The 72089-nt window shown below is 36.4% G+C and overlaps 1 protein-coding gene and 1 pseudogene across 1 annotated transcript; one reads left to right on the top strand and one right to left on the bottom strand.

Moving 5' to 3' along the window:
* Window positions 1-15735: 15735 nt before the first annotated feature.
* LOC108999447 lies at window positions 15736-24712 on the top strand (annotated as a pseudogene).
* Window positions 24713-25062: 350 nt separating this feature from the next.
* Window positions 25063-28303, bottom strand: LOC108999448. The gene is made up of 2 exons (XM_035691513.1): window positions 27766-28303; window positions 25063-25411 (listed from the first exon to the last, which is right to left on the bottom strand). The coding sequence occupies exons 1-2, from the start codon at window positions 28301-28303 to the stop codon at window positions 25353-25355; spliced, it is 597 nt and encodes a 198-aa protein (XP_035547406.1). The 3' UTR covers window positions 25063-25352.
* Between the last annotated feature and the right edge of the window lie 43786 nt (window positions 28304-72089).

The following is a 72089-nucleotide window of genomic DNA, read 5'->3' as shown; positions in this document are numbered from 1 at the left end:
CCACCTTAGTATGTTTTAATTTCTTACTTAAACACAAAAGCGGAGAACATTCCATCCGAATATTCCAAGCATTTCTAACACAATCCAGAAAACCAGGATGATCCACCCACATCTGTTGAAACCGGAATGGAGATGGCCCATATGCAAAAGAATCTTTCTTAAATTCAATGAACATGGGAGCATGGTCTGAAGTAGATCTAGGCAAGTAAGAACAAATAATATTAGGGAACAAATTACTAAAAGAATTATCCATAAGAGCACGATCAAGTAGAGCCCACGAACGGGCCAAACCTGACTGGCCATTACACCAAGAGAAACAACTCCCTTTTGAAGCCATTTCCATAAGACCCCTTTGATGAATCCAATCATTAAAATCATCCATAGCCACAATTGGCCGAGGTCTTCCTATCCTCCTTTCTGAATCATTCCTAATAATATTAAAATCCCCCACAAAAAGACAAGGATCTACACCCACATGATTACTATTTAACTCTTGCCATAGATAACGCCTCTCCACCCAAGAACATTTAGCATAAATCACATGAATCAAAATTTTATCCGCACCACTCTCAACAACAACAGAAATATATTGCATACCCAACTTCTCAACTTGCACCTTATACATACTATCCCACAAAAGCCAAATTTTCCCCCCTTCCACCTCATTAGAAATAACCATATCAAAATTTAGACTTCTAGCCACTTTGCGAGCACCCTCTAAATTTTGAAACGGTTCTAAAAGAGCAACAATTTTCGGTTTATATCTTCCCACCAAAGCCTTTAGCCTAGTTCTAGATGTTCCCACCCCTCTAATATTCCATACCAAAATGGAATCAATCATTTAGCAATTTTATTTCGGGCAAGAACCCGAGAAGAACTACGCATTTTAATAAACTTTTTTTTATTATACCTTTTCTTACCATCATTCAACTCAGATTCAGTAAAATAGTCTTTAGTTTGTGAAAAAACCTCTGGATGCTGTTCCGGTTCAGGTTCTGAAGAACAATTCTCTTCCAACATTATTTCTTCATCAACGTCCTCAGCAATGTCCGCATCCACCACTGGTTGCGTCTGCTCCATTATCGGTCCATTATTGTCCGCACGTAAACTCTGATTTACATCCATATTAGACACCACATAATCCGCATCCGTGACCATCCCTGCACCATCTGCGACCCCAACGTGTAGCATTAGATCTGTTGCATCCTCTGTTCCAACATAAGACTTCAACTGCACCACTTTATTTATCACCGTAGGAATTTCTTCTCCTATCTGCTCCATTTTTTCCTCATCCTCAGAACCCAACTGCACCAATTGGTCTGCCACCTGCACTGGCAACTCTTCCTTCTCGGCATCCAACTGCACATAAACTGCACCTATTGCTTCTGTCTCCTTTTCCACCACCACATCCTCTGTTTCTTTATCCTCAAGAACCAGCAAAGGAGTTTCAACCTTATCCTCATTCGGTGCTACCTCTTGATCATCCAACAAACCTTTCGTACTCTCTTTTCTCCCCCCTTTCTTACCAGCTTTACCCGGATTACAAGTTCGAACATCATGACCCTGCATCTTGCATGACGAACAGTAAGCCGGGAGCGTTTCATACAATATTTCTTGCTTTCGGCTAGAAGAAAGTCTAGGCACTCCAATCCAGAAATGCGACAAAGGAGGTTTTGCAGCATCCACTTCCACACAAAGCCGTGCTCCATCCGTTCTAGTAGCGCACCTCGTCGGATTATCACGTCTAATGAAGGTTCCAATCGGTGCCATCAAAATCTTCAAGAAGGATTCTTGATAAAAGTTTGGAGGAAGCCCCGGCAAAGAAATCCATACCGGAACCCTTGATGGCTCGGCATCCTCATTGAACTCTGGAGACCATCTGAAGGCACGATAGAATATCCCATTTATTTCACAAACCTCCCGTGATAATGCTTTGGTGAAATCCACATCATTAGTCATGCGAACAAAAACATTACGCGGTCTCCTCATGGCAGAAACTACTGGAGTGGCTGTAAGTCCCCATCGATTGTGAATGAAAGCCCTCACCGCATCCAACGACGGACGATTCTTCAAGAACTTGAGAACGACAGAATAGCGGAAAGGTTCCGCTGATCTTGCTATTTCTTCTTTGGTAAACTGAAAATAAACCTCACCATCCAACACCTTTGGAATCCTGGGTGCAAGAACCATCTCCGGAATAGGTTGAGGGACTGCACTCACCAGATCGGCAAAGGAAGGCCGACCGGTGCCACCCTCTCCAGCTGCCATGCAGCCTCACGTACCCGTGCACCAGCAAAACTTTTCAGACGTTGAAAACTCAAGAAGAGTTCTCAAGAAGGCCGCAACAGTTCTTGGAGCATTTCGCCTTGATCAGTAATTCAACATTTGCTTCCATCTCCTTGTCCTTAAAATATCAATAACATGATCAAATCATTACAACTCATATGATCTCAACTCATCTCAACTCATATGATCTAATTATTACAACTTTCTCAAACTTCCACAGAAAATATAATAAGCAATTCTAACTTTTTCAAATCCAAAAACAATAATAATATTAAAAAATAATATTCTAATAATATTTTATTCAACTTTCAACTTTCATCTCAACTAACTATCCAAACCTCCCCTTAATCTCACCCCAAAATCAAATAGCAACTTCAAATCTGTTCTATGCAGCCACCCAAATTGAAAGTTGCATATGCCAACAAGAATAAGCATCACCCTCAAATCGATCACAAAAACATAATCAATATTTAACTTCTAATCATACTGGAATTAGAAATGAATAAGGTGAAAAAGGAACTAGTCGGACCAAACTAAACGAATTTCCCCCTAGCACTAAACCCCATTTTTTAACAAACGATAACATAAATGTGCTATTCACATGAGTTTAAGCATTTGATACACTTATATTTTTTCACAGACAAGAAAATGATGATTTTGTTGAGACATCCACTCTAATCTGATTACTATATCAAAAATGATAAGTGCACGAGAGCTTTCATGGAGTGATTAATGGAATAAGCAAAAATAATTGCATTCATCTACAAATCTACGATGGTGATAAATTTTTGAAAACCTAACCAAATGGCCCTGACTTAACGGGATGGGAGTTGACTTTTCCTCTATTTTTCTCAGAAACCTAAGATGGAGATAATAATTGGAGAGGACATCCCAACCGGTTAGCCCCCAAGATGGGCCTGGGCCCTTAGTTATGACCAAAGCTTGAGTCATTGCTGAGAAGCCCAGCTCAATACCAAGGGAATCCAACCCATAGCTAATTCCGACTGGATAACTATCCAACGGTGGCAAAGAATAGAAACGACTATCATTCAAATTTGCTAAGAGATGAACCCTCATCTCCAAGTTTGAATTCCAATAAAGGATAATTGTTATCAGATAAGAGAACAAATATAACTCATGGAGCTCTATATAAGGGACGAATCCAGGTATGTAAAAGGATGGAACTATTGGTATTATGATTATTATTTTCAAGTCATTGACTTAGGCATCAGAGGCGTTCTCTCGAACCCCCAAGCTCTCTACTCTTTGGTTGCAGGTGATCGTGAGGTGGTGGCAGTCAAACATGTCCACAATAGTTGGCGTCGTCTGTGGGCGCCACTCGGTCTCAGGCAATTAGAGATCAGGGAGAAATGTTGCAAAACATGGAGGAGAAACTTACGAAAATGGAGGAGATAATAAAGAAACTTTCCACAGAGATGGACACACTACGTAAGGAAAATGAGACTCTTAAGCCACAAAACAGGTCGTCAGGAGAGGATGCGACACCCAGTCAGGCTGACAGGATAGAGATAGAGGCAAACAATGCGGGCGAAAAAGATGCACCACGACATACGTAGCTTAATGGATAAATTTGAAGAGATGGCCAAAAAGATAGGAACGTCCTCTTCGATCGATCAATTGTTGTCCAGCATAAATCTACCATTCTCTACGAAAATTATATTATGCCTCTACCCGCAAAGTTTAAAGTCCCGTCGATAAATCTATATAATGGCTCAAAAGATCCAGTGGAGCACCTTGAGTCTTTCAAAGCCCATATGATGCTTTCCCTTTTACGGAGTCCCAGGGGAGATTGCATGAATAGCTTTCCCTTTGACTCTAAAGGGATCAGCGAGAGGATGGTTTTGTGCACTACTACCAAATTCCATATAAAGTTTTGAAGTGTTGGGCTGGTAGTTCTTAACCTAGTTCATGGCAAGTAGAAGCGCAGGAGGCCCACTGCATACTTATTAACTGTCAAACAATGAGAGGATGAAAGTTTGAAAGCATATTTGACACACTTCAATAAAGAGAATATGACAACCAATGATCAAGATGAGAAAATCATGCTAGCAATGTTGCTGGGAGGTATTTGGCCAATGAGCCATTTTATGGCCAAGCTGGCCAGGAAAACCCCTTCCACTTTACAAGAGTTCATGGACAGGCCTAATGATTTTGTAATGCTGAAGATACCCTAATCGCCTTGACAACCCAACCAGAAAGAAGGAGTGAACGGGAACTGAAAGGAGGACAGAAGAAAGACTGAGATGGAGGTCAAAAGGCGAAAAGAGACCAATAGGAGTTAAGGCGGGATAGTAATTTAAGAAGGCATAATGGCGGCTATGTGCACTACTCTGACAAAACAAAGGAAGAAAAACCAATCAACGATAACGAGCGACAAATCGAGAAGTATTGCACTTATCACAAAACAAGGGGACATAGAACCTTGGACTGCTACAACTTGAAACAAAAAGTAGAAGAGATGAGGGGTAGTGGCGAGTTGGAACACTTGATCGCCTAGAACGTCACCCCCCCGGCAAGCATACAAGCAAACGAAAAATTGAGCTCAAAAAAGGAAAGAGTAAGAGCCCTAGGCGACGGGAATCACCAAGAAGGGAGAGGAGATCAAATGAATCTTTGACCGAAGAACAAGAGCGGATGAAAACCACAGAAACCCACCTTTGGGCAAGATACACACGATCGCCAGCGGATATGTAGGAGGTTGCCCAACTTCTTTAGGAAGAAAGGCCTATGCAAGATAGGCAAGACACGAAGAAGTTTATAGTGTAGAGAGACCCATGAAATAGCCCTGAGTACGGGTGTCCCCAATAATATATTTTGGCGACAAGGATTGCCGAGGGGGTATATATCCCCATGATGATGCTTTGGTAGTAACAATGCTGGTGGCAAATTTTACCACAAGAAGGATATTAATTGACAATGGAAGTTCAGCATATATCTTATTTTGGGACGCTTTCAGAAAAATGGGAATCAGCAAAGATCAATTGAAAACAGTATCAACTACGTTGAAAGGGTTCACTAGAGAAGCGGTACAACCGATGGGGCCCATCACATTACCAATATCTGTAGGCACAGACACTTATGTCGCCATGGTGATGACTGAGTTTTTAGTGGTGAGAACTCAGTCAGCATATAATGCTATCATTGGGCAACCCATGTTGAATGCTTTAAGGGCTATCACCTCGACCTATCATCTAAAAATGAAGTTCCCAATTCTCTTAAGGGCTATCACCTCGACCTATCATCTAAAACTGAAGTTCCCAACGAGAATTGGGATAGGCGAGGTGCGCGGTTAGCAGGTCTTAGCCAGAGAATGTTACATGCACGAACTTAGAAAGGGTCAAGGAGAGGTCAGTGTTGTGGATACAGAAGAATGAGTGGTCCTCCCGCTAGGACTCCAGGTAATGATGACGGAGCTAGAGACTAGAGATGAAGATGCTCTAAAGCATGGGGAGGTAGATGAGCCCCTGGAGTTGGTCACGTTTGAGCAGAATCATCTAGAGAGCCATGTGAAGATCGAGACTAAATTGGCACAGGAGGAGAGACAACAATTAATAGATTTCCTTCTAAATCATAAAGACGTGTTCGCATGGAATCATAAAGATATGCCAGGGATAGGCGAGGAGGTCATTGAACACAAGTTGAGCGTAGACCCAAAGGCGCTCCCAATAAAGCAAAAGAAGAGAAACTTCAGCACCGAGAAGTATGAAGCAATCGCGGAGGAGGTGGATCGATTATTAATAGCAGGATTCATCAAAGAAGCACAGTATCCAGAGTGGTTGTCCAACATGGTATTGGTGAAGAAGTCCAATGGGAAGTGGCAAATGTGTGTAGATTTCACAAATCTCAACAAGTCTTGCCCAAAAGGTAGTTTTCCATTACCGCGGATAGATCTGATAGTAGACACAACAGCAGGGCATAAAATGTTAAGGTTTATGGATGCCTATTTAGGATACAACCAAATCAAGATGAAGGAGGCTGATCATGAGAAAACCGCTTTTATAACTGATCGAGGATTATACTGCTATAAGGTAATGCATTCAGCTTGAAGAACGCTGGGGCAACTTACCAGAGGTTGGTGAACAAAATGTTTAAAGACCAAATCGGAAGAAACATGGAAGTGTATGTCGACAATCTACTAGTGAAATCATGGACTTTGACCAACATGTGGAAGACCTAAGGGGGGCTTTTCAGGTTTCACGTCGGTACCAAATGAAGCTCAACCCAACCAACATGGGAAAATTCCTCAGTTTTATGGTGCAGAAAGAGGAATCAAAGCAAATTCTTAGAAACTCAGAGCAATAATAGAGATGAAGTTACCCACAAACTTGAACAAGATACATAAACTGGTAGGCAAGATCGCAGCTCTTAACAGGTTTGTATCCTGATCAATAGATTAATGTCTTCCTTTCTTTTAGGTGCTTAAGAAAGTACGAAATTGGAATGCCAAGTGCGAGGAAGCATTTACCTAGTTAAAGGAATATTTGGTTACGCCGTTATTGCTCAGTCACACCAAACTAGGAGAGCCATTATCGTTGTACTTAGTAGTGACTCCAGATGCAGTGCCAACTCCATTGGTGCGAGAGGAGGCGGAGGAGCAAAAATCGGTGTATTACGTAATCAGGGTCCTAAGAAGAGAAGAGAACAGATATCCAAAGGTTGAGTTAGTCGCCCTCGCTGTAGTAGTAGCATCAAGGCTACTACGACCTTATTTCCATGCCCATATGATAAAAGTGATCACCTCATCGCCTCTACAGAAAGTATTGCAGAAACCAAAAACCTCAGGACGGCTGGTCAAATGGTCAATTGAACTAAGTGAGTATGACATCAGTTACATGGCGAGAGGATCCAAATGAAAGCCGATTCATAGGTAATAGGCGGGCAAATCACTGGGGATTACTTGGCAAGGGGATCCAAGCTAATAAAATACCTTCACCAAGTCCAGGAGCAGTGTAAAGGTCTCAAATACTTTCAAATTAAGAAGATACCTCGGGGAGACAATTTCAAAGCTAACAGATTGGCGTGTGCGACCTCAGCAAAGCAAGAAGGAGCGCTGCCATGGAAGGTTGATTTACAAACCATGGTTAGTCCAGCAGTAGGAGAAGAAAGTTTGTAGATTGGAAAAAGTACGCTAGGATGGGCTGATGACATAAAAAAGTATTTGGAGACGGGTGATCTTCCCCCATCTCGGAAAGAGGTGAGAAAGTTAAAAAGCAAGGCGACTAGGTTTACCATAGTTGACAGAGTGCTTTACAGGCGGGGTTTTTCAAACCCATTATTGCGGTGTATAACAAAGGAGGAAGCAGAGTACATGATGAAGGAAGTACACGAGGGAATTTGCGTAAGTTATTCAGGAGGACGATCACTCGCCGCAAAGATTGTAAGGGCTGGGTACTATTGGCCAAACGCACTCAAAGATGCGAAGGAGTTCACGAACAAGTTTGTCCAGTGCCAGATTCTTGTACCAATCCCAAGTGCACCTCCTGAAGAGCTGCGATCCATAACATCCCCATGGTCGTTTGTCCAATGGGGAATAGACTTGGTAGGCTCTATGCCCCCCAGCAAAGGGGGAACCAAGTTCATCATCGTAGCCTTTGATTACTTTACAAAGTGGGCAAAGGTTGAGGTGATGGCTACCATGACTGCCCAAAGTGTGAAAAAGTTTCTAAGGAAGGCAGTAGTGTGCAGGTTCGGGATACCTTAGTGTATCATTTATGATAATGGAAGACAGTTCGGTTCTGAACATTATCGCCAATGGTGTGCGGAGCTAGGAATCAAAATCAAGTACTCTTCCCTTGGCCATCCTTAGGCAAAAGGGCAAGTCGAAGCAACCAATAAAACCATCGTAGGAATATTGAAAAAGAAGATGGACGACAGAAAGGGAGTGTGGGCTGATGAACTCCTAGAAACCTTATGGGCTTACAGAACTACACCAAAAACTCAACGGAAGAAACACCTTTCTCCCTAGCTTATGGGAGCGAGGCCATGATTCCCATACAAGTGGAGTTACCAAGCCATAGAAGAGAAAACTTTGACCTTGAAACAAACGTGGCAAAATTGGAAGAAAACTTAGATCTGTTGGAGGAAATAAAGACAGATGCAGAAGCCAGAGTTACAGCTTCTAAAAGGAAGGCAGAGTAGTATTTCAACAAAAATGTGAGACCCACATCTTTCAAAATCAACGATTTAGTACTAAAAGAGACCGTCGTCACAACGAGAGAAGAAGGAAAGTTGGGCCCTAGATGGGAAGGCCCTTATGTCATAGTTGCATGCCATAGGCCGGGGACTTACCATCTCAAAGACACTGCAGGGCGTGCACTGCCCCATCCATGGAATGTAGAGCATCTACAAAAATATTACGCCTAAGGGAAAGATATGTAAAACTTCTGATTCATTGATTTATTTATTTATTTCCAATAACAAATGGCAACATTCTAAAAATTCATGTTTCATTGATTTACTTATTATTTCCTGTAACAATCCAAAACAAGGGATTCCTCTACAACAGGTGACGTGGTCGAGGAACTCTCCCACTAGCCTAAAAACTTAAAGGTTAAAACGGTCGAAAGAATCTCCCGTTAACACCTTCTCGCCAACAGGCGACGTGCTGGAGTAACTCTCCCACGAGCCTAATACTCACAAGGTTAAAACGGTCAAGGATCTCTTGTTAACACCTTCTCTCCAAAAGGTAACGTGGTTGAGGAAGTCTCCCACGAGCCTAATACTCAAAGGTTAAAACGGTTGAGGGAATCTCCAGTTAACAGCTTCTCGCCAACAGGCGACGTGGTTGAGGAACTCTCCCATAAGCCTAATACTTACAAGGTTAAATCGATCGAGGCATCTCCCGTTAACACCTTCTCTCCTAAAGGTAACATGGTCGAGGAACTCTAAACTTAAAGGTTAAAACGGTCGAGGGAATCTCCCGTTGACACCTTCTCGCCAAAAGGCGACATGGTTGAGGAACTCTCTCATGAGCCTAATACTTACAAGGTTAAAACGGTCGAGGGATCTCCCGTTAACACCTTCTCCCCCAAAAGGGGGTTATTCATAGTGATTCAGGAGGTCTTGTCCAGGCTTATGCCTCTCTTATTGGTGTCGGTTCTAACAATAAAGCGGAACTTTTGGCGCTTCTCCAAGGTTTGAAATTTTGCAAGGCTTTAAATATTTCTAACATCATAATAGAAATGGACTCGACGGTGGTGTTATCGTGGTGGTTGAGAGGGCGTTGTGGTGTGTGGTACCTAGAGGATTTTTGGGAAGAAATTATTGTTTTGACTCGTTCTCTTCATTGCCGGTTTCAACATGTTTTCCGTGAGGGCAATAGGGTGGCGGATTGGTTAGCCAAGGAAGGTGCCTCAGGCATCGACTTGGCTTTTTCTAATAATTGTGTTTTGCCGCGGGCTCTTCGGGGCTTGCTCTATTTGGATTTCTTAGGTCTTCCATCTTTAAGAGTTTAGTTTTTATTCTGGTTTTTGTGGTTATTGTTTATATTTAGTTTATAAGTTTGTCCTAGTTTTGCTATTCTTGGTTGTGGGCCTGATGGGTTTTCTCATGGTCTTTTCTTGTCACCACAGGTACCTCCGCCATAAGTGAGGGTATTATTAATAAATTTGGGAGGGGTCACTATGGACATGTGACTTCTTGCTCTTTTTGAAAAGAAAAAAGACTTATTAATCTCTTCTAATTTTGCACTATATATTATATAAGTTGTTATGATAACTATACTTATATAAGTATAGTTAGCATAAGTTATAATAGATAGTATTAGCTATATAGTAACTATATAACACTTACACTATAGTAGCTATATAACTAATAAGTACTATATATATATATTAATTATATTAACATGTATAGTTATCATAATTTATAATAGATATAGCTATATAATAACTATATATAATATGTACGCTATAGTAGCTATATAACTAACAAATACTATATATATATATATTAATTATATTAAGTACTTGTATACTACTTATAATAATTTATTATTATAATAGTAACTAGTAACAATAGTTATTGTTATAATATTATATAAACTATACGAATATAGTTATCATAACTTATATAGTAGCTATATAATTAAGTCATTGTAATTATACTAAGTACTTAGTATGTTATAGGTAATAGAATAAATATATTTACAAATAATATACTAAATATATTAAATAAAAGTATTATAATACTATTATTAGTTTTATTTTTATATTTTTGTACTTTGTAATATTAGTATTATTATATATTACTATTAGAAATATAATTAGAAATATATTAGTATAATAACTGTTCGAACGGATATTTATCCAGTGCGAACAAGATGCCACGATCATTATATACCCAGTTCGAATACAATGAAACAAATCACTCCAGTTCGAACTAGCAGCCGACGAGAGCAACGATTTCGCCCCTTATCTCCACCGTGAAAACCACCACTCAACCACTATAGCAACCCCACATTTGAACTTCTAAGAGGTATGGGTAGAAATAACATCAAAATAATTGGTAGAAATGATTGGGATTCACTCCTTAATCATTTATACCGATTAGAACAAAGGATAACATCTAGATTTAGTTTTTTTATTTGGGGCTGAGTCGACTCAGCCACAGCTGTTTGGCATGTTCCCGTTCGAATGAACTCTAGTCCGTTTGAACGCTCAGTTGCCAAACAGATTTGTTTTTGTTTGAACAAAATAAATTCGTTCAAATGAACAAAAATTGCTAATTCGAATGAATAGAACAGTCCATTCGAATAGGTTTTACTAGTTCGAACAAAAAATGTTCTGTTCAAACTAATTATTTCAATTCAGTTCAATATAGTATAATTCTTCAGTAATATAATTTAAATATTATAGTTAATTATATTCTTACTTTCTTTGTGGTTAAACAGTATACTAATGGAATCCAGCTGAAGAAAACGTGCAAGAGATCAACCCGGCCAAAGTAGTGGAGTAGCTCATGCTCAGGAGATGAGGCCTATACTTGTAGAGCGTAAGATCATTTTGTCTGACTTTTCTAATCTTTCATGGAAGGGAAAGAGCATACAGTCCATCTTCACTGAGCAGGGATGGATACCAATTTGTTAACAGTTGGGGACTGCATATCCAGAGATGGTCGGTGAGGTTTACTGTGCGATGGGAGAGGATAGCACTGACGCTCTATTCTACACCTTATCGATCCGGGGAGTGAGTATTATTTTCTCTCCCTGCATTATTGCTGAGTTCCTTGACGTCCCACTCGTGGGCGCTACATATCCTGCAGCAGCTACATGTGGACCAGCGGCTGCACCATCTAATTCCTACACACCTGCCACATCCTCCACGCTAGTCCTGAATGTAGAGTCGGATTGTAGTGAAGATGAGCATCTACCTGATGATGGTCTCACTGACGATCAACTCCGTCAGCTAGTGCAAGACTCTTCGGCTCCTCCATATAATGGGAGTAAGGTGATCCGACAGGCCGATTGTATAGCATTTTTCATAATGCTTAATTTGATTGTTGGCTATAACATCGATCCGAAAAAATACAAGACTGATTTCAGGATCGATCAAGCCAGATTTTGCTGCGAATAGCACAGGGGGACCCCATTGATCTGGCACTATATTTATTCGTCCGCCTTCGATTGGAGTCATGCTATTCCAGTGGAGGTAGTCTACCATTTGCACTACTGATATCTAACCTCCTACATCGATCGGGAGTTACAGTGTCTGTGACTGAGCGAAGGTTGCCACAGTTGGGGGCCCTTAACAAAATCACATTCAGTAAGAGCAAGGGGCACTTGCGAAAGACTACACCAGAATAGCCTAGTGCCACGCCGACAGATCTAGCTACTAGTAGTACTATCGCTGTTGAGAGACAGCCTCCTGGGCTACTTTAGATTAGGTACGAGCTCTGTTTGTAGAGTTCGTTGAACCCATCATGGAGAAGGCTAGAGATCTGGAATGATGCATTAAAATGTTACAAGAAGATGTTGATCTACTTAGCAAATATTGATCGTTTTAGTTATTATTTTACTTTTTTATGTTGTATTGAACATTATGTATTTGAGATGTAATCAATGTATTGTTTTTATTTTTCGTGTTTGCTATCTTGTTTATTTTTTTCATTTTACTTATCGTTCATGATAATATAAAAAACTATACTATCTTTAAACTTATATTTATATAAAATTAACATAAAAGAAATCACTATAAAGTTTGGATATTAATTATATAAAATTCATTTATGAATTTATAAATATTTTAAATTTATTAAATATTAATTTATGAATTTTATGTAATTAATTTCAAAACTTTATAGTGATTTCTTTTATATTAAATTTATATAAATATAACTTTAAAGATAGTATTATTTTTTATATTATCATGAACGGCTGATAAAATGAAAAAAATAAATAAGGTAGCAAACACGAAAAATAAAAACCATACATTGATTACTTCTCAAATATATAATGTTCAATACAACATAAAAAATTAAATAATAACTAAAACGATCAATATTTGCTAAGTAGATCGACATCCTATAGTAACATTTTATTATGTCCTTCCATATCCCTAAGCTTCTCCATAATGAGCTCAACGAACTCTACAAATATAGCTCGCACCTGATCCAAAGTAACCACAGGAGGATGTCTCTCAATAGAGGCAGTACTACTAGAAGTTGGATCTGTCGGCATGGCACTAGGCTGTTAAGGTGTAGAGTTCCGCAAGTGTCCATTGCTCTTCCTAAATGTGATCTTGTTAAAGGGCCCCATCTGTGATGACCTCCGCTCAATCATAGACACTGTAACCCTCGATTGGCAGTAGAAGGTTAGATATCAATTGTGCATATCGACTACCTCGTGACCCTGATCGAATGCGGAAGAAAAAATACAATGTCAAATCAATGGGGTTCCCCTGTGCTATCAGTAACAAAAATCTGGCTCGATCGATCCCAAAATCAGTCTTGTATTTTTTTGGATCAATGTTATAGCCAACAATCAAATTAAGCATTCTGAAAAATGTTATACAATCGGCCTGTAGGATCACCTTGCTCCCATAATATGGAGGAGCCGAAAGGTGTCACTAGCTAGCCCACATGATCGCCTGTGAGACCATCATCAAGTAGATCTTCATCCTCACTACCATCCGAACTAGCATCCGACTCTACATTCGAGGCTAGTGTGGAAGATGTGGTCGGTGTGTTGGAATCAAATGGAGCAACCGCTGGTCCCTCGTGTCGATACAAGATATGTGTCACCCACGCGCTGGATGTCAAGGAACTCAACAATAATGCGAGGAGAGATAGTAATACTCACTCCTCGGACCAATAAGGTGTAGAACAAAGCATCAGCACTATCCTCTCCCATGGCATGGTAAAACTCACTCACCATCTCTGGATATGCAATCCCCCACTGCTGATAAATCGGTATCCATCCCCGCTCGGTGAAGATGGACTGTATGCTCCGTCCCTCCCATGAAAAATGGGAGAAGTCAAACAAAATGATCTCACGCTGGATAAGTATAGGCCTCGTCTCCTGAGCATGAGATGCTCCACTATATTAGCCGGGCTGATCTCTCGCACGTTTTCTTCCACTAGATGTCATTAGTATACTGTTTAACTACAAGAAAAGTAAGAATATAATTAACCACAGTATTTAAATTATATTATTGAAGAATTATACTATCTTGAACTGAATTGAAATAATTAGTTCGAACAAAATATATTCTATTCGGACTAGTAAAATCTATTCGAATGAACTGTTCTATTCTTTCAAACTTGCAATTTTTGTTCATTCGAAAGAATTTATTTTGTTCGAACCGAAAGAAATATGTTTGGCGACTGAGTGTTCGAACGGACTAGAGTTAGTTTGAACGGGAACAGGGAGGCAGGGTTTGCGCCAAGGGGATCCCCTTTCGCCTTACCTTTTTATTATTCTTCAAGAAGTGCTTTCTAGACTTTTGAAACAAAGCTTTGATGGGAACAAGATTGGAAAATTTTCCCAAGCTAGAGGTACTCCTCATATTTCTCACCTTATGTATGCTGTTGATATTGTTATTTTTCTGAATGGGGGAAAGAAATATGTTAAGGAACTGTTGTTGGTTTTTGAAAAATATGAAAATTGGTCAGGTCAGCAACTTAGTAAAGAAAAGACGGCTATATTTTATTCTCCTAAAATTTCGTTAGTAAGAAAGAGAGCTCTTAAAAGGCTGACAGGGTTCTCTGAAGGCTTGTTTCCTTTTAAATATCTTGGGGTTCCGATTGTATTAGGGCGTCTTAAGCATGAGCATCTAGAGGAGATGATTAATAAAGTCTGGAATAAAATCAGTGGTTGGAAAATGAAATTATTATCAGCGGGTGGGCTCTTAATTTTACTTCATCATGTGCTGTCTAGTATGGCTTTACATATTTTTGCAGTATTACAGGTTCCTCAATCTATTATTAAAGATTTAAATCGACTGTTGAGCACATTTTTTTGGGGTGAGATTAATGGTAAAAGGAAAAAAAAGTGGGTGGCTTGGGAGAATATTTGTAAGCCAATAGAGGAGGGTGGTCTTGGTTTGCGGAATTTGGGGGATATTCAAAGAGCTTTGCACATGAGGTTTGCATGGAATCTTTTGAAAAGAGAATCTCTGTGGGCTAGTTTCTTTAAGGGAAAATATGTGGGAAATTCGAGTTGGTGTCTTATTAATATGAGAAAAGGTACGAGGTTTTGGAAAATGATTGTCAAAAGTATTCCGAGTGTTTTTAATAATGCTAAATGGAGAGTTCGAGATGGTAATATTTTATTTTGGTATGATAAATGGAGAGATGAGGGTCCTCTAATTGATGAGTTACAGATAGTGGGTAATCCGATGTTGCAAGTTAAAGAGTGCAAGTTGTCCAATAGTTGGGATGTGGAGTTTTTGAGTACGTTGGTTGGTCAGGATAATGTGGAGAGTATTGTTGAGGCTTTGGCTGGGTGTAAGGGAGGATCTGATGTATTGATCTGGATGAAGAATGACAGTGGGAATTTTTTCGACCAAATCCGCTTGGGATTACATTCGCGTTCAAGGATCTAGTATGGAGTGGCATCCTTGGGTATGGCATAAGTTACTTCCACTTAAAGTTTCGGTTTTAATGTGGAAGGTGTGGTTCATGGCATTAAGTGTTGATGATCGTCTTCGGCGCATTGGGATCCAGATAGTTTCTCGCTGTGATTGTTGTGATGAAGGTAATTATGAAGATCAAGATCATGTGTTACTTACAGGTGAATTTGCATCGGCTTTATGGCATTTTTATGGATCTATTTTTGGTATTCTTATTGGTCGTACTTGGAGGGAGACGGTGCAAATTTGGTTTCGAAGGGCATCTTTTAATTCTCAACTGGGAATAATAGTGGGGATTTTACCGTCTATTTTTTTGGTTCGGCTTTCTATTAGTAGATGGATGGGAGTTGTAGTTCGAGATATGAAAAAGGTTAGTAATTGTTCCAGACATGATTCACAGGTTTTACAGTCATTGAATATTCCTGTTTTGGTTCCTATTAGAAAGCATTTAAAGTTAGTGGCTTGGCAAAAGTCAGCTCATGGGTGGTTTAAATTGAATACAGATGGGAGTAGTCTGGGTAATCCTGGTTGTTCAGGGGTGGACGGTATCATTAGGAATGATCGTGGTCTTATGGTTTATGCTTTTAATTCTTCTATTGGTATCGGAACAAGTAATAGAGCGGAGTTGTTAGCTGTTCTTCAGGGACTCAAGGCATGTAAGGATTTGGGGATTAATTTTGTGGAAATTGAATTAGATTCGCAAGTGGTGATTTCGTGGTGGAATAGGAGAAGGTGTGGTGTGTGGTATTTAGAAGATTTTTGGGAAGATACGTTGGCTCTCATGGATTCTATGGTGTGCGTTGTTCGTCATGTTTATAGAGAGGGAAATAAAGTTGCGGATTGGTTGGCTCGGAGTGGTGCGTCGGGTCTTAATTCAGAGTGGAGATGTGTTAGGGAGGTGCCTAGGGTGCTTCGTGGTTTAATCCGTTTGGATAATTTGGGATTGCCTTCATTACGTTATCGTTAGTGTCATGTTCTTGTGAAATGTTTGTCCGTTTTAGTTGGTTTGTAATTTTGTTTGTAATTTTGACATCTGGTAGTATTGTTTGTAATACTAGGTGTCGGTTTGTAACCATGGTATTCCTCCGCCACAAGTGAGGGTTATTAATAAAATTTGGGAAGGGGTCACTCATGGACAGGTGACTTCGGCTCTTTAATAAAAAAAAAGTATAGTTTATATAATATTATAACACTAAATATAGTTACTAGTTACTATTATAACTTATGATAAGTAGTATACAAGTACTTAATATAATTAATGTATATAGTACTTATTAGTTATATAGCTACTATAGTGTAAGTATTATATATAGTTACTATATAAGTATAACTGTTATAAATTATGATGACTATACAAGTTAATATAATTAATGTATATATAGTACTTATTAGTTATATAACTATTAAAGTGTAAGTATTATACATAGTTACTATATAGCTATAGCTATTATAAGTTATGACAATTATACTCGTTAATATAATTAATATATATATATAGTATTTATTAGTTATATAGCAACTATAGTGTAAGTATTATTTAGTTATTATATAGCCAATGCTTTTATGATAACTATACTCATATAAGTTATATAATAATATAACATTAACTATAGTAATTAGTTAGTATTTATATATCTAGGTAACAAGTTATATAATATATAGTGCAAAATTAGAAGTAACTATATGTACTATAGTTAGTATATAGTATCAACTATTTGACCAAAAGTTAATAAATTATGATAATTATACTCATATAAGTTATATAATAATATAATACTAACTACGTTATAAGTACTATATATTAATAATTAGTATATATAGTATAAGTATTATATTAACTATTTGACCAAAACTATATTATATATTATCAATTATAATATAAAATAGTTGCATTTGTTGCCAATTGGTGTGTGTGGAAAGCTTACTCGAGATGTTCCTATTGCTCTCACAGAATTAGGGAGATGTTTTGTAGACATTTGTAGTAGAATGTTGAAAGTTGATACATTGTTACAAATAAAAGCTAATATTGCAGTAATATTATGCAAATTAGAGAGTTTGTACCCACCTTCATTCTTTGATGTAATGGTTCATTTGGCTGTGCACCTACCTCGTGAGGCTTTAGTTGCTGGCCCGGTTCAATATAGATGGATGTATCCTATTAAACGGTTTTTGAAAAAACTTAAGCGATCTGTGGGGAATAAAACTCGTCCAGAAGGTTCAATTGCAGAGTCATATATTGATAATGAGTGGCATACATTTTGTTCAATGTATTTTTATAGGGTTGATACTAGATTTACAAGACCAGACCGCAATTATGAAGGTGGACAAGAGTTTGAAAGAGCTCGATGGTATGTCTTGAATAACTGCACAGAGATTGACCACTACTTGAGGTTAGTGATGATCCTCTAAATCAATATTATCTTTAAGTCCATGTATAATAATATAGTATAACTTCAGACAAATTAACCATTCACATGAACATGCGCATTGAACATATACAACTACTTCGCATGAATTGTGTAAGTGACGTATAAAAGACGCATGAACTGAAATTTGCCTCGTGGTTTGAACATACGATATTATTGTAAAGCCTCATTTTATAATACGAACTTCATACCACTAAACTCCATTTTTTTCTATATAATAAATTTATTTATGTAGGTTGTATCGAAATATGGTGAAAATTCAGAAGAGATCACCAGAACTATATGCTCTAGCATGTGGTCCGTCCAGGTGGGCTATCCAATACTCAGGATGTTTGGTGCATGGATATAGATTCACAAAAGTGACAGAGAACGAGAACGATATGGTAAAACTCAAAATTGTGGGATCGTATTCGATGGAAACCATGTGAATGATAACATTGACTTCTACGAAATTGTAGAAGATATCATAGTGTTAAAGTACGTGGGAGATATTTAGTTTGGTTGTTTAAATGTAATTGGTGGGATGTTTCAAATCCTAGATTGGGAGTGCGTAACGATAATTATTTTATGAGTGTCAATACATCTCGCACATGGTATGAGGACTATCCATTCATTCTCGCTTGCCAAGCGAATCAAGTTTTTATTTAGATGATCCGGAGTACGGAAACCCATGGCGGGTAGTGGAGAAGTTTGCATAAGAAATATATATAATTACATTTCAGAGGCAGATGAACCACATGAAGAAGTTGATATTCCAGCAAATGAAGAAAAGCATATCAAGAAGACAAAGTAGGCATCAATCAATTTGTTGATCTAAGCCAATATGACATAGTTTCATTGCGTATAGAAGATATTCAACCCGAATTAATTGAGGGTGAAATATCAAAAGAAGATAAATCAACTGAAGTGTCTAGTGAGAATGAGGGCAACTGATATAGCAAAATGGATAGTGAATGAATTTCAAATATGAATTTTTGTAAGTACTATTCTTATAAATATCCGTAACGTTTATTTGAATAATAATTTGTTATAGCTTCAAATAGATGTCTCCCAAACGTAAAGCAACACGTGTGTCATCCTCATCCATTACTGACTCTCCGTGTGGTTCAACTACCATGAATAGTGAGTCAACATCAACAGACCCAAAACAAGGTATTTTATCAAATTAAATATCACATTTTATGCTCAATTTAAGTAATATATCTATAAAATAAAATAATTTAAGTAAAATACATACTTTAATTACTGTATATATAGCTGTTGTAAGCCAGAGCTGAGGTAGAGGCACTAGAGGAGTGTCTGCATAGGGAAAGTAAGGAAAGTGGGTAAAATCAAGGTTGATATTCCAGATGATCACACTGGTGCCTCTGGAGATTTAGCAGCGTGGCTTGCTTCTTATGTTGGTACGCTTACTCATGTTGGTCTAAAGTTCCCCGAGATGTGAAAGACCACATCAAAAAACGATGCTTGGTAATAAGCTACATATCAAGCAACTAAGTATATAACATGTTACTTTCAAGTTACTATGTATTTATACTAATTGTTTATAATTTTTGAAAGGATGTGCTTGAGCTTAATTTTGACTTAAAGAACCTCGTGAAAACCCCAAATGTTTTTACAAATCGACCAATCGAACAGGTTTTAATTTGTCAACATAGTCAGTGTTATCACTCACTTTGGTGCTAGAAATATGAGTTTAATTATTTGAGGTCGTTAGAAGTGTCAGAATGTGTTTTGGTCTACGTCATTAGGCTCAGTTGATTATTTTGAGTTTAGGACAATTTACATGAGGAGTGTAAATTTTGAAAATTTTTTGAATTGGAATGTGAAATCCTTAAATTCAAGGTAAAATAATCATTTTTTCGCATGTAGAGAGTTAAATGATAATTTTACTCTAAGTTAGCTTGTTTTCATGCTTCTAATTGTTAGTGATTAAATTTCTAATTTTTAGAATCACAATTTTTAGTTCCTCGTGTTTCGCGCTTTATTATTGTTGAACGCGACGATTGAGGTAAGTTAGCTCTTAACTTACTATCAGTTTACTATGTACGTGTGATTGGTAAGGAAACTACAGTTTATGTTCGTATGTTGTTATATATGTTATGTCATGCCATGTCATTACATGTTTATCTGTTACACCATCTATTCTGACATGTATTGTTATAAGTTGCAAGTAGGTCATGTTAAATTATGCCATCTATTACTTGTATGCCACGTCACATAATATTCACTATTACATGAATGTCATGTCACGTAATATTCACTATTACATATTATGTCAAACTACAAGATATTTTCTATCAAGTACATCATGTCTTTCGATTTATGTTCATGTATGTCTTTGTACAGTTAAGTTATTATTCAGTTCATGGTTATTGTTAAATCATGGTAACCCCATAAGATAAGAATACGCTATCATGATGATCCCATGGGATAAGAATACGCAATCATAGTAATCGCCTGAAATAAGATTATACAGTCGTCATGGTAACTCCATTAGATAAGACTACTCTATCATGGTGACCCCATGATACAATAATATCTTTCAAGTTCATGTTTATGTCATGTTATGTTCAGGTTTATGCTATATTCAAGTTCACATTCATACTATGTATGTTCACGTTCATGCTATGTTTTAAATCCATATTATATTTCAAGTTCACGTTCATGTTATGATTATGTTTTAAGTTCACGTTCATGTCAAGCTATGTTCATGTTATGTTCAAGTTCACGTACATGTTATGTCATGTTTATGTTCACGTAAGATTTCAAATTCATGTTTATGTCATGTAAGTTCACGTTCATGTTATGTATGTTCACGTCCATGCTATGTTTCAACTTCACATTCATGTTATGTTCAAGTTCACGTTCATGTTATGTCATGTTCACGTTCACGTAAGGTTTCAAGTTCATGTTTATGTCATGTTTTGTTTAGGTTCATGTTATGTTCAAGTTCATGTTCAAATTATGTATGTTCACGTTCATGCTATGTAGTCCATGATATATTTCAAGTTCACGTTCATACTATGTTGTTAGTCCATGTTATGTTTTAAGTTCACGCACATATCATGTCACATCAAGCTAAGTTTCAGTTCAGTTCAAGTTATGTCATTTACGTTATGCTATATGTCAATTTATGATATGCTTACTCACGACTTTAATTATCCATTCATGTTTTTACTGCCATGCATGTATCATTAACTTGTGTGGAAGTTTCCTGTTAACTTGCTGAGATTTGTAATCAAATCTCACTGTGGTAGTCTCAACTACCATTCCTCCCGAATGGTAGGCAATGTGTCAGGATCGGAGCATGGAGTAGACACTGGCAGACTAGAGGAGGTTGACTAGATGCCGTAGACACAACGCAGAGCTTGCAGCCTCCATAGTTTGATTTTTGGATAGTATTTCGGCATCGTTAGTCTAGTTACGCAAGTTACTCAACGAACTAGCCTAATAGTGTATTTTGACATTGTAATTATGGACCCAAATCTCCGTTGTTTTAAGATTACAGTCTTCTGAGACTCGTGCGGTAATCGTAGATGTTTATTTTGTTAAGTATGCATGGATTATGTTTTAACTATTTGGGATATTATAAGTTTGGTGCACAGTATTACACAAAGAAATTATCCGTTGTGAATATTGCATAATGCTATATGTATATTAGGAACATTGCATCTTATATGTCATGAAGGGGGATAGGTAACCTTGTATTGCATATCCCGACGCTTCAGATGTATGTCCGATCCTAAGCAGAATCTGGGGGCGTCACATCCTTGGTAAGGATGGCGATGAAGATCTCAAGAGCAAGGTGGTTCTTTCTTAAGAACAGTATTCCACTATTCCACTACCAGAATGGATCAAGATCTGAACTTTAGCTCTAATCCTTTCAATACAAGTACTTGGATGCTCCATATAGCTTTGGTGGTTCAAATAAGCATTACAACATTTACAATAGTCATTTCCAAGAAGGAGAAGCCTATTTGACCAATGAGAATATGGATTGTTGGTTATAATATTGGTTGTGTTCTTAATTTGCTGCAACTCTACGGTAGCTACCAGCATCATCTCAATCATGGAGATGATTTTGGCCTTTCTAATGTGGAACAACAAAGGGGCAGCGAAGAATCCAAGTATGCTAGTTTTACATATAGTTCGCCCCTTCAACTTTTCTGATGTGGACAGCTCGTCTGTTGGGATCATTACAAAGATTTATGAGCTAGTTATAAAACATCATGCAAGTGTTATTGAGGATAAGTCTTTGATTTTGTTCTTCAGATGGAATTATTGAGGAATTATGCAAACAACTTAATAGTGATGAACCCTTAGTGGCATGATTAAAAGCTTCAAGTTAAAACAAATCAATTCGATAATGGTTGGTGGTCATTATATTCTGTACTAGGCTACCTTAGAGTTTTAATCATATTGGCAACTATATTTAAATGATGAACAAGAAGATAAAAACTCATGAATTGCCAGCTTTTAATCTTTTCCATACACAAACAAGTTTCCATAAATTTAGTGGAAGTGGTACAGAGAGTTTTTGACAACTCGAATTTTTCGAAGCCTTTTAATTGATTACTGCAATGGATACAGGATCTCACATCTAATGAAAAAATGCCGAACTTCAATAGAATTGTTCTTTGCAATATGGTTGTGATGGGTAATGTTATGGGTATTCGACTCACGATTTTGGTCCTTTCATCGAGTCCCAAATTTGCACGTGCTCTACATCTCCTTGCTGGCTTGGAATGCATCTGCTATTCATTTTCATTCCCGTTATTTTTCTTGCTATGTTATTGCATGCCACTGATTAACAACCTCGTCGGATACAACATGAACACGAGGTCAACTAATAGAGGAGCATCCGACGATCAAATTTTCCAGCTTCCCAGTTGGAGCTACAAAGAAGTCGACACCAAGTTAGATCCATGCACTGATACACACTACAATCTCGACCTTACAAATGAAGATCCAGTAAGTCTCATTTCAACTTACACTTATAGATAAGCTAATATCTTTTGTAGGACACACAAATATAGTAGATTCTAAGTCAAAAGAATATATTGGCACGTTGAAGGTTGAAGGTTGAAGTGTTGATGAGATTATTGTGTTTTCTTTGTGTTTGTGGTGGGAATCATAGGAATGCTGCATTTGCCTAGCCAAGTACAAGGTCAAGGAAGAATTGAGGCAGTTGCCATGTTCCCATGTGTTCCACCTCAAGTGTGTAGATCAATGGCTCCAAATTATATCTTGTTGTCCTCTTTGTAAACAAGAACTTGAGAGGTAGAAAGCGACACCATCACCTCAAGTTTTTTTTATGCCGAACTTCACTATATATATATATATAAATATATTGGGAAACACATCTTTTGTGGGGTAGTACATATGTTTTGAAGAGTTTCCATTGATTTGGAGTTGCGCACAAGACGACCTTGTGACAAAGTTTATGTGGTGTCAAAGATTTTGATCTGGAATGCCTTAACAAACACTTCACATTGTGTTCTTTCTTCTGCCTCAGGATGCTTGGTATGGTGTTAAGGTCAGCAAAATGCATAATGGGATTATATTTATTTGCCATTTATGCTTTACAAAGGGATTGTATAACATAGATGATGTGGACAAATATTGCCAGGTGTTCCATGGTACAAAGAACGCCTCCTTGATCATAAATCTCTTGGTTCCCTGATGGTCATTATTCTCATAAGGACTTTGCAATATAATCTCTCTAATTGTAATATTCTAAACTAAAGTATAATCATATATAAATAATTTTATCTTTTAAGTGTGATTGCATGAATAATTTTGGTTGTCCAGTTTTTTTGACAAGCACACCGCCTGGAAGTTTGTTTATATTGCGTGCTGGATATGTTAATAACTGGAAGAGGTAGAGGTCGATCACGCGGCGTGAGCTACGGTTGAGGGAAATGCAATGATGAAGTTTGGAATAGAGTACCCATTGCTACCATGGATATTAGAGATGACGCATTCTCAAGCTCAGATGACTCAACCGAGCCACCTGATGTCGTCTCGGGCACATAACCAAATGACATGCCACTAGTTGATTTGCCACTATGCACAAACCTGTTTAGTATTAATCTAATTTATATTGTTTTATATTTAGGATATTGTTTTACATTTTGTTTTACATTATATGTTTAACATGTTGATTAGTTTAATTATTGAACTATGATGACATTTTCACTCTTGGAAACAACTTAGTACCACTTAGCCAAATGCGTGGGCGAGGAGTAGAAAATAGCAGAGTTTGAAAAGGTGCGAAAGCATGGAAAGATACCCGGGAGGATAAAGGACGTTGAAATTGTACCTTGTTGTGTAAACGCTGCCTTACTTACTACAAGGGTTACCTGGTTGGTCAAGCATCATGTGGACTTGAGTCATGTTAACTAGCACGACATACTAGCTAATGAGAAGGAAGAATTGATTACACGCATTCAGGTAAAAGTAAGAGAATGCAATACATGTTCAAATAGAGTAGATGAAAGCCTAACGTTAGTAATGTAAAACTCGAGGCTAGGAGATTATAATTAAGACTCTTGATGTTTGTCTGTAGGCTGAATTCATCCTCAACTGAACCAAGAAGAATCAACGTGATACGGTTACGAAGACACTATGCAAACGGTTTAATCATATTCGTTATAATTTACATAGAACCTACAAGCAATACGAGAGCAATGAAGAAGCACTTGCAAATGTGCCACCGTTGGTGACACTAGGCACTTGGGTAAAGGTATGTGCTCGATATTCAAGCGAGGACTTTAAGGTAAGTTGGCAGTCGTATACTTAATTAACATGTTGTGGAAGTTTTTGGTAAAATAGTCACCTGTATTAAATGTTAGTTAGGACAGTTAGTTTTTGTTAAAACAGTCAACTGTATCCACTTACGTTTTGTAACACCCAGACCGTATCAAACTCATTTTATTTTTGTTTATATTTATAACTATATTTATATTTTTTTCTCACACGTTAATTTCTTTCCCGCATGTTTATTTATTTATTTCTATTTCCGTCTATTTTTTTTAAATCCCATAGGGTTTTGTCACAACCCCGCCCCAAGTCCTATGACTGGGACGTGGTCGCGACACGTGATCTGTTCTTTCTTCCTATTAATATTAGCATGTATTTCTTTATTTTATTTTATTTTATTTTCTACAAGGGTAAAGGGATGGGCGTGAACATGTCGTACATGTACACTGCGTTTCTAATTTAAAAGTAAGCACCTGATAGACAATCTGTTCAACATATTACCAAAGGACTCTCAGAGTCCACCATTCATTCATTTAAAACATCACTAGTTCCAATAAAAAGGGGACTTCGTCCCTACAACATATCCAAAATACGTTTAACCTTCTTATGTGGGGTTACCATCACCCCACTATAGAAGTTACACTATTACTATCATCTCACCTCAATATATACATCATGCCCAAGGACATATTGTCTTTAAGTCAAACCAACAAAACGTCCCGACATGGGACCCATCATAAAACATAAAACATAACTATTATCATTAAACCGAACCGACAGGGAAATACTAAGCATCAGCCCTTCCCTCCTCAGCAGTGCCTAGCTCCACAGCCCCATCATTCATACCTGGACGTTTAAAACATAAACACAAAGTGAGTCTAATACTCAGTAAGCAGTACACCATGCCGTTAACTTATTAATCACATAATCTTTTCCTTTGAAAACATGCATACATCAATATTTGCTAATTCTTGACAATGCTTTCATGCGTAACAATTTAAGAATAACTGTACTTTTCATGCATAGCTGTACTTTTCATGCTTAACTGTACTTTCATGCTTAACTTTCATGCATAACTGTACTTTTATGCTTAACTATACTTTTCATGCATAAACATTACTTGCTTTCATGCATAACATTATTTAGAAATGACTTTGCTTTACGTTTCACTTTCTTGGGCCAATACACACTATTACACCCCGTGTGTTGGGGTTAGCGGTCTTTTGGACCTGGATTCCCGCCCGCGGCCGCAGGTTAGGAACCCCTTTTTCATGGGGGGCAACACTAGGTGCACTTCCAGTACTACTTACCCGGCATTGCAATCTGCCCATTCATTTGGTACCGTTTTCATACATGTGGCCATTACGTACATTCATACATCCATGCTTTCATTCCTTTTCCTTTCCTTTCTTTAGAAAAAGTAACGTTTTCATCATCTTCATTTAGTGCCAATGCATATGCGTTTCTTTGAAAGGAATGTTTCATGTCATGATACATATAGGTACGGCATACTTATTTGAGAGAGCATGCATAAAATCTCATGATGCATTACCTTACATACACACAATGGTAATTAACAAGGTACTTAACAGGGGTTACCAAGAAAGGCTTATACATACTATACATGCATATCTATTCTTTCATAAGAGAAACATTTGAAAAGAGAGAGAGAGAGACTTTTTCATAAAAGAGCTTTGTGTGTAAGGAGCATGGTCATAGCTACTTACCTCATGGCTTTACAAGTAAGTTTCTTGAATCTTGAAAATAAACTCCTATTCAATGAAATGAAATAAACATATTAATATTCATTTCACTTAAGATTTGACTATCTAATACCCATACGTGCTCACTTAAATTCCAAGTGGAATTAAGACTTCTTCCTTAACCTATTTAGCTACATACATGGCACTAAGTCAACTCTTAGTATCTTCATTACAATATTTAAGTACCTATGAGAGTATGAGGCTTGCTTGCTGTCCATTTCTTAAAGGCTATTGTTTTCTATAATGGTAATAGATGGAAATCATAAGTTAAAATGAAGAGGTGCTATAAATCTGGAATTTTCATAAAGGAGGGCATTTTGACAGTTTTGCATCATCATATGGAAGATAGATCCCACAAGAGGTAATGCTCATAAGAGGGTTGGTTTTGTCACTCATTCTCCAATGGTTTTTCATGCTAAAGTTTATCTTTGATTAAACAAGAAGGGGTAAAGTTTAGCAAGGTAAAGTGACTGGTTTAGGCTTCCAAAACAGAACCTGTTTTCTAGTTTCTGTAATGCATGGACAGCTAGCAAATCTCAATGTTTTCATGGTCTTAAACATCCCTTACTTAATCAAATATCAATCATCCAATTAACTAGTACAAGAGACGTAGAACTCAAGAAAACCTCATGTATTTTCTGGAACATAGCACAAATATAAGGATACAAACTCTTGGCAACTTGGAGTTTCTAAGTAAGCTTACCAATTTAATTTAAAAGTTTTGGTGGCTTACTTAGGCCATAAATCTTAGGAAAACATGTCTAAACTTATAATCTTAACTTCATTAATTTAATACATAAAAGCATGATTAAAAACATAGCTTGGACTCAAGAAAACATAAGAGAAAACACAACCTCAACCTTGGGACACACGGCTGGAACACAAACAGGACATACACACACACACGGTTTTCTTCATGTACACATATACCCAATAGATAAATAGTCATCACTTGTGACTAACAACTTAGACCAGAAAATATGTCATCCCAATGATAAGAAACACACGGCTGGAACACTTCAAACAGGGCATAACCCATGGCCAAAACAGAGACCAAACACACACACACGACTTCTTGATCCACATACAAAACAGAACATGATCCATGGCAAAAACCACCTCAAAACAGAGCACACACCCACACGGTTTAGGGCCATAACAGAACACACACAAGCACAACTATCCTCATGAAACAGAACACTCACACGGCTGAATCCCTAAACAGAGTATAGACGTACACGCACACACACACAGCTCGGGTTCAACAAGAACAGAGCATGACTCATGGCAAAGCCTTTTCAAGATACTTGGTCTACCCAGAAAAATAGGAGTTTCGGTCACTACCCCTTAGATAAAACACTAGGAGAAGCAACAAGAAACTAGTCTAGGAAACTTCAATAAACTCAATCGCAAGAAATCTTAGGGAAAGAGCATCACCTGATTTCATCCCCTTTTCAAGCCACGGAAACACAGCAGATGCGAAAGGGAAGAGAAATCCCAAAAATCTCAAAGACGATGAAGTTTCCTTGAAGGCTTTCGGTGGAAACTTAGGTTTACAAAGTGGAAGAATCGGCTTGAAGAACCGAGAGGTATCGCGCGGCTGGGAGAGGGGAACCCGAAGGGTTCTTCGTGTACTGAAGGAGACTTGAGGAGATTTTCTCTCCTTCAGGTGCTTTGGAAATCGATAGATGAAGAGAGGTGAGGAGGAAATTTTGTTTTCTTTTCCCTTGGAACTGGCGTGTAGGAGAAGGAAGGAAAGGAGAATCCTCTTAGCTTCTTGAGGAAGCTTACGGTGAAGAGAGGAATGGGGAAGTCTAATGGCTTGTTGAGGAAGCCAACTTGTAGGAGAAGGAAATGAATTCACTTGGCTTATGGGGGAAGCTACGGGTAAGGGAGAATGAAAATCAATGAATATAATCAAACTTGTCCCATAAGCTAGGGAATGAATGGTGAAGATTAAAAAGAGTTTGGCCATTTCTTGGGTGAATAAAATTAAAGCATTTGAAAGAAATATTGTAAGGTCATAAAAAAATCATACCCATGAATTATTTAATGACCCATTTAAAAATAAAAGCACACCCATCTTAAAATAGTTTAATAAAATTACTGAAAGTCTTTATTTCAAAATATTTAACTTAAAGATATTAATAGCTGACGTAAGAATCCACGTAGTAGGATTCGGGTATTACAGGTTTCCTCTCGTCCACTCCTTGCACACACACACGATCATGCACACACACGTCTTTTTTTTTTCAGCACTCTCCACATGCACGTCTCTCTCGTATCTCTAGGGTTTTTGCATCATATATACTCACACTTTGGCCTTAGAGAAACTGCTCTGTTACGTTCACTGCCCCCATACAAAGTCGACGCAAACCACGCTTAACCCCCTCTTGTTCACTGCCTCTCCGCATTCTCGGATCTATGCTCGTCGACTTTGCCACCTTAAAACCTCCACCGCAAACCACCAACACCAAAAGATAACCCACTTTGAAAATCTCCACCACGCACGACCAGCAGAGGGAGATCATCGTCACGAGTCACCCTCTGTGCGTAGAAGCCTCACGCCGCTACCCTGCCACTCAAAGTCGTAGCCCAGCAATTCCTCCTCTTTGCAAACAGCGCACCCCTTCTCAGCCACCGTGGTACACCTCACCACCATGCCCAGCCACACGGAGCTGTAGCCCAACGCCCCATAGCCGCTACTGCAAGCCTCAGACTGCTCTGTTTTGGTATCCAAAAACAAAGCATATTCAGTCACCTTGAGCCGCTGAAATCACCCTCCACTGAAAGCTCCTCCGTGCTGTGCCCCCATAGAAACTGCCAAGGAGGACGTCTCATCACCCCAGTCCACCTCACGCCGCCTCAAGTTTCCCCGGTAAGCTCACGCCATTTCTTGTTGGTGTCTCCGTTCTCTCGGTCTCTCCCTCTTTCTCTCACCGTGTGCCTCTTTTGCTCGTCGCCCTCTCTTCCTGTCTCATCCAGTGACCAAGCGCCACCCCACAACTTCCGTAGTCTACTGCTACCTTCGCGCTGTCGTGCCGCCATCTCTCCGTAAGTGTTGCCGCTGCACTGTTGTTGAGTTTTCTTATTTCCATTCTCTAGTAGTTCATTACAAGATGTGCGTATATATATATATATATATATATATATGTATATGTATTTTACGTGAACTATAGTAGGATGTATTATTACCTTTTTACCCCTTAAAGCATACCTCTAGATTTATTGTTTTGGGTGTTTAATTTTGTGAGTTTATATTATGTACTTTGGATTTTGAAATCATGGGTATATAACGTGGACTGCATGTGATTTTTTATTTTTAGACTTAGGCACATGTGGGTTTATTTTGTTAAGTTGTTTTTGTAAAAGATTGATTTTTTTAACGAAATTTTTTTATGAAAATACTGATGAATTCTTGAAGTGATTGGTAAGTGCAAAATCTTATTTTAAATCCTTTTAAGAGAATATTTTTGATTTAAACAAAAGTATGATCATCTACTTATAATGATTTCGATATAGTTACGCTATTTTAGTTTTATAAATTATAGTAAGATCTCAATTGTAAATAAATCAGAATTTAATGTTTTAGTCGGAGTTATTATGTTGGATATTGATGAGTTAGAAAGTGATGTTGGTATTTTAGGAATAATGAGAATTTAGGTTTTTGAGGAATTAAAATAGGTTATTTTAGCTTCTTAGGCTTAAATATTGAGATATGTGTTCGATTGGAAATTTATGAAAATTATGTGATTGTGTTATAGGTGAAGATTAATATTTGTTCGGCATTTTTAAGAAAATTTTGAAAAAGTTAAGAAGTCCAGGTAAGCGGGGTTCCTATGCTAGACTTTGCATTAAAATAAAATGAGCTGAGGTTATTTTTAGAAAATATACATATGTTTGATGTCGAAAATAAATTTGAACTACCTTAGTTAATTGTTCTGCATTACTCATAAGAATATGTTTAAGAATAAATTATTTTCTGTCATGACTGGTGTAGACATGAGCTTATTTTTTATATTTTGTTTCTGAACTTTGAAAAGAGAGCGAATATGAAATTTTGTGCATAAATTATAATGTGATATGATTTTGTTCTGTTCTGAAGATTTTATGCACTCTGATATGATCTGATGTGATTTCTGAAAACCTCTGGCATAACATTCTGTTTCTATTTTTGTTCCATTCTGACCTTACCACGGGTGTAAAACTGTGGCCTCTGTTCGGGTTGGTACCAACTTTTCTATTTCTGGTGCACCCACTTTGAAAACAAAGTGGTTTTTTGCGTGGTCTTTCCTATGTGCACACTCGGGGCTCCGAGAATGAATAAGGGGAAGATTCACATTCTATTTCTGCTCAGTTAGCTACTGGGGTTTGCACAACCCTACCACGGGAGTTAAACATGGTATTTGTTCTAATATGATAAGATAAGATGTGATGTTTCAGTTTATGTTATGCCAAAGGGATTTTGATTATGAATATTTTCGAACTTTCGCTCTGATATTTTTGATAACATGTTCTGACGCTGTATTTTGAAACATTATTCTGATTCTGCATTCTGAAAGAAAATATTTTTGTTCTGTATTCTGAACTCTGTAAATGCTCACGTTTACACACTAGTATATGTCCTCTGCTTACTAAGTTGTTGATAACTCATCCCTTATCTCCATATATTTTTCAGATAATTTTGATGGTTCAACTGGAGAACAAGAGTATAAAGTTTTAGCAGGTGTGATAATCAGAGTGGAATAAGTACCCGAGGGTACAAGTGCTTATTTGAGAGTCGTAGTTAGTAAACTGAATTTATATTTCGGGTATTTTGATTTGATGAGTTAAGGATAATTTCGAGTTTTAGAGAGTTTTTAATTTATGTTATTGAGTTTTTCTTTATTGTCCCCATGGAGAAACTTAGATATTTGGATTGATTAAATTGATTAATATTTTGTTGGATTTTTCAGATTTTATAGTTGTACTATTTAAGTTGATTTGAGGTATTAAGAATTAACTCTCCGGACTACCGGGAACGGGGTGTTACACGTTTTTAGTCATATAATCTTCTTGACACCTACATTCAATGGATGTATATCATGTCCTATGTGACTGCAGCGGATATCTGAATGAAATAAAAGTAATAGGGATAAGCAACAAAACAAGCACACGGCTGGACGAAAGTCATTTGTGCGGCTAATGGAGATGAGGGTAAGTCTCCATTTGGGTTGCAAGATGAACATCAACTGCATGTAGCATTATCATTTCTTTGTGATAATTGATATGTTAGGCTTTTTCAAAGTTGTGTATTTCCTTTGTGTTCTGTATATATTAATGACTAATATAATTACTTGCACATTTAGTTATGAAAAAAAAAAAAAAACTCAACAATTGTTATTGTTTATACTTTGTAAATCTAATCCCAATAATTAATTTGATAGCTTGAATGAGGGATTTCTTGCAGATTTGAGTTCTCCATTGTGAACGCTTAGAGCATTGGCATTGGATTAGCCAAATACTTTTTCATCTTCAAATTTAACAAATATCATCCATATTTGCTCCACATTGAATTAGCTAAATTGTTTTCATCCAAACTATAAGCTATAGTAAATTCATTCTTCTTTTCAAATATGAAAAGAACTATAGCTAGTCTAAAAGTATTTTTTTAGATTATTATATTATAAATATGAGATTTTTATTCATATGAGATTTTTACTATCTATATACATATGAGATTATTATATTATAGATTGTTAAATTGTGAAAATAAAAATAAATATGATTTGTTGGAGGTTACTGAAAATTATGAAAATTAATTAAAAATTAATTAAAAAATATAAATAATAAAAAATAATAATATTTTATTATTATAGAGAGTGTGATGACTAATCCAATGTAGACTTCAAGTTTTGAATGATTAGTTAAAAGTGAAAAAGTTACATATTAGTCAAAATTTAAAGAATAAGATGACCAATCCAATGCTAATGCTCTAACTACTTGTACTCCTTTAAATTGTACTCCATAATGGTCTTCATATATTCAATCTAAGCTAGTGTGTAATTTACTTTATTTGCAATCTGGAAATTAGAAGAATTTAGTTGATTTCTTTGAAGAAATCAGGTGGTCAAAGATGAATGAAAAATTTGTGACTACCACTACGGAAGAGAAATATGTGTTAAAAGTAAAATCTCGTGATGTTCGAGATAAATCGATGTCCATATTTTTAGTGCTTAGTACATATTACAAGCACCTAACCTGTGTGACATTTTCTAATGGTTGATAGAATGAGATGACAGAGCTAGAGCCTGAAAAGTGGACTAAGGAGGCTACAGCAACAATATTTAAGGAAATTTTGGGCCACAGGCTAGGGTATGTATGGGGTCTCGGCGAGATGGTTACTCCCGAGTCATCTAGACAATCAACTAATGCCCAAATAGTAGAATTAATTAAACGTGCAAAAAAAAAGTGAGAAAGAAGCTGCACATTATAAGGCTCTACATGATGACTTACGAGTGAATGACATGCTAGTAATGGAGAAACAAGTCGAGTACGACAAGTTTATGGAGAGATATGAGTTAGAGAGGCAGACCCAGGGAGAGTCTCATCAATACATACGTAGCCTTTTAATAATATTATTAGTACATGACTAAACTGTAGATTTTCATTTATTCTTGTTCTTACATTGTTTCTTTTTATGTATCTTCCAACATCTATATGACCAAGAAAAAATAACGTGTTTCATCATTATTCTCTTAATTTTTTCCATTTTGTGAATAGAGTTACTGAACGTGAGATATCACAGAGGAAATCACCTTTGGTGAGTGCAGCGAACTTGGTATTTACCAGTTCCAATAAGTGCAAATTATGTACTTCTCATATAAAAAATCATAAGTGCATATGATTTTTCACCTATATCATCCTCATTTTTTTGGTGCATACTTTGATTGGCGGGATCAAATTGCCAAGTGTTGGATTTTGATCACATTGGGTACTGTGATTTTGAAAGCTGGCTTTAGACCAGACTAAAGAGCTAGCGTACTTAGAGACTTTCTGAAATGGCCTTGTTAGTCTTTTGAATCAAGTATAAGGTAGCTCCAATTTCAAGTGAGACCCTTGTATTAATTGTCAAAAAGTTTCTACATGTTCTATATATGTACATAATATATACATAGTTTGTTATTTTATTTAGAGATGCTATCTTTTAATGCATATAAAAATAAAACGCGACAAATAGATCATTAGGTACTATTGTCCTATGTTAGTCTATATATATATATGTTTAGAGAGAGATCAAATCGAGAAAGAGAGATAATTCCTATTACAAAACTTCAATAATGCATGCATTTTGTGGAGAGAGAACGATTATGGTTTGTGATCGACTTATGATAATGTGTGTTGATTGTGATCATTCACTATGATTGTGGCCAAGTTTTGCTAGAATTGTGGTCGTACATATATGATCTCTTATATTATATGTAGAGAAAAATAGGTTTTAATTTCCAGATCGACATTAATTAATCATCATGCATACGTGTTGCAGCATATTACAGAATATATAAGTGAGTTGAATCATGTAGAGCTAGCTAGCTGACATTGAGCTTTGTATGTATTTTGAGTGAAATGTTGGATTATAATCCAAATGGAAAGTGGCCCGACTTAGTAACTTATATCTTTTATAGATATATAAATATAGTTTGCACAAAACCAAACCTTACAATATGTATTTGTATTTGTATTTATAACGTCTTGGGATCTACGCATATATATGTATATATATATGTATAGATATATATAATATGAATCCTAAAAACAGCACAATTGGTGTTTTATATTTTGTGGGATGATTGACATGTGTAAAATGTTGATGGTTACAAATTTGAGTATTGTAATTTTTATTCATAAAGGTTACAACTTTGAGTTTTGTAATTTTGATTTTATTTATGATTTTGTTGCAGCAAACTTTTTTACATTTCCAAAATGAGTGGGTATGCGGTGTTTCTGTTGTATTGAATAAAATAATTGAATTTGAACACCATGGAAGGAAAAATAATGCACGATTTTTGAGCCCGTTGTTTATGTGAATTGAATGCTTTGTAACTTAGGCCTTGAATATTATGTTTTTGCATAAATATATTGCATTTCTTTACAATTGTGTTCAAGCACTTGAAGTAAAACCGGTGAACCAAATTCAGTTCTTCCCACACTCATTGAAAAATGGCTGTTAGAAAGAAAAACACTTGTAATGAAGAAATTGATGCATTCATGAAGACAACTTGCTATTAGACATTTATAGTTAGAACGTAAAACACCTGTAAATTTATATTCCATTGTGAAATGTTGGATGGTATTGTGTAAAACTTAGTCTTAAATCCTGGTGAATTTCAAATATGTACATCGAGGTTATTTGAATGATGTTGACATATATACACAATCAGATATAAATTTATCCAAACGTAGCATTTTTAATTTATTAGTAAAAAATTAACTTTTATGAAAGAGATAAGTATCAAGGAAAATACAACAACAACAAAATACAAGCAAACTGACCAGGTTTTGAAAAAAAAAAACATTTTCGACAAAAATAACTCGCCGAAAATGTTTTAGAGGCGAGTAAAAACGACGCCGCAAATGTCTTCTGGTGCTTAATGACTCGCCAAGACATTATTTGAAGTGAGTGTATTATCGCCGCAAATATTGGACTTCATATTTCCGACAGAAGTCAACTATCGCCAATAATGTGTATTGAGTTTTATCGACGACTTAAATTCACTGGAAGTATTATATTTTCAGCAATATTAATCGTCGGAAATATACTTAAGCGACTAGTAGATCTATTTTGACAAACCTTTTACTGGCGATCATTTATGACATTTCCAGCGAGAGATATCGCTGAAAATGTGTAGTATTTCTGTTCGTTTGCAAAAATGGCACAAATTGTCTTACTTGGCTCTTTAGAAGTGGTAAAGTGTGGGCAAATATATTTAGCTGGAATTACTTAATAGCGGCAATGTTGGGTTGGGTTGTATCTGCGGCGACTTCTGTCGCCGAAAATAGCATTATTTCTTGTAGTGAGGGTAGGCTGAATACGTATATCATTCCCCTTAGCGGGTGAGTATAATATTTTTTAGGTCTACCTAATAACTTTGAACTTTTGACTGAAATGTTAATTTTTTTTTTAAATAGTAAGTAAATATTATACACATAAAAAATTATTTATAAAAAAATCATCATTACCCTTAATGGAATAAGCAAAAACATTTGCATTTATCTACAAATCGAGACGGTGGGAAATATTTTAAAACCCAACCAAATGGCTCATACGGTAATGGGGGAGTTTGACTTTTCCACTATTTTCCTCATAAACCCAAGATGGAGTTAATATTTTACTGATGTGATGCTATATATTAGTTTGCAAGTTTCATATTGCATGATTCTTTTCCACAAAACAGAAACAATGCAATCACTACAAGAAATAAACTTATTTCTGGCGAAGAAAATCGCTGCAAATACTACCAACCTTCACCGCAAAAACGTTATTCCGGCTAAATAAGTTTTCCCAAATGTCGCCGCTTTTAAACAGCCAAGTAAGACATTTTGTGCCGATCTTCGAAAACGGACAGAAATGCTGTATATTTCCGGCGAGTATATATCGCCGGAAATACATCTATATCGCCAGTAAAGGTTTTTATCATAGTTGCTCAAGTCTATTCCAGTGACTACAAATCGCTGGAAATATAATCTTTGTGGCGAATTTAAGTCGCCGGAAAAGTTCCATTACTGGTGATAATTGACATTTGCCAGAAACACGAAGTCGATTATTGCGGCGATGATATAGTCGCCGCAAATAATTGCAAATAATGTCTCCTCATTACTTGCTGTATTTATTTTCAGCGAGTTACGTTCGCCGGAAATGGTTTTTTTTTTTTTTTTTCAAAACCCATTCTATTTGCTTGTATTTTGTCGTGGTGTTATTTTCCCTGATATTTGTAATTTCATAACAGATAATTGCTTGCTAATAAATTATAAATACTAGATTTGGATAAATTTATATCTGATTGCACATATATATTATATGTCAACATCATTCAATAACCTCGATGTACATATTTAAAATTCACCAAGATTTAAGTGTACGTTTTACATAATACCATCCAACATATCACAATGGAATATAAATTTACAAGTGTTTTTCGTTCAAACTATAAATGTCTAACAACAAGTTGGCTTCATGAATGCACCAGCTTCTTCATTGCAAGTGTTTTTCTTTCTAATCACCATATTCCAACAAGTATGGGAAGAGTTGAATTTGGTTCCCCGATTTTACTTCAAGTGCTTCAACACAACTGTAAAGAAATGCAATGTATTTCTGCAAAAACATAATATTCAAGGCCCAAGTTACAAGGCATTCAATTAATAAAAGATAGCATCTCTTCTTTTTCCTTTGCATCTCTAAATAAAATAACCAACTATGTATATATTATGTACATATATAGAACACGTAGAAACTCTTTGACAATTAATACAAGGATCTTACCTGAAATTGGAGCTACCTTTTACATGATTCAGAAGACTAACGAGTCCATTTCAGAAAGTCTCTACGTACGCTAGCTCTTTAGTCTGGTATAAAGCTAGCTTCCAAAATCACAGTACCCAATGTGAGAAAAATCCAACACTTGGCAATTTGATCCTGCCAAACAAAGTACGCACCAAAAAGAACAAATTATATAGGTGAAAAACCATATGCACTTATGATTTTTTATATGAGAAGTACATAATTTGCGCTTATTGGAACTAGTAAATACCAAGTCCGCTGCACTCACCTAAGGTGATTTCCTCTATGATATCTCGCATTCAGTAACTTCATTGACCAAACAAAAAAAAAATTCAGAATAATGATGAAACAAGTTATTTATTCTTAGTCATATCGATGTTGAAAGATACATAAAAAGCAACAATGTCAGAACAAGAATAAATGAAAATCTGCAGGTCAGTCAGGTACTAATAATATTATTAAAAGGCTACATTTGTACTGATAACTTACCTTGCTGTAGCAATTTCAATGTACATTGATGACCAAGAACTTCCAATGTGCATGTTGGTGGCAAAAGCAACGTACATCGCCAGACAAAAGCTACAAAATATCCTCAACCAAAAAATATACTACCTACCCCACACCAGTAACTGATGTACAAAAGAGGAGGTTCTGGAGATATGGGAGACATTTTGTTGTTATATTATTTCAACTTTCATCTCCTTATCAAAATTGACAAAAAATTGTTATCCTCAAATTTAGTAACTGGCTATGCAGGTCCCTGAGTCTCTCTATGAGACTCTCCCTGGGTCTGCCTCTCTAACTCATATCTCTCCATAAACTTGTCGTACTTGTCTTGTTTCTCCATTAATAACATGACATCCGCTCGTAAGTCATCATGTAAAGCCTTATAATGTGCAGCTCCTTTCTCACTTATTTCTGCACGTTCAATTAATTATACTATTCAGGCATTAGTTTATTGTCTAGATGACTCGTGAATAACCATCTCGCCGAGACCCTGTACATACCCTGGCCTGTGGCCCAAAACTTCCTTAAATATTGTTGTTGCAGCCTCCTTAGTTCGCTTCTCAGGCTCCAGCTCTGCCATCTTTGCTACCATCTCATTCTATCAACCATTGGAAAACATCACACAGGTTAATTGCTCGTAATATGTTCTTAGCACTTAAAATATAGACATCAATTTATCTCGAACATCATGGGATTTTACTTAATTAACACTCACATATTTCTCTTCCGTCATGGGAGTCACAAATTTGTCATTCTTCTTTGACCACCTGACTTCTTTAAAGAAATCAACCAAATTCTCCACATTCCTAGACTGCAAATAAAATAAATTACATACTAACTTAGATTGAATAAATGAACACCATTATGGAGTACAAATTAAAAGAGTACAAGTAGCTAGCATTCACAATGGAACTCAAATCTGCAAGACAAAACTCTCATTCAAGCTATCAAATTAATTGTTGAGATTAGACTTACAAAGTACAAATAATAACGATTGTTGAGTGTTTTTTCTGTTTTTTCATAACTAAATGTGCAAGTAATTATATTAGTCATTGATATATAGAGAACACAAAGGAAATACACAACTTTGAAGAAGCCTAACATATCACGCAGCACAAAGAAATAATAATGTTACATATAGTCAGTGTGCATCTTGCAACCAAAATGGAGACTTACCCTCATCTCCATTAGCCGCACAAATGACCTTCGTCCAGCCGTGTGATTGTTTTGTTGCTTCTCCCTAATACATAGGACATGATATACATCCATTGAATGTAGAGGTGTCAAGAGGATTATATGACTAAAAACATAAGTGGATATAGTTGACTATTTTAACAAAAACTAACCGTTCTAACTAACATTTAATACAGGTGACTATTTTATCAAAAAATTCCACAGCATGTTAATTAAGTATACGACTGCCAACTTACCTTAAAGTCATTGCTTGAATATCGAGCACATAACTCTACCTAAGTGGCTGGTGTCACCGACGGTGGCACATTCGCAAGTGCTTCTTCATTGCTCTCATATTGCTTGTAGGTTCTATGTAAATCATAGCGAATATGATTAAACCGCTTGCGTAGTGTCTTCGTAACCGTATCACGATGGTTCTTCTTGGTCCAGTCGAGGATGAAGTTAGCCTATAGACAAACATTAAGAGTATTAATTATAATCTCCCAGCCCCGAGTTTTACATTACCAATGTTAGGCTTTCATCTACTCTATTTGAACATGTATTGCATTCTCCTACTTTTACCTGAATGCGTGTAATTAATTCTTCCTTCTCATTAGCTGGTACATCGTGCCAGCTAGCATGACTCAAGTCCACATGGTGCTTGACCAACCAGGTAACCCTTGTAGTAAACAAGGTAGCATTTTCACAACAAGGTGCAGTTTCACCGTCCTTTATCCTCAAGGATATCTTTCCATACTTTCACACCTTTTCAAACTCTATGCTCTTTGCAGCTCCTCGCCCACGCTTCTGGTGAAGTGGTACTAGTTGTTTCCGAGAGTGAAAATGTCATCATAGTTCAATAATTAAACTAATCAACATGTTAAACCAATTAGTTCATCATCATGCTACTATTTGTTTAAGGGAATGGTCCAAATTAACCAGGACATTTAGGAAGTAATGCCTCCTAGTGTGCTGTCATCACAAACTTGGCTAAATTGGCAAAAGATAACAAACTAAATAATTCTCAAGCAAATTACACATTCATTCAATGGAAGATCCCCTATTCTTGAAGTAAATTGCACACTGCAAACGGCCAGGGTACTAGAATTGTATTCAAGTTGTAATCTAATTAGATTCAATGTAATCTAATTAGATCATTCTTTATGCAAATGATGATGCTCGGCCTCTCAAACCCAGTAAAATTATAGAATATATATATATATATATATATATATATATATATATATATAGAAGTATCCAATTAATTTGGATAACCATGACAAGCTAGCTAGTTCATATATACTCAATAAACATGCATAATCTAGTGATCATCAGCCCATGCTTTATACACATGACCTATATAAATATATATATATATATCTATATATATGTCTATGTGTTTGTGTGTGTGTAATTCACTGAAACCCTTCATGAGTTTTTGCCTTCAACATTCATGGAAGCTCATGCATCATGCATGGGTCTTGTTTAACATATAAAAACCTAATGATCTTAAGCAGATATTAATTATGATCAGTTAGTCATGAAAATCATAATCAGATATTTCTGATCTCAGCGCCAACAATATCCCTTGTTCCAGTCAAAGAAAAGAAACAAGATGATAACTTAATTACCATGCATTTCTGTACGTGAGAATTGTAAAACCAATTAATTAGCTGTTTTCATCCTAGCTAGCTAGCTAGAGCTATATCTTGAATTAATACTTGCATGGATTACAAATTAATCTCGTGATTGAATGTAGATCTAGAGTCTGTCTCAAATATAATGCTTCCGCATGAGTACTAGTACTTTACCATGCAATATATTATGCAAGCTACCGGATATTATAAATGTACGTCTAGTATAGTAAACGAAAAGAAAAAGGAAAAACATTCTTAATTTTTAAGGCAAATATGCATGCTAGTATGTACTTGCAGACTGATTGCAAAATTGATCCCTAATTCCCTGCAAATATAGTTCAACCTTGTGATATTATGTAGAATTAACATGAGTATAACTAGTAGCTTGTGCATGCACTGGTCACCTCTCTCTCTCTCTCTCTATATATATATATATATTATATCTAGTGTAAACTATGAAGTATTTTAATTAATTCAGTACTTGTCAGCATGATATATAATCTGAAATGATCAAAAAACTGATCAATATTTTACATTATATGTATTATATCCATTAATCTCAAGTGTAATGGAGAAGATCATATTCTCCTTAATTAATGGGGAAGATGTCTCAAAAATATATATATGCAGCTTGATCAGTCATTGATCAATGAGTGTATATATATATATATATAGAGAGAGAGAGAGAGAGAGAGATGCTAGGTAAAAGCCTTATATATGAAGTTGATCTTGTACATGATTCTCTGCCCTCTTAAGTATTAATATTTTTGGCACCATTACTCTTTATTGGCTCAAGCAAAGTCACACTGTATGAAACATGAACAAGTTTAATAACATGATCAACTCAGTTAGTTATAATATGTTAATTTTAAGTATGATATTGCAACACAGGCAATTATAATTAGGTCGTGCACATGATATTGTAGAAAGAGGAAAAAAATTAAAAGTCCAATATCTTTTCTAATGTCATCTAATTTAATTATGCAATAATATTCAAATTACAGAATATATACTACATCATATATATTTTAGGCAAACAAAACTCCGAGTGATTTCTAAGATCATGAAGCAAATAGTGGTTAGTTTTGTCCTGATTGGTGAGACAGTTTCATGAGATTATCAAAGCAAGGCATGGTTCAATTCGTAATATCCAATTTAATTATCATAAGGTCCTGAATTAATTTGAACAGTTTTGAAAGTTGTTAACGCGAGTAGGTAGTACTGCTACAATAAGTCAATAACGAATGTACAATATCCTATATATATATACTAATTTAATTTCAATTTGATATTGCCTCTGAGCATATAATTAATGCATGTGATGCGACATGATGGGATCAAATTAATAGGAACGTACGTATATATAAACTACTAGTACTGTACACCCAATGGTAAATAATTTGTTGCAGAATGCATGCACAGATCATCGAATTCCAACACATGCGAATTAGGAAATTTCAACGTGGCTAGCTAAAGAGGTTCATGCATCAATATTTACCCTCATTTCGATGGCTTTGTACAAGGACGTTGTACATAATATATAATAAAGTCTAGCTTGGAATGCTGGAAAAAATAAATAAAAGGTTGCTTAACTGTTTAGTTTGTGACTAGTAGTACTACTAAACCAACCAGAATAATTAATCTTAAACCTTACTTTCAATTTCAAGAACGACATAGACATCAGGCAGCAAGCTGCTAGCTAGGTTACGACAAAAGAGTATTATATATAATGATGATGATAAACGAATTAGCAAAACTCAAAACAGCATGAAGAGACTACTAAAAATCTAAAGTTCGAGTTGTCTGTCCTAGTACTCATGATCATGTATATATATGTGTATATATATATATATGCAAGTGACTTTTGTTTTGCAGCGCCCGCAAGTGATATATGATCATATATATATATATATAATATGGTGTTTCTAATTGATTAATGAGAGGGCATACATATAGTGAATGAACAGTTTTTGAGGAAGAAGTACTTAGAATTTGTTCTACAGTGAGATCAGTTGAGAAGGGCATGAAGAGATCATCGATCGGTGAGAGACTCAAACTAAATATATAGTAATAAAAGCAAAACATATTGAAGCTGGAATGATATGATATAATAATATAATGGATATATATACTCAACCCCCTCCCAGAAAAAGAGAGACAAACACTACAACAAAATTTGTCTTTTGTGACAGAGGAAACTGTCACAAAAAAATGGCAAACCGTCACTAAACATATTTGGTGACGGTTTGAAACCGTCACCACGACCATCACCTAAAGTGCGTCACAGAAAACATTTGGTGACGGTTTACTGTTCAACAGTCACAAAAAATATTTTTAGTGACGGTTGGAAGTGTTCCATTCGGTACAACATTCGAACGTTCCTTTTTTTGTGACAGTTATGAACTGTCATAGAAAATCACGTTCGGACGTTATACCCGACCGATTGGCGTTCGAATGAGAGAATTTGACGTTCGTTGAATATCATTTGAACGTATCATATTTACATTCGGACGTTAACCCAATCGATTGGCTTTCGAATGAGAGAATTTGACGTTCGTTGATTATCGTTCTAACATATCATATTTACGTTCGAATGTTAATGCGTCCGAACGTTAATTACAATAAACGTTCGAATATTTGTTCGAACGTAAACGTAAATGTTCAAACCTAGCGTGTTTAATGTTCGGACGTTATTTCGAATGTAAACGAATGAGTGTTCGAATGCAAGTTCTTTGTTCGAACGTTAATCGCTTTACCGTTCGAACGATTTGTTCGTTTTAGCGTGAGGACGTTCGAACGTATGGTTTGACGTTCGAACGATCTAATTGTATTTACGTTCAAACGTTTGTTAGAGTGTGAACCAACGTTCGAACGATTTTTATTTACATTCGAACGTACAGATCAGAAATACTAATTTCATAAAATTTAAAAACATAATACCAATTGTATCATTTTACATACCCAATTAACAAGTAACAATGTCTTATAAAAGCACAAAAATAGATATTAAAACTAGTCAGAAATATTGATAAAATTTATTTCTTCTTTGGGATTCTGTTGCAACGACATAACACGCTCCATTTGCACCATCATCTCCCGTTGCACTTGCTCTTGCACTTCACTGCGTATTCTTTCCTCCTGGTCTCTCTGTTGGTCCTACAAATGCGTCTCTAAATGAGACTGTCGTTCTAAGAGAGACTCTAACTCTTGCTGTCTCGACCTCATATACTCATTCTCACGCCGTGCAGCTTCTAAATCGGCCGTAAGATTATTAATTTGTGAAGCCGATGAGGTTGAGGAGGATGAATATTTATGCATGATAGATTGTCCCAAACCTCTTGTCATACTAGACTATAGCCCGAGCACTTGAGTGAATATGTCTATGTCACTAGGAGAGGATTCCTCAGAAGCCGACTGCAGCTCCATCATTTTTCTCTACAATTTAAAAGGTAATGATCGTAAATAATTAGTAACATATTAAAAGAAATAGAAATAAGAAATAAACTATTAAAATGTTATATAAATAATTTATTTAACAAAATTAACACTGCTTACATAATTATCTGCAGCGATAGGATCCATCCACTCACTATACTCATTAGTGTGAGCAGCAGCATAGACATGAATGAGGGAAAAGTTTTCAGGATCATCACGTTTCTAACAAAACGACAATATTAGCAATTTTAAAAAGATAATGTTAGTACTTATCAGAAAGAATATCAGGAAAATAAATGAATTCTATAATTTTTTAATTACCATTTTTTCAGCAAGACGGTGGAATGACCTTGAACCGACACGATGGTGGACAGTCAGAGCGGATCTATTCTGTGCATTTGTAGAACTCAAGTGCTACAAAATATATTAAAAATGTTAATTGTAATATGTATACATATAATATATAGAACGAATATGAATGTAAATAATTAAAAGATATAAATGTAAAATACCTGATAATCTGGAGATGCGAAAAGATCACAACACTTTCTCCAATCATCTAACTTCATCTGCTGAAAAGGAGACTGCGCAGCCTCTTCCAACGTCTCAAACTTCTTGAAGTGGTCATGACATCGTCCTTTGTGACGTCGGAATAGTGTAGCCATCAACTCATTCACGGTTCTCAAATCCTCGCTACGGCCAAAGTCGAGGTCGAATTCATCCTAACAAGGGAATCATGTCAAAAATATAATATATTAATCTAGGTGAAAAAAATGTACTGAAAAGTAAACTCACCAGCACACGACTTCGAATGTGCTCCTTAATCTCATTCGGAACATCTCGCCATGAGCACACATAAAATGGAGCATAAGCTCGAACTACTGTGCCAATATAGGAGGAAAGTGCTGCTGCACTATCATCCACTCCTCCAGTGGAGTTATCAGGAATTGTGATCTTCAGTTTATCGTGCCTTCTATTTTTTTCAAGAGAGATTCCACGTGTATAACCACGACCGCGATGTGCAGATGCATCAACTACATGATAATAGATATACTATAATTATAATTATATAGCTATTGAGAAAAAAAATTAACTATATATATAATTATCAACGACAATATTTCCTTACTGGTAGGTGTCGACTGGCTGTTGTTCTCTTCTGTGTTAGCTTGATCTTCAGGAACGGATTCCTCGAGTGGGGAGTCCTCAATGGATTCAGGACTTTGACTTGGCGGAGGCACATTTCTTCGTTGTCGTTTTGGCGGCATTCTTGAAAATAATTAATTATATCAAAGAAAATTAATTAGAGGAAATTATGAAAATTGAAGATATTTTATAGTCACCTAGCTATATGAATAAAATATTTAGTACTTTTATTCTTCATTTTCAGATGAATTTTCCATGCTTGTTTCAGAATCTCCATCAATAACATCTTCATCATCATCATGCACCTCTTCTTCATCATCCTTATCCACCTCCTGCCCTGATTCTGATTCGTCTTCATCTTCTGACTCGTCTTCTTCTTCTTCCTCCTCACTTACTTGAATTGAATGATCATTTAATACAGACGGGTTGAGATGGACGGGTGGGACATCATCTCTACACAAGGGGAGCAACTCGAGTGCACCGAGGTCAACAAACAAGTTAATACCCTCTCCATCTCCCTGGTATGCCTCAACAATTGGAGTGTCATCTTCATCTCTCCACTATTCTCGTAATCTGCACTCATTCCTGCTTCATATATATTTTGAGGAACAAATTTTTGTATGACTCGCCAAGTTATCTCTCCACTATCTTCATCAGCACTTTTCATTGGATCGACCAAGTAATAGACTTGGGTAGCTTGACAAGCCAATACGAATGGATCATCTTCGTACCATTTAGATGCAGTATTGACACTCGTAAAGTGATTATCCCAATGTATAGAAACCCGACCACCGCCTAGATCCCACCAATCACATTTAAAGACATATGTTACAAACCCACCTAGATATTTCAATCCGATAATATCACGTATGACACCATAATAGTCAATATCATCTATTCCATGACTCCCCTCGACCAACACACCATAGTTTTGAGTCTTTCTATTACGTTCACGGTCCAAAGTTTGGAATCTATAACCTCAAACCGTGCATGTAGTATATCCAAGTGCTCTATTTGAGGGACCACGGGCCAATGCATACAATTCAGAAGAAATTGATCCGGGATCACGAGCACGTTGTTCTAAAATCTAACAATTAAAATAGTATATATTTATTATTTCATTATCCATAGTTAAAAATTTCACAATATAACATATATATAATTTTAGTTCATACACGTTCTTCAAACCATCCGGGAAATTCTTCCTCGTGTCTTGCCTCTATATTTTCTACGCCTTCCGTCCTAAGTTTGTCCATGTGGTCACTGTTATAACATGTTGCAAAAGAAGTATATTTTGAGCACAACAATTATAATTAATTTTAAAAGAACTATAATTATTCAAAGCAATGAAATGACATACCTAAGATAATCATCAATCTCTCGGCAATTATTTAGCACATACCACCGAACTTTACCCAACTCTCCATCAATTAAATCGTAACCTGTTTGTGCACCCAAGGGTCGTACATTCTGGGAAAACACTGATAGCTCACGAGGAGGCGGAGTAGCAAGATCAGCATTTCGCTCTTGATGATTAAATCGTGTCTCAACACCACGAAGATATAGAGAGCAAAATGTTAACCATTCATCGTGTATATAGGCCTCTGCTATTGAACCCTCAGCTTTGGCTTTATTCCCAACAGTGCGCTTTAATCGACCCAAAGATCTTTCAACTGGATACATCCAACGGAACTGCACCGGTCCACCCAGAAGTACCTCTCACGGTAAATGTATTGCTAAATGGACCATGACATCAAAAAATGATGGTGGAAAGATCTGCTCGAATTTACATAGTATAGTAGCAATGTCTTCTTCCAATTTCGACAACACATCTCGATTTACTACCCGAGCGCACAAATCCTTGAAAAACATACAGAGTTCAGATATGGCGACACGTACATTAGATGTCAGCTTCCCACGAATTCCCACAGGTAATAACTTCTGCAAAAATACGTGACAATCATGACTTTTCAATCCATTGATTTTCCAATCATCAGGACTCACGCATCTACCAATATTTGAAGCATAACCATCTGGCAACTTCACACCTTGCAACCATTTGCAGAAATCCATCCTCTCCTCCCTCGTCATCGTAAAACATGCATGCGGCATGACTACCATATTGCCTTCCACCCGCAAATGCAAATTATGTTTAATTTTCATTCTCTCAAGATCTTCCCTCGTCTTGATCGTGTCTTTCGTCTTTTTGTTAATACTCATCAATGTACCCAGTATATTATCACAAATATTCTTCTCTATGTGCATTACATCCAAACTATGTCGCAACTTACATGACGACCAATACGGCAAGTCAAAAAAAATACTATGCTTTGTCCAATTCAATTCTATTACGGCTCGTTCTTCTCTTGTTCTCTTGTTCTTTCCCCGACCTTTGCCAAAATTGTTCGCTCTAACATGTTGCAGTTGTTCCATTATCTCTTCTCCAGACAACTATTTTGGTGCAATCCTATCCTCTACTCTCCCATCAAACTTGGCACATTCTCTTCTCTATGCATGATTTGCTGGTAAATAACGTCGATGACCCATGAAACACAACTTCTGAGAATATTTTAGCCACTCACTAGCAGTTTCTTTATTACACGTCAGACACGCTAACTTCCCTTTCGTACTCCAGCCGGAAAGATTCCTATACGCCGGAAAATCATTTATGGTCCACATTACCGCAGCATGCATCTGAAAAGATGTCGACTTAGATGCATCATAAGTTCTAACGCCTGTTTCCCATAACTCTTTCAGCTCTTCAATCAACGGCTGCATGAATACGTCAATATCATTCCCAGGTGATCTAGGGCCAGGGATGAGTGAAGTTAACAAAAAGTTTGGCGCCTTCATGCACCTCCATGGTGGAAGATTGTACGGAATCAATACCACGGGCCAAGTGCTGTAACTTGTACTCATATTCCCAAAAGGGTTGAATCCATCGGTTGTGAGTCCCAGGCGCACGTTCCGAGCTTCTAACCCGAACTCTGAATACTGATTATCGAAAGACTGCCACGCAAGTGAATCAGCTGGATGCCTCATATATGCGTCATTCTTAACTCTTTTCTCCTCGTGTCACCTCATATCATGAGCTGTTTTCTTACACATATATAGTCTTTGCAACCTAGGTTTCAAGGGAAAATACCGCAACACCTTAACCGGCACGTTTTTCTTACCTTTCCACCTCGACTCTCCACATACAGGACATGCTTGTTTCTCCTCGTTCTCCTTCCAGAACAATACACAATCATTCTTGCATGCATGTATGGACTTGTACTCAAATCCTAATCCGTTTCTCAACTGTTTAGCTTCATAAAAGTTCTTAGGCAATGCAGACCCTTCGGAAAGCACCTCGTTAAATAAGTCTAATACCATGTTTATTGCTTTCGTCGACATCCCACACAATGATTTAATGTGAAGCAACCGTACAATAAACGACATTTTGGAATGTTTTGTACAACCTGGGTAAAGCTCGCGCTTTGCATCTTCCCACAGTGAAGGAAAATTTTCATAATCAGTCCCTGATCCACCACTTAAGGCATTGTCGTTAACCTCATTCATAAACATCCAAGCTCCAATGTCACCCAACATCTCCTCCATCTCATCATGCTCATAATCATCATCCATGTGCCGTAAATAATTGTGATGATCGACCAATACATCTGCTGACCCTTCATACGGCTCACCATGCAGTACCCATCGCGTATACCCCAGATCCATACCGTTCACAAATATATGACGCTCTACTTCATCCAATCCTATCGCACACAAATTTTTACACCCTCGACATGGACACTTAATGTGACCACGACTATCAGCAGAGGCCCGTGCAAAATCATTGAAGGTTCTTACTCCACGTGCATAGGGTACGTAATCCTTTCCAAGTCTATCGTCCAGACGCATCCAATTTTTGTCCATTTCTAAAAACATCTATATATTAATAACACGTACATTGAAAATTCACATACATGTCATGCTCCAATTCTCATTGCTTTTTTGATAAGGTAGTTGGTCATATTCCATTCGAGATTATATTCTCCATATTGCACAAATCTCGTCACTCTACTAATTTCCATGTTAGTAGAAATTTCGGCAGTACCACCCCATAGTTCTCCAAGTATACATGTTCAAATATCGGGATTGTGACCCTACGAACAGTATACCCAAAGAACAGTAGAAGAAGACACCGAAACTTCATATTAAATGTGGAAAGTAGCGAGTAACAAAAATGTGCAATACAGATAATATAATCTCAAACTGTCCACACTGGACAATTCAGGAATCAGTGGACACATAAATATACACTGATTCCCAAACGGGTCTAAGGGTATTTATGCAATGTCACACGCATCTAGCAAAAAATCATACAAACAATATCTCCATGTTGTTTAAATTGACAATGTCACCTTCAAGTAGTGTTATATTGTTAAACTAAAGAGAGATGAAAGATTATGTGACCCTAAGTTTCGTGTCTTGTACACAACGAGGGAGAATGATCTTGAAGAAATGTTTTTTTTTTTTTATGGAAACAGACTCGTTTCATTAATAAAACGAAGTTACAAATGTGACTTATACATAGAAAATCCAGACTATAAGCCAAACTACGCATCAGATCTGGGGCTTCCCCATACACAAATTTCTTTGTGGCGAACATTATCTTAACTTCTAGGAACTCTCTCTAAACAGAGAAAGCGCTCTATAAAAACAGAACTTCACGATCCCCTCTGTCCTCACAAGGAGGAAGAGTATGGGGCACTGCTATAGATATTAAATCCAAAAGCCTATTTTTATTATAATACTAGCTAAAATAACAACAAATAAAATCACATAACCAAACTACAACTCCACAAGCACTGGCGTGAACTCGGACGTCACGCCTACCGCAAGCATCGGCTAATTGAATCTCGACGACACGAGCACCCAGCTTCACGCACGAGTACACAACCTCCATTGCGTAGGCAAACCTACGCATGAGCACTGGTCGTACGACCACCAGCCATAACATCGTCCGCCTCTCTCGAACAGCTCTTGCTCCGAATTGCGTTCGATCCAAAACTCAACACCACACTTGGGTAAAAAAACAAACAAATTGATCGACAGAAAAACAAAACTGGACAACAAAACGAGTGAACAGTGCACATAACGTCGGCAGTGGCGCGTGCATCTCACTGGTCACTTTGGGAGGAAAGTTGGCAGTCAATCTTGGAAGTCTCGGAGTCGAGGAGTCCAGAGAAGCCGAGCGTGTCGTCGGAAAAAAGCTCCCCGGTGGCGCATGATGGACACGCACAGACGCGGTCCGGAAACTTACTCCCGCGTGTGCAGGCTACGTTCCACTCCGATGGACGCCGGATTTGGTGGTCTTGAAGATCGGCGGCTGGGCATCGTCCCGGAGTGGTGCGTGTTGACAAGTGATGGACGGAAAGACCCGAAATGACACTCCTCCTTTATTCGGCCTGAAAAACACAAAAACTAACAGAAAACAACACAGACAGAAAGAAAGGTGATCGGAAGGAGAAGAGATGAGGGGGGAGGAGCCGAAGCTCCCACCCCCTTTCGCTATCTCTAGAGTCTGGAGGTGTTTAGATCAAAGGTTTGGACCGTCTCAATCTTGAAGAAATGTTTAAATTTTAGTCTAATTACTTAACCGTCACAAACTATACTATGACAGTCAAGCAATTAAATTGAAATTCCAACATTTCTTCAAGATCATATTCTCTCGTTGTGTACAAGATCATCATTCTTAAAGTATAATTTTAATTGTGATACTTAATTTCAAAGGTTATACTATAATTTTAATTATTATAATTTGTAAAGAGTTATTTTAATTGTTATACTTAATTTCAAATATTATTATCACATTTTAATTATTACTATTCGTAAAGTTGAATTTTAATTATCATACTTATGCTCAAAGGTTAATCTAATTGCTTAACTGTCATAGACTCTCCAGTCCTGACAACTCTCAATTAGTGTATGTCAAGATCGGAGGAGAGTAGTCAAGGCCGGAGAGACTATGACAGTCAAGCAATTAGACTAAAATTTAGAGATTATAATTGTTATATATAATTTTAAAGGTTATTATATAATTTTAATTATTATCATTCCACAATTATAATCTTAATTGTTATACTTAATTGAGTGAGTTATTTATTTATATAGACAATAAGTATATAAGTTTTATATAAGCATCTATTTATTATACCTTATTTTCTTTCTCTTTAGTTTATAATAAATAAGTATATTTACATATTCCAACTCTACTTATTTAGTAGGTTCAAGACTTTTTTATTGAAGAGTATTTTAAAGGTTATATTATAATAATAATTATTATCATTCTTAAAGTATAATTTTAATTGTTATACTTAAATTTCAAAGGTTATAATATAATTTTAAATATTATAATTCTTAAAGAGTTACTTTTATTTGTTATTACTTAATTTCAAATATTATTATAAATATTTAATTATTACTATTCTTAAAGTTTCCTATTTTAATTATCATACTTAAATTTCAAAGGTTATAATATAATTTTAATTATTATAATTCTTAAAGAGTTACTTTTCTTTGTTATTACTTAATTTGAAATATTATTATCACAATATTTCAATTGTAAGCATAAATAACATGCCACATGTATTAACATATTCTATAACTTGAGTAAGCAATAAACATGTATTAACAAAGCCTAATGACAATATATTTCTAATAATGATTTTTCAAAACGTCATTCACAAATAATAAACACAATATTTCAAATCCATATCACAACATATTCACAATAACTCACAAACTATTTACAAACTATACAAATAATAATCACAATATTTCAATTGTAAGAATAAAATAACATGCCACATGTATTAACATATTCTATAACTTGAGTAAGCAATAAACATGTATTAACAATAAACACGTATTAACAAAACCTAATGACAATATATTTCTAATAATGTTTTTTCAAAACGTCATTCACAAATAATAAACACAATATTTTAAATTCATATCACAACATATTTACAATAACTCACAAACTATTTACAAACTATACAAACAATAATCACAATATTTCAAGAGTAAGCATAAAATCACAACAACATATTGATAAAGTTTAGAAATATACCTAGCACTCACAATATCCTCTTATAAATCAAAATCTTTCAACTTCCCAAAACAACCAATCCTTCAAAAAATACAACACTAATTTATTAGAAATATTCTATAATAAAAACACAATATAAATATCATAAAATTCAAAAAAAGACAAGAAATCAAAATTTTTTGTTACCAAAACTCAACTCTATCTCACTCTAACCCTCTCTCTCTCTCTCTCTCTCTCTCTCTCTCTCTCTCTCTCTCTCTCTCTCTCTCTCTCTCTCTCTCTCTCTCTCTCTCTCTCTCTCTCTCTCTCTCTCTGTGCATGACCCTCTCTTTCTGTTGCGCGCACGGGAGAAGAAGAAATGATGCACTTCCTCCCGTGCGCGTACTGATTAAGTTCTAAAATTATTAGTTTAAACGTTCGAACGTTTAAGTTTTACGTCCGAACGTTATATTCTAAAATTATTCCCGCCCAGAACGTTCGGACGTTTACAATACACGTTCGAACGTACCCTTCTTATGATATAACATAAAATCTAGCGGGAAAGTTCCCGCACTTTCCTCATTTTATGTTCGAATGTATCACAATTTTTCGTTCGAACGTTCGTAGATTTATAGATAAACGTTCGAACATTTAACTTAAACGTCCGAACGTACATTTCATGAAAGTGTTACCATATTTGAGCGGGAAATCTCCCGCACTAATTTAACTAACGTTCGAACGTTAACAGATTTCGTGTTCGAACGTATAGTATAAACGTCCGAACGTCTGAATAATCACACAGATACCTTAATCGAGCGGGAAAATTCCCGCCTCTTAGTTTAACGTTCGAACGTTAACTTGAAACGTTCGAACGTACGATTCCTACTATACTAACTTATAGTATAATATATATACTACATTTTATATATCTATAACTATATACTACATTGTATAGTATGATAGCATAATACTTTAAATGAGAACATAAATGTATATAATATATAAACTATACCTTATATATAAATCAATAATATATATTAAATTGTTACTTATTAAATTCTTTATTATATACTAACTTATAATATAATATATATATACTACATTTTATATATTTATAACTATATACTACATTGATGTCTGAAGATATGTACGGCCAACTTCATAGCCACAAACGCAACAAATGAAGCTACGCAACTACAACGTGATCACCAAGCTAGCTAGCTAGTCGGTCCTATATTTTTTATTTTTTTTAAGACATAATTTATATTATACTTATAATTTGAATAATAATCATATTCTAACTAAATTAGTATGAATATATTATATATACTTACTCCATGTTATATATTAAACTTCATATTATATGTATATTAAATGTTTTTAATTTTTACTTAAAATTAAGATTATAAACTTATAATTTTCGGGTTAAACATATTCAATAAAAATTCAAAAATAATAATCACAATATTTTAAATCCATATCACAGAATATTCACAATATTCTCACAACAATATTTATACACATATTAATTGATCAATAAACACCATAAACTCATAAACTATTCACAAAATTCACAAACAATAATCACAATTATTTCAAGAGTAAGCATAAAATCACAACAATATGTATAAACATATTGCTAAACTTTAGAAATAAAACAAGTACTCACAAAAAAACCAATTAATCTAATTGTCAATAATATTATATAACATCCTAATATATAACATAAACATTTATAATATAATATATTATAAATAATATTTTGGAAATTAAATTGACAAACGTTCGAACGTAATAATAATTACGTTCTATAAGGCCAAAACAAAATGTCGAAACAACATTTCCAAAACGTATCCATCGTCTACTCCGTTGCACGCCGCCACGCCTTCGTCACCGCCGCCGTCAACTCCGCCACAACCGTCACTAAAAGGTAGGCATTCATCTTTTATTCAAATAACATGTATTTTATTGAGATTTGGATTGAGCTTTGTTTAAAACTGGATAAGTGGTGGCCGGATTTTCAACTCCATTTTCCGGCCACCACGGCCAGCCATTGGCCGAATAGTCACCGTAGAAATGTTTCTTGAATTGTATACTTCATTTCTACGGTGACATTTCGGCATTTAGAACTTTGTAGAGAAATTTCGAGATTTCAATAATGGCTGAGTCGACTCAGCCATTCTGCATCGTAACGTTCGAACGTACGACGTTTAAATTACAGAGCCGTTACAGCTTCTACGTTCGAACGTTCATTGTCTTACATTCGGACGTCAAATTCATCAATTTTCAGTCTAAACGTTTAATGTATACGTCTGGACGTACTACTTTTTAAATATTATTAAACGACATACATTCGAACGTGAATATTTTACTCTCGCACGTAAATCACATACGGTCGGACGTTTAATTATAACGTTCGAACATAGTGATTTTCTACGTTATTCATGCTTTGACGTTTGGACGTTCGTATTTACGTTCACATGTAAAACAAATACGTTCGAACGTATAACATTAATGTCCAAACGTACGTCAGCCAATATTTATTTACTGCTTATGTTTGAACGTCTATGTTTTACATTATTCGTATATGTTTTACGTTCAAACGTAAATTTATTTACATTATTTTACGTGCGAACGTATAAATAAACGTCTGAACGTTTTATCTTTAACGTTCGAATGTTAAAGATAAAATGTTTGAATGTTAATGCAGAGCAGCTTAAAATTAATACAAAAAAATACATTAATGTAAATAATTTTTTTTCCTTTTCTATTTTCAGGATATGGCTCTTCCACTGCATACTAGGAAACAAAGGAGGGAAGGAGCCACGTCGGACACTGCCCGTATCGAAGCTCATACTGTTATAGTAAAGCGAGAGGTCCTGATTAATGAGTTCGACGAACTCTGTTGGCAGCAGACGAACCTGAGAGATGTTTTCATCAGTAGAGGCTGGGGAAATATCTGCACATTGAGTGGGAAGGTATAACCCTCAATGGTTCAAGAATTCTATATGGGGATGTGTGACATGCCTCAGGATGCATCATCTCACACCGTGACTGTACTCGGTGTTTCCATTGAGGTATCACCAGATGTCATCGGCGAGCACCTCGGGATTTGTCGAGGAGTTGAGACATTTGCACGCTCAACACCCCGTGAGGATGTAGGCACTTCTACATCATCTACTGGCCGCCCATTTGAGCCAGCATCAGCCAGAGATGCAGGCCAGTTAGAGGCTGAGGATACTGGCGTCGAGGCTCGGGATGATGACCGAGACGAGGATTTCTACATCCTCACCTGGAGGAACCGCATGCAGATCGAGCGGAAGAACGCCTTCAACCAGAACCATCTGCTGCATTTCTTCCACACGTTGCACCTTATTGTTGCAACAAATGTCAATCCCGTGGCTCATAAAACCACATTTAGTCTACTTCGGGCACAATTTTTGATACGAGTGGCACGTGGAGATCCTATAGATTTGCCACTGCACATCTTTGAGAGGATCCGTTACGAGGCGAGCATCGTCTCCACGGATAATCTCTCATACGGTGTCCTAATCAGCCGACTATTACTTGCCCGGGGAGTGCCAACCTAGCCAGAGGAGCAGGTCAAAGATCATATGAGCCCCCTCGACATGACCACGCATTGACGTAGCATTGGACAGGTGAGGGGACGTCAGCCACCCCCTGTAAAGGATCTAGTTCCTCCAACGCAGCCTGAGCCAGGTCATGTCGGGAGTAGTAGTCAGCATACGCCGAGTACATTTGCAGGAGATGTGCGGCCTGCTTGGGTTGATGCGGTCATCTCACAGCTGACAGTGCATATCGATCATAAGATCGATCAATCGCTCAAGGTTATATCGGCGTCTGTTGCCGAACTCACCCATCGTGTAACTATCCTCAACGACAAGGTTGATACCTTGACTGAGGAGGTACGGAGTTCGACTTTTACGGATAACGTTATCATCTGTCTGTTGTTTACTACATTCTATCAAATTTTGTATTTTATTTTTAATATTTGTAACGAAAAATATTATTAAATATTTCTATCGTTTTTTAATTGCAATTTTTAATCTTCTTTGATGTTATATTTTCCAACTTTAATACTAAATCACTGCATTTCAAATATATATAAACATAAATATATATTTATATATTACAAATTGTGTATATATAAATATATACAATTCAATTTTTTAGACTTGTTCACAAATTATGCACAATAAAAACCACATAATTTTTAAATTAAAGTCATTTAATTTAAATTTACAATGAACGTTCGAATGTTATTACTTAATGTTCGAACATTGGCGCAAACATTTTACGTTCGAACGTTAATTAATAACATTCGAACGGTTGCGCCAAAACATTTTACGTTCAAATGTAAACAGACATAACGTTCGAATGTATATGTGACGTTTGAACGTATATTTCCCATACGTTGGAACGTAAAAAATCTCATTCAATCTTTAGTGAAGGTTTCCAAAAACTGTCACAGAAAATGCCTTTTAGTGACGGTCTAGGGACTGTCACAATTTTTCAACCGTCACTAAAAAGCAATTGTGTTGTAGTGAAAGATATTGCAGAAATATCAGATAGTAATGGTACCTTTTATGGCTCTGAAAACTTTTTCTGCAACACCTACGGGGGGGGTGTGCCCAACGAACCAACGACAAGAAAATCAACCTACCAGGGTAATAATACAAGACTTCAATAACATCGGGCGGGTAGCTTGCTAGCCACTGCACACGTTGGCTTGATCAGCAGCCAGGAAAAGTTGTTATAATTAATTAGCAGCTTAATTAAAGAACATTAATATTCATGTAAACAGTAGGGGTGTTCATCCGGATCCGGATCCGGATATCCAGCCATAACCGGATCCGGATCCGAATGCTAAAATCAGGGCGGTTATCCGCCGGGCGGATAACCGGATTCAATCCGGATTATAACCGGATCTAATCCAGGTTATAACCGGATTTAATCCGGCTTTAATTTTTTTTTTTTTTAAAAAGACTTTAAAACTTAAAAAAATATTTTTATAGCACTTAGTTTTTTTTTTTTAAATTCTGATAATAAATTAACAAAAAAAATAAATAAATAAGCAAAATAAATAAAAATGTAAAATAAATAATATTGTTGTTACATCACAATGCAAGACGTAAATTTACAAGAAACAAAAGAAATAAAAATACATCACAACTAATTAAACTAAAACATAAATTTACAAAGAACAAAAGAAATAAATGTACAAAGATCAAAATTTATTAGTCTTCACATCTTGTATTAATCCAGTGCTATTTTGGAAGTAAAACTGAAAGATGATTTTTCAGGATTATGGTCTGTCAGAAGCCAATACTGCTTATATCTAACTGTAAACTAGTTGAACTAGTATGAACCAACATTTTATGAATTCCCTAAACAACCGAACAAGAAGTGAAAAGACAAAAATAGAATTACATAATTCTTACTTTTATAGCTTGCTCCATATTAGATGTCACATACAATGAGCCAGAGATTTTCAAAGGGGCATCATAAAAAACTTTTAGAAACTTAATAAAAATACGAGCCATTTGCCAGTCTTCAAACGGAGGTGCCAAAAGTTGTGACTCCTTCACTCCCATTAGTACGAAAGCTCTTTCGTATTTTTCAGCAATACTAAGCATTAGTTATGTTGAGTTCCATCTAGTAGGAACATCTAGACACACCATTTTTTCACACATAATATTCAGCTCGTTTGCACACGTTTTAAACATATCAAGCCTTGCCGATGAGGACCTCACAAACTAATTGCTTCTTTAATCTTATTTACAGCATCATGAATAATTTTTAAACCATCACATACAATGAGGTTTAAAATATGTGCAGCACATCTCACATGTATGAACTCGCCTCCCAAAATTGTGAACTCATTATCTCTTATGTTCCTCCTCACATTATCCATGGTGATCGTACAAAGGTGGTTAATCTCCCAATCCGCCAAATAAGACTCTAACATCCAAGCAATGGTCTCACCCCTATGATTAGGAATCTTGAAAAACATTATAATTTTCTTGTGTAATATCCAACTTTGATCAATATAATGGCATGTAACACAAATGTAATTATTGTTTTGCACCGATGTCCATATATCAGTGGTCAAACTCACTCTTTGACTACTCAACAATGCCTTCAACTTTTGCTTCTCCTCCTTGTATAAACTAATACACTCTTTTTGGAAAGTGGTTCGGGATGGCAAAGTGTGTCTAGGCTCTAAATAACCCAAAAGTTTAACAAATGCCGGATGCTCTATAACCTTGAATGGCAATTCACATTGGATAAACAAATTAGAAATCATCGCTTTTAATTTTTCACTATCATATTGTCCTAACACTTGAGGACTAGATCATTTACCATCCATCCTAACTCCAGTGTGTGATGGTGATTTATCCTTCCCAATATTTTTATTCTCTCTAATGGGCGAGTTTGGACAAGAATATCTTAGATGGTCTGACATCGATGAAGTACCATTTTTATAATGACATCCATAAATCTTAAAGCAATAATTGCATTGAGCTCTGGGTGCAATGTGATCAATAGGTTCAACTCTTGTAAAATAATCCCATACAAGAGATTGGTTCGTTGCCTTCTTGGCTCTTTTTGAGTTTGTGGGGAGAGATGGTGTGGGGTTTTGGGTATTCATAAAGGAATGTATTAAATGACTAGTGTTTTCCTCTATGTCCAATGAAATAGGCGCTGATCCACCAACACTACCACTAAAGCTATCTTCCATCTGTTTTAAACATAAGAAAAAAAAAGAAATATAATAAAAATCAAACTAACAGCTAACGTAAAAGGAAGATTTAGATCATCTATTGCCACATTTTTTTTAATTAATCTGCAGCAAAGTACTGTTAAATCATTATGCATGATTTCTTGAAATTTTCACTTTTTTTAATTAATCTGCAGCAAAGTACTTTTTTTAATTGTATTTTCACTTTTTTTAATTGCAGTCAAAACATTGGGAATCCAAACTCCTACACTCTACTGACCACTTCCTATAAAATACAAGGGAAGATTGGCAGGCACTTTTGTTGAAAGAGATGGCATGGGAGTTAGTGTGTATATAGGTGCATGGTGCTTTGCTTTTGTGGGGTATAACCTTTGTTTGTCGGTAGTTTTTTAAGGCTCCAGCCACAAGAGCATTCATTCGACAAAGGTTGGTACTTTCTGGGCAAGCATATAGAAAAATAAATCAAGTTGATGATTTTCTTGTCAAAGAATATTGTGCTAAAGAACATACTGCATATTAATTTTGAGGTGGATCCAAAAGAGATAACAGGTTTGTTGAGACTAGATAGGATATGATTGCCGGTATTATGAAGTAAGTAATAAGCTATAATTCTATATATCTATACAATTCATTGATTAAAAATAAATCTCTCATCACTGAACCAACATCCACAGTAGTACTGGTAATGTCAAATAGATGATCTCTATATGCAATTCCTGCCTAAATATTTATGCCAGCCGCAGCACAAACTTATGCAACTTGACATGCATGTTTGAAAACCAGGCTGCAGGCAGGCCGCATGCATTGGCTGAATCGAGAACAATCTTTTCATGTATTTTAATTTGTGAATATTTTCTGGCTTAATTTTTTTTATCGTTGTCTTCAAACAATTACATCTTATACAAGCGTTTTGAATTTTGAGCCAAAAATATAGGAAAGTAGACGTTTTCAAGTTCTTTAGATTAGTTTGACTTACCGCCCAACTCTTTACAGAGATGCACGTTTTTTTAGTTTTCTTCTTGAATATCCAAGCATATGATGCCAATTGCAGTCCCGGACAAGGCATTTTCTAGTTTTCTTATGATCCTACTCATCTTGAATATCCTAATTTTCATATGATCCTACTCATCTTTAGCTGACTTTAATAAGTGCATGTATCCAGTTTGTAAAATTAATATTCAAACTCAGGATCCTGCTTTGATATTATAGGATCAAATCATTTCTTGTTCAAAAAAACTTATAAATAAATGTATAAAGCAATAGTCCAAAAAATTGGATAAACCAAATTTAAAAAATAAAAATCATGTGCCAGCTGATTCAAAGCAAGACTGTGGACAAGTAGAACTCATAAAGTCTTAGCTAGCTCGATCTAGATTCAAAGCAAGAAATACAATTTATTCATACTCCTACATGCAATTACAATGAAACATTCATCAAAACCTAGAAATGGTCCCCTTCCATTCTCATAGAAGGCATAATACCATAGACCCATTGTAATGGCAAGAAAACTAAATCCCATGTGAAAAACAGATCAAATGAAAAATAATATAAACCAAACAAACAAAGTATTACATAAAAAATTGATTAAAACTAAATCCCATGTGAAAAACAAAGCAAAGGAAAATACCTTAAGAGCTTAGAGAGAGAGAGAATATGGATGGTAGCCTCCGCGTGTCTCACCCAGAAGCGCAAAGCACTTCGAAGTTTTTGTTTCCGTGTTTCGGTGAGGTCGAAAGCCTTGAGAGAGAAGACCAGAACGGATTCGGGGATTGGAAAGACTTGAGAGAGAAGGCCAGAAGGGACTTCGAGACCGAGAGAGAAGGTGGATTCGAGAAGAATTCAAGACGAGAAGGCAGATTCCAGAAGACGTCGAGATGAGAAAGCGGATTCGAGAAGGCGGATTCGAGTGCAAACCCTAATCGATGCGAGAAGACGATAAACAAAGGGGTGGATATTTTCATTTTAAATGACCCGGTTACGGATAACCGGGTCACATAACCGGATCCGTAACTAGATCCGGAATATTATTAACCGCCCGGGTGTAATCCGGGCGGATAACCGCCCGGATGCACCAGGGTTTCCTGGTTCCGGATCGGACCAAAAAAAAAACTGGTCCGGATGCACACCCCTAGTAAACAGAGAGGGCAGTAGAGAGATCAAGAGATCTATAGTTGGTAGCCAGATCAGAACAAAAGATACATGTTTGGAAATAATCCGAATTCAGTGGGAAATAATCCGAATTCTGAAATGATATATAGGTGGTAGTCTACGTCTTCATCCGGCCAATATATAGTATTTATCTATATATTATTAAAATTATCATGTGTCATAAATATTTTTACATGAAGTTAATAAAAAGAAGACATCAATTGATCATGGATAATATATAGCGGCTAGCTTCGATCTATCGATCTCCAATGGCCTCTAATTAATAATTCGCTTATGCTGGCTAGCGAATTCTTCATAAATTAACCAGGACATTTAGGAAGTAATGCCTCCTAGTGTGCTGTCATTACAAACTTGGCTAAATTGGAAAAAGATAACAAACTAAATAATTCTCAAGCAAATTACACATCCATTCAATGGAAGATCCCCTATTCTTGAAGTAAATTGCACACTGCTAACGACCTTGATGTTCCTGCGAGAGACGGAAAAGATGGGTCTTTAATTTGAGAAATGATATTTAGGATAAGCCAAACAAAATGGGTTGTATGGAGACACAATGTAATTACCAACTTTGAAGTGGCTAGTTCATCTCATCCTCTGAGAGACTATCTTCTTCTATGCTACCCTTCACTTCAGTGCTGTGAGAAGAACTGTCTTCACTTATATTGTCATTGATAAACCCCCTCTCAAACTGGTTGCAATTTGACCTTTACATTACCGATGTGTCAACTTCAATCTGCTCCGGCTCAACATTAGGCCTGTGCATGTTTGTTTGCAGTGGAATGTCATCAGCATGGACATTCACGTAAGCATCGCCAGAATTATCCTCTTGGTATGCATCAACATCTCTAGAATCATATGCATCATCTTCAATTAGGGGTTTTCGTGGAAGGTCATAGACATTTCGACCTTTGACCTTTTGCACTATATACCAATCACCACGGGTTTTCGTGGATGCTGAGATTTTTTAGGTAAAACACCTGCGACGCTTGGCACGCCAAAACAAAAGGGTCGTCCTTATAAGCTGTTCGAGACATATTCACACTAATAAAATGTTTTTCCACACGTATCCCTTGTTTGGAATCAGAGATGTTGAACCATTCACATTTGAATAAGTAAACACGATGCCAACCCATGTAGCAGATTTCCAAAATGTCTGTTAGTCTACCAAAGAACTCAAGCTTTTCAGATCCTGGTGGTTCACTAATCACCATGACACCTAAGTTTTGGGTGCGACGATGTTCTTCACGATTTTTTGTGTGAAATCTTATACCATTGGTTATGCAACCTGAATAGGATGCACCCCAAGGGTCAGGACCACATGCTAGGGCATATAGATCCTCTGAAACTTCTCCGGGATTATCAGCACGCAGACTTTGAATCTATCACAAGTTGAAACAAGGAACTGCATAAAGTAAAGCCAAACATATTTAAAACTCATATAGGGGTGAACTTCTAAATGAATTTCCCTACATGTGACTTGAACCAATCTGGGAATTTTGCAGCATGCATACTATTGACATCATCAGGATACTCTTCATTGATCTACATGTAGTGCTCACTAGACAAAAGAACTTGTAACACCCCGTATTTTTAGTATATTTTTAATTGAAGGATTATTTGTTATTAATTTAAAAATTGATTATCTTGTTTTAAATTTTCAGATTTTAATGGGTTTATTTTTATGATTTTTAATTTGTGAAAATTAAATTTGACATGTTTCCTTAATATTAATTATTATTATGCATTTAATTTTCTTTTCATATTAAATTAACTTGTTGTTGAATTTAGTTATTTATTTTCATTTAATCAGTATGTTTAAATTATTTTATTTTACTTGTTGTTTTGAAATTGTTTCTATTGGATCATTTTTGTGACCCAAGATGTGAGGAATGAACCTCATTTCTTTCCCTCACTTTTTCTTTTTCTTTTCTTCCTCTTTCTCTTTTCTCCTCATTTTTTTCTTCTCCCCTGCTTTCCCGCGCAATGCCAGCCTCCCTTTCTCTCCCGTGCGTTGCTTCTCCTCCACCCAGCCCACCGTCGTGCGCCACAGTCCGGCAACACCGCCCAGCCCACGACCTTTCCCACCCACCGGCGACCTCCCCCTCCGATTTTCAGCTCCTCACTCGCCGCAATTCCCCTCCACGCACGGCTTGAAGCCGCGGTGTTCTCTTCTCTCCAGCGCCGCCGTCGCGCCACCTCCGGCCACCATTTCTTCACCACTTCATCATCGACCTCCTAGCAACCCAATGCACCCAACCCCAGCTCCAATCTGCCACCGTGAAGTACACCCAATTCCATTTCCGTTTTAGGTATTTTGCACTTCAACCACCCTCTACGCCGCCACCCACGGCCAACCACCACCACCACTAACTTCACCGACATCCCTAAGCCCTACCCTATTAATATCCGATCTTGGTTTGTCCTCGTTCAAAAGTGAATTTTTGAGACCCACAGCCATAGTGCATTTGGCACTGTTTTGTTGCCGCGTTGCCGCTTCTAGCACCTCCGTGATCTTTCAAAAATTATATTATAGCATTGTAAGTATTTTCCCAAAGAAATTTTGAGATTTAAATGTATTTCTGCGCTAATTCATATTTATTGTGAATTGGTTGGTTGTGCCAGACTGAGTCCGAGGAGTAAGGGGGTCGGTTGGATTTGATGATGAAGTTGTTTGTGATTGGTTTATGCTATGACATTTGTTGGCTGTTTCGGGTTTAAATATTGGTGTTTTGAGTTTGACGTTGGTCATTGTGGATATTGGTGATTTTTAGGAAGTGATGATATATTTTGAGATTATGACGGTTTTAAGTTTTGAGAAATCAAAATAGGTTATTTTAGAAACTTAGGCTTAAATATCGAAATCCGTGATTGATTGAAAACTTACGAAAATTATGTGATTATTTTTATAGATGATGATTTATATTCGACTCGACATTTTTTAGGAAAATTCTAAAAAGCTAAGTTGTCCAGGTAAGCGGGGTTCCTATGCTAGATTTTATAAGTTAATAAAACTGAGGTTGACTTTATGAAAACTTGCATATTTTGTGATGTAATGGGATCTTGGGAAAAACAAAGATCAACCTCGGTCGCTTATCTGCATTATTAATCAAATCTTTATGAAAAAAGAAAAATATGTTCTGACATGCATTGTGTATACATGAGCTAAATTCTATCATGTGATTTCTGAAATCTGAAAAAGGGAGCGATATTGAGAATATGAAAAATTGTGCATTTATTTAGAAAGATGTTCTGGCTTTTGTTGTCAGTGTGTGTAAACTATCTGATTCTGTTTTGGTACTCTGTATTATTTTGATATAACATCTGAAAACCTTTGGCATGGTGTACTGGTATTTGTATCTGACTCTGTCTCTGCTTTGTTCTGCTCTGCTCTGTTATGCTCTGCTCTGTTTGGGTTGGTACCAACTTCTCTGTCTCTGAGTGCACCCACTTTGGAAACAAAGTGGTTTTATTGTGATCTTTCCTGTGTGCACACTCGGGGCTCCGAGAAGAATAAAGGAAAGATTTCACCTCTATCTCTGCCTGGTTTGGCCACCAAGGTTAGCACAACCCTACCACGGGGGTGAAACATGGTCTCTGCTCTATGTGATGCTCTGTTTTGATCTGATGATGATACTCAGTTTATGTTATGCCAAAGTATTACGGATTTTACTTGTCTTAAAACCATCGCTCTGTTACTTTTGAAAATATGTTATGTTCTGTATGATAACTCTGGAAAATATTTTGTTCTGCATGCTATACTTTGTAAATGCTCATGTTTGCACGCTAGCATATGTCATCTGCTTGCTGAGTTGTTGATAACTCACCCCCCTATCTTCATAATATTTTTCAGATGATGTGGAGAGTCCAACTGAGGACCTGGATTGGATTGGTGAGCATGATTAAGCTGAGGGGAGGATGTTAGAAGAAGGAATTCTGATGTCCTTTAGTTTTAATGCCTTTTAGATTTAATTATATCTTGGGCTTGGGTTTAGTAAGACTTATAAAATTATTAGTTTGGTTTGTTATGACTACCGGGAGATTGTGGACTCCTCCTTAGTTTATTTTGCTGCAGTAATGACTTTGTGGAGTTTTTAATGTGGTTATTTAGAATACATGAGATTGAGTTTTGTTAATAAAGTTTTGGAGTTTTATTTTAGTTGTGTTGGGAAATATGTTCTTAAGTGACAGGTAGTAATTCTCCAGGCCAACCGGGTTTGGGGCGTTACAGAACTCGAGCGGTTAAGTATGTGTAGGAGATGCAACGTAAATCATATCTTTAGAATTGAAAATTACTAAGTTGGTAAGTAGTTTGGTTACTTACTTAAGGTATAGATCAATCTCTGTGCAATTATTAAGAACATACCATCTGGCTTTTATGAAAATGTTATCGTCTAATCGGTGACGTGAAGCAAAACCCATGGGGCGCACCTTTTGTGAAAAAACACATAGTCCCTCTCGTACACCCTCATCTCCTTCATCAACATTACGTTCGAGGGGATTGAATCTAGTCTCGACATCGTGGAGGTACATGGAACAAAAATTCAAGCATTCTACATGGATATAGACCTCGGCTATTGAACCTTCCGGGCGGCCTTATTCTTAACATATCTCTTGAATTTTCCAAGATACCTCTCGAAAGGATACATCCACCTATATTGAACTGGTCCTGCAAGTAGAGCCTCACGTGGCAAATGGTAGGCTAAGAGCACCATTACATCAAAGAAGATAGGCGGAAAAACCATCTCAAACTTGCAAAGAATGACGGCAATATCAGCTTGAAGCCGCTCTAAGACATCCACCTTACATGTTCTAGCACACAATTCTTTGAAAAAAGTGTTTAACTCAGCTAGTGCTAATCGAACATCTTGGCGTAAGTATCCAGAAATTGCAGCAGGAAGTAACCTTTGCATGAAAATATGGCAATCATGACTTTTCATCCCCGAGATTTTACAATCAGGTACACTAACACATCTGGCAATGTTTGAAGCAAATCCATCTGGGAATTTCACACCTCGCAACCAATTACAGAAACCAGTCCGCTCAACTCCATACAACGTATAACTTGCATGTGGCATACTAATGCGTGTATCATCCCGAATAAGGTGTAACTCCTTCCTTATATTGAGATTGGAAAGATCACGACGTGCATTAGGATGATCTTTAGTTTTTTCGGAGATATTCATCAAAGTTCCTAAGATGTTGTCACAAATGTTCTTCTCAATGTGCATTACATCTAGATTATGTCTAATCTTTATAGTCGACCAATACGGCAATTGAAAGAAGATACTTTTTTTGGTCCAATTAAACTCGTCTATGGTACGCTTTCTTTTCTTTATGCCTTTACCAAAAATTGCATCAGGAATATCTAGAAGTTGAATAAGTATGTCTTCTCCAGAATACAACGTAGGTGGGTCGCGATGCTCTGCATAGCCATTAAAAATAGTCTTTTTCTTTCTCCAGATGTGGTTCGGTGGCAAGAATCGGCGATGACCCATGTGTAACAATGTTTTCGGCTATATGTCAACCACATTGAATCTGTTTCTTCCTTGCACGATGGACATGCCATCTTCCCCTTAGTGCTCCACCCGGAGAGGTTTCCATGAGCAGGGAAGTCATTGATTGTCCACAGCAATGCTGCATGCAATTGGAAAGTCTCTCTGGCCTTTGCATCATATGTATCAACACCATTATCCCATAGATCAATCAATTCATCTATCAAAGGCTGAAGATAAACATCAATTTCATTTCCCGGTGATCTTGGTCCAGGAATCAAGAGTGAAGTGATAAAAAATGGATCTTTCATGCATAACCATGGGTGCAAGTTGTAAGGGACAAGAACCATTGGCCATACGCTGTAAGGCTTAGCCAAATTATTAAATGGGTTGAAACCGTCGCTAGCTAAACCAAGCCTGATATTTCTTGGATCTTCCGCGAACCAAGCATGCTCTTGATCAAATGTTGTCCACACCTCAAAGTCAGCTGGATGACTTAGAATACCCTGCTGAATAACGCGCTAATCCTTGTGCCACCGCATATCAGCTGCTGTTTTCTGTGACATAAACAATCTCTGCAACCTTGGCGTCAAAGGAAAATGTCGTAAAACCTTTTGAGGAATTCATCTTTGATAACTTTCGCTGAATTTCCACCTTGGGAGTTTACATTTTAGACACTCATCTTTATCTACATTTTCCCTCCAATAAAGTATGCAGTCATTCGGACAAACATGCATCTTGGTATAAGTAAGGCCCAGGCCTTTTTCCAAGTTACGTGACTCTTCATATGAGTTTGGCAAAAGGGCATTGGGAAAAGCTGACTTTAGCAAGTGACAAACCATGTCGAAGGACTTTACACTCCAACCACCAAGTGTTTTGATACCACCAAGTGTTTTGATATGCAGCAACTTGACAGTGAATGATAGTTTAGAATACTTTGTACAACCTTCATAAAGAGGATGCCGGGAATCAGCCAACAACTGGTCGAAAGTTGGCGATGATTCAGGATCAACCAATGGCGGACCCTCAGTATGGAATGACTCAGTTATGGGAACATTAGGAAATGTCCCAGCTCGAAAATCTTGTAACATAACATCGATGTCATCGATGTAATCATCCTCTTCTTGGGGAACATGTAGATCATCATCATCATCACTTATGATTAAATCTTCCTCCTCACCATGGAAAATCCACGTCGTGTAATTCTTCTCAATACCTTTAATGAACAAGTGTCTCTCTACCTGGCCTATAGGTAGGAAGAAATTATTTGAACACAGGACACATGGGCAACGAATTTCGTCACTGGTAGCATGAGATCGGGCCAAGTTAATGAACTCCTTAACTCCTTTAGCATATTCCCTAGATCCAAATCTATCAGTGATTTGCATCCAACTCTTATCCATCTAGAAACAAGTAGAGGAGGGGAAGTTGTTTAGTAAGGGATAAATTCAGCACAATGCCACATAGAATTATGTAAAGTAAGGGAAAAGTTGTTTAGTGGGTTGTGGCTACCATGTCCTGGTGCAAACAGGCATATGTATTTAAACTTATAAGCATATATATTATTAGAGGTGTGCAATAATAAGCAAAAGCAAGGGTACTTGTAGGTATGAAGATAAGTGGTAAGAAAGGGTGTCAAGAGTGTATATTATTTTGTTAATTAGAACCTGATTAAGGTAATTACAACTCTAACTCTACTCTTGATGTTAGATCATTCCTCGTCCCTCTATGTCAAATAGTCATATCTTTCCCTATTGCATACCTCTGTTATAGTACTTTGTGGATTTATACCAAATCTACCGTACAGCGAGTTCATTAGTATCTTGTACCCATATGCCATTGCTTCATTACCAATTATCTTAGCTTCTTGTCTTCTCCCGAAGAGGGATGACACAAAGTTGTTCATCCTTCTATTTAGGTAATTCACTTCAATCCCGATTACTTATGATTAAGGTAATTTGCATGGGCGAGTTATACCTATCCTAGATATATTCCTACAATTATATCTAGCTACCATTGCTCAAAGAAACTAAATAGAAAAAATCCATATTAAAAACAGAGTTCGAAAAAAAAGAGCTAGATAAAAATACGCCACTCGAACACCATTATGGTAGATGTCAGCTCGATGCTCATCAGCCAACCCAAATAATCAGGAGGAAGACATTGACCATGAGCACGACTAAAATAACATGCTCTACAATGGCCAATTAGTATATTTTTCCAGACCATGTTATATAGAAAGCCAATGACGGAAAGATAATTATAGTTTTTTTTTTTCATTTATTGCAAACATCATCACGATAGACACCACCTTACTACAATTTCACTTGTTCCAAATTATGACCCAATTGTTTTCATTAGGAAACAACATATTAAGAAATCAATCTAAAAGTGGCTAAAAAAGTAGTCAAATGTTGTACATAAACAGCTAAAACTCCAATATCACACTCACATAAAAAAAATTCTTTTTCTTTCTTTGGGAACCAATACGCAGGTTTTTGCTTTTCCAAAGTACTTTAATGACAGTTCATTTCAACTCCAAGAATAAAAGTTCTCATAAAACCAACCTAGTGGTTGCCTAAGTTTCACTCAATGGGGAAAGAATTTCTTACCCAACCTTACTAACGTATTTTTATCTTCTGTATGGATTAGAATCTCGTGATCAAATCTCACATTTTAAACTCACAAACTCAAGCAATCAGGATACACCAACAATATTATTCAAACAAATAACCATATTTAGAAGGGGATTTATTGGATACACTGCAAGTCTGTCTGTTTACAATGAAACCTTACACTACACATCTCCACCTAATCAAATGTGATTTATCATTTTTATCTTTTTATTTAAACACATATATTTAAATATTAAGATAGAATGACAAAAATGATAAATTATATATTAATTAGATAAAAGTATAAAATTTCTATTGGTTTTGACAACTAGCTAGGCAAGCATCTTTGGGCCAATAACAAAGATATCGTCACGCTTCCGACGTGAAAACTGGACTCCAATGAATCAGAAAATAATAAGCAACTGCCAGCTTGGACTTACTCCAGAAATTGGAGGCCCAATATGTTTTTCGAAAACTAATTATGGAAGCAAACTTAAGCGCCATATATGAGTAAAGATACAACTTATATTAACGATCATGTCAAGTACATCATTCATAAAATTTTATTTGGCACTTTTAAACTATCGCCTACTTTTTCAGATCATTACATCCTAAACTATCATACCCAACAATATTATTAATTTGGAACATCAAGCTACAATATTATATACTCAATCAAGGCATAAATTGCATTTTGAGCCTGGAGGGAGTGTTTGAGAGAGTATTTGATCTTTAAGATTTTGGTATTTGGTCTAACTTTCATGAGCAAGGAATATCCATGCACCAAAATTTTTTATTGAATTACTTTTTTTTTTTTTAACTTAATGGTTAAGAAAGTATTTTTTAATGAATTTGTAGGTTTTTTAACAAAAAAAAATGTTTAAAAAAATTACACAATTGGTAGAAATCATCGGTGGATTTCCTCGGTAGCTCTAGCAGCTGCCAAACTCAAAAAGATCTTACTACAATAAAACAACCAGTACTGATCAACAAGAGGAACCACAAAATACATGGCCAAAAACAACCACATTAATTAAATAACTTGGCCACAACTCCACCAAAAAACAAACATCAATCAATCGCCACTGTAGCATCGACTCCACCAATCAAACAGCTGCCACACAGTAAATGCATTCACCCTAATATATACCAACCGAGCAGCATAGAGAGAGAAAGAATTCAAAAGCTCACTCAAGCCAAATAGGTTTGTGACAAACTTAAATCAATAAGATATGAATTAGTTAATTCCCTTTCCTTATTAAAATGCCAAATGTTGTTATATGTAGCTGGTCATTTGCAGATCATCATACGCATGTGAATTATTTAATATGAACTACTTTTGCACGCTTGGCATTTATAATTGTCGGTTTCTACATGTTTATGCCAATATCTCGATTCTATGTTTTTTGCTAGCTAGGCTAATGCGCATGGCTTGATCATCCATTTTGTTGGGTTAAATCACAACAATTCAAAATGATATTCATTTGTCAGCAAATCTATTTATAAGTCTTATTTTTTACACACCCAACACATCACTGATATAGAAACTATCCATATCAGGTATGCTAAAAAAGATTGGTGTTTTGTTTTGTTTTTTTTTTTAAGTTATAATGGGAGCAGCTAGGGGCCGGTCGGGTGAGATTTTTAATTTTACACCTACTAATAAAAACTTGACAGGTAGGAGGTTCACTAAGTTGAACAATAGGAATGCATGTAGAGCATTCCATTTATTATGCCATCTTCCCCCCAAAAAACCCAATTCACTCTGTGGCATTTTCCCAAAAACAAAACTTGATCTCCCTCGTCCCTCGTCGTCGCTCGTCGTCCCATATAATTTCTGTAAGTAATGAAAATATTGCATGGTTATGATGATTTTAGGGCTGGACTGTGTGTATTTGTTGCTCTGTAATGGCAGGGGCTGGGGCTGTACTCGACGAACATTTGGCATCAGGGGAAAATTTAGAGAGCTTGACCCCACTATTTTTTTTTTTTAGAAATTTATGATTTGTTTGATTATTATGTGCTATGAAGATTTGCTAGATATTGAATTTATAGAACATTGATGGAGTTAACTCAATGGTTATCTTTCTCTGATAAGTGGCTCAGGAGCTGTCATTGTGATACTATTTCTATATTACCTATATATGTTTTGTTGACACAAGGGTTGTGGATTTTGGGCTTTTATCGTTATATTTACCATTTTTGCTTATCCCTGTGTATGTCAGCAGTCACAAGATTGTAAAGGAGAGGGACATATAAGAAGCAAGTGTCCATCGCAAAGGTAAGTAGAATGATTTCATTATGTTTGTATATATTTAAGGCAAGGAAAATACAGCCCATCCTACTGGTTTTAGAAACTTGAAAGTTCATATTTTGGCAAATCCTAGCACGATTGTAAAATTATTTTATGTCAGTACAGCTTCTAACTTGATGTAAGTAACCCTTATTTTGAAAATAACTCATATTTTGGACCCCAACCAGCACATTTTTCACTACCCAGGCATTAACTACCTGTTTGACAAGATTCACAAATTATTTTTTGTCAATACAAGCTTCTAACTTGATGGATCTTTTCTTTTCTTTTATTTTTATAAGTAAATCCTTTCTTTTCTTTTCTTTGTGCAGTAATATGGGAGAATCAAGCTCAACTAGAGTTGGCATACCTCCAAACCCGACCACTAACATGTATGAATACCACACTTATCTTAGATATTTTATGGTTCTTTGTTGAGTTCTTTTAATGAGAACTTCTATTTTTTTTTTTTTTTTTTTTTTGTAGGAATATGCAAGATCTGACCATGTCACAGAGTGAGGACTTCAATGCTTCATGGAATTTTCATATGTCACAAGATCAATAGTTATAGGACTGATTTTGAATGTAAGAAGATAAAATGACATATGGGGCTGATTTTGAATGTAAGAAGGCAATACTTTATGGGGAATGTAAGAAGGCAATAGGTATAGGGCTGACCATGTATTGTAAGAAGGCAATAGTTATAGGGCTGACCCTATATTGTAAGAAGGCAATAGTTATAGGGTTGACCGTGTAGAGTAAGAAGGCATTTTGAAATGTAAGTATAAAGGCCATTGTTATAGGGCTGATTTTGAATGCAGTCAGTTTGAACAAAGTCACTCATTTTGTAAGAAGGCATTTTGTGTTGAACATTAGCACTAGTAATATTAATGAGCCTTCATATTTGGAAAATATA

Source organism: Juglans regia, chromosome 7 (assembly GCF_001411555.2).
Source record: "Juglans regia cultivar Chandler chromosome 7, Walnut 2.0, whole genome shotgun sequence".
Lineage (NCBI taxonomy): Eukaryota > Viridiplantae > Streptophyta > Magnoliopsida > Fagales > Juglandaceae > Juglans > Juglans regia.
The sequence above is the reverse complement of the archived record's forward strand: the minus strand, read 5'-3'. Positions and strand labels throughout refer to the sequence as shown.

What these genes read in the sequence shown, in the direction of transcription:
- LOC108999448 (XM_035691513.1), bottom strand. Translation starts at nt 28,303, where the DNA reads ATGGCCAAACTCTTTTTAATCTTCACCATTCATTCCCTAGCTTATGGG. An exon ending in TGAAAAGGGGATGAAATCAG is followed by an intron (nt 25,412 to 27,765) that starts GTGATGCTCTTT and finishes TTAAACGTCCAG; the next exon opens with GTATGAATGATGGGGCTGTG.